At 40.8% G+C, this 72,089-nt stretch overlaps 1 protein-coding gene across 1 annotated transcript; it reads left to right on the forward strand.

Moving 5' to 3' along the window:
• Positions 1-3,378: 3,378 nt before the first annotated feature.
• Positions 3,379-54,976, forward strand: prkx (protein kinase X-linked). The gene is made up of 8 exons (XM_079582071.1): positions 3,379-4,069; positions 22,932-23,100; positions 24,641-24,904; positions 34,478-34,597; positions 40,396-40,491; positions 52,283-52,340; positions 53,454-53,531; positions 54,808-54,976. Exons 1-8 carry the CDS (start codon positions 3,940-3,942, stop codon positions 54,931-54,933), a joined length of 1,041 nt encoding a protein of 346 aa, XP_079438197.1. The 5' UTR covers positions 3,379-3,939; the 3' UTR covers positions 54,934-54,976.
• The last annotated feature ends 17,113 nt before the right edge of the window (positions 54,977-72,089 follow it).

Consider the following 72,089-nt stretch of genomic DNA (forward strand, 5'->3'; position numbering starts at 1 on the left):
GAAAAGGAGAGAAAGAAGAAAAAGAGAGAGGAAGGAGAGAGATGAGACATAGAGAAAGAAGAGAGCGAGGGGGAAGAGAGAGGAGAAAGAGGAAAGACAGAAGAATTTCTTTCTTCTGGGGGGAGAGGGGAGAGAGGAGAGAAAGAGAGAAGGGGGAGAGAGAGGAGGCAAGGCAACTTTATTTATACCGCGCATTTCGTACACAAGGCAACTCAATGCGCCTTAAAAAAAGACAGGAAAAGGAGAGAGAGAGGAGAAAAAGAGGAAAGAGAGGAGGAGAGAAAGAAGAAACAGAGAGAGGAAGGAGAGAGCGAAGGAGAGCAATAGGGAAGAGAGAGGAGAAAGAGGAAAGACAGAAGAAAGAAAAAGGGGAGAGAGGAGGGAAAGAGAGAAAGAAGAAAAAGAGAGAAGGCGAGCGAGAGGGGAAGAGAGGAGAGAAAAAGTAAAGAGGAAGGAAGATCGATGGGGGAGAATAAATATAATAAATATAATAACTGAGAATAACTGATATACAGTATACAGACCAAAAGAACTATTAAATGATTCAGGCTTTGAAGATCTGGATTTCTTGAAACAATGTCTTTATAAAGCGCCAGGTTAACTTAGAATGTATGCAGGTCCAGACGAGGACAAAGCCTGGCTGAAGTCACTGGGGTGGCAAAGGTCCAGCTGCCCCCCCCCCTCGAGATCCGCCCCTGCTGTCCAAGTGAAAGCTTTAAAGGAACAGGCCACAGTTCCTCCAGACTGAGATCTGTCAATAAGTAAATTAATCACACTCCTGTATCTGAAACACACATGACTCTTGTATTTACTACATATTATGAGCCATTAGTTCCACCTTTACTCCCCCTGTGGTCCAGTGTTCATTTTGATTTTAACATATTTTAATTTAGTTAGTTTTAGTCTTTTGATGAAAATGTCATTCAATATTAATAACAATAATAACCTTTATTCCAGCGCCGGGGCCTTTACCTCCCGATAATCAAGGAAAAAGCAGTAGTATAGTATTAGTAGTTAATAGTAGTAGTTAGTGCAGTCTTTTGCCTGGTCAGTGCTGCCCCCTGATTGGCTGAGGGGCCGGCAGAGCTGAGTGCTGATTGGCTGCACAGTGTCAACACTTCTCCCTGTTTCTGTGGCTCAAAGTCAAAACAGTCACACATGACAGGAAGTCAGGCGGACGGCTTTACAAAATAAGAGAATGAGAGTTTTGCTTTTTTCATCCTTGTTTTAGTCAAAGTAACATTTTCAGCGTCAAAAAACAGAATGAGAAGTGATTAATGAGGCTGAAATCTGAAGTTGAATAACAAAAATAAAACTAAATGGGGAAAAAAAGGGACTAAAACACCAAAACTTGAAGTTCAATTCACTGCCAAAGGAACAAATACTGACATGTTTGGCATCCGCGTGACGCACGGAATCCCTCCGACAACACTCCGTAATCCAAACATGGTCACTTCCTTTGTGGAGAAGCCGAAAACACGGTTAACACAATTATTTGTACGATTTTGCTCGAACTTGTACCCACTTTTCTTTAGTTTGACCCGTTTTGTGATGCTTATAGTTTCACTTCCTTGTTGGACACTGACAGGAAGTGACACAGTTAGAGGCAAATGATTTTAAACTGTTGCCGTGCCGACCATGTACTGTCAATACGTTAAGTGTGATATCACGATTTCCGCTTCCGGGTCCGAGAAAAAAACATAAAAAACTCTTTAAAACCACGATCAATATTTCTGAAACTCCACAGAGAGTTACTGAACAGACTTATTTATCAGAGTCATTAGCCAAACATGCTGAACCTGCTGCTATAAAAGTAATATTTACCAAAATCGGTACATCTGGGTTAGCGGAGATAAATGCTAACGCCGCAGCAGCTACGCTAACCCCGGAAGTAGTGACTTTAGTAAATATTACTCACGGCAAAGACATGGAGAGGATCAAAGTGGCTCAACAGCTCATAAACACATAAATAACGGAGAATGCTAACATGATGCGACATGTTAGCATCGTGCTATTGCTAACACATGCTACAACTGACGTTTTTTTCGCATCTACTGAACAATCTCCTGTGACTAAACATCCATATGGTCCAGATATAGACTTCACTTTACTTCACTTTATTTATATGTGATAAATAAGTTTATATTTCACCAGAAAATGGCAAAAAAGAGTGAAAAATTGTGTTTCCCAAAAGATAGTTTTCCCCCTGGGCGAGGCCACGCCCCCTTCTGTGACGCGGTGCCGTCTGTATCAATGGGAAATGAGTCAAACTACTCTGGAACTTTACCTCCGTGTGTCACTTCCTGTCAGCAGCTTAAACTTTACTGCCCAATATTTCTCCATTCAAATTGCTGCTTCACTGAAAATAAAATTAAAATTATTAATTACAACAGATGTTATCCGTCTAAATAAGTCATATTTTTAACCTCTTAACTCCCGCCTGAACCGAGAGATCTTTTTCCTCACGTTATCAGATTTTTTTTCCATCATTTTTTTGTTGGGTATTACACTCATTTTTGTAGCTTTTCTGTCATTTTTTTGGTCCATTTTTTGGTCCATGTTTTGTCCATTTTTATCTCATTTTTGTCACATTTTTGTCATTTTATCGTCACATTTTTGTTATGTTTTGTCATTTTTTTGTCACATTTTTCATCAATTTTTTGTAGTTTTCTTGTCAAAGTTTTATCACATTTTTGTCACATTTTTGTATTTTTTTTTGTCATTTTTTGGTCACATTTTGTCACATTTTGATCATTTTTTTCGTCACATTTTTGTCATTTTTTTGTAATTTTTTCGTCAATTTTTTGTAGTTTTCTTGTCAAAGTTTTATCATATTTTTGTCACATTTTGTTTAAATTTTTTTTGCCATTTTTTGGTCACATTTTGTCACATTTTTGTCATTTTTTCGTCACATTTTTGTCAATTTCTTGTGACATTTTTGTAAGACTTTCATCATTATTTTCATCTCAGTTTTGTCGCTATTTTCACACCTTTTTTTCCAGAAGCTGTTGGATTGGGGTAAAGCCAAACTGGAGAAAATGTGCTCGGTTCAGGTGGGAGTTAAGGGGTTAAAAGCATTAAAACCTGTCATAAACACTTTAAAGTCTATTTAATCCAAATTAGGTTTTCATTCCAGTCTTGCAACAACATTTCCACTTCAGTCGCTACAGACTCCAAACTTTCTATTCTTGTCGCAACATAACAGCCTGAATGTTTTCAATATCTATGAAAAAGTGACAAAAATGTGAATAAATAAATAAATAAATACTAAACTAAACTGCTAAACTCGTCCAAAAACCTCAACAAACTAAGTCGTCTTATTTTCCCGACTTTGTTCATGTTTTATTGTGAAGGCGCGCCGACACCGGATCACTTCCGGTCCTCATGTGTTGCTGTGTCCCGTCTGCCTCTGGCGGGGTGAGGTCCAAAGTCTGCGCTTTATCCCCGCTTTGTGCGCAAACCAAAACAGCCCGGACATGCTGGATAGTGTAGCGGGTTATTCTTAAACCTCTGCCTCTTTCACCCCCGCGAAAAGCGTTTTTATCCTGCACGTTCTTCCAGAAATCGGCGCACGTTAGTGTCGGTGTCTGGCTAGCTCGAAGCGCTAAGGGCGAGACGGGCTCGTGCACCTGCTACTATTTTTAAATCCTCCACAAGCACGCGGTGTTTTTAGAGATTTTAACCGGATAATCACACTTGTCTAAGGGATAACTAAGTACTTTGGCTGTTTTTCTCCTTTTCACCCGCGTCTGTTTTAAAGGAGAGAGCCGCGCGCGAGACAAAGACAATGAAGTTAGCCAGCGAGGGTTTTGGAGAGGGCGCAGGACAGGCGTAAAAAAAAAAAAAGAAGAAGCAGAAGAAGAGAAAGAAGTGCCTGATGTTCGCCTCCTTTGGGTTATTTTTATCCGGGAAAAAAGCTGCGGACTGCGGGACTCGGACATGGCGACTTCCAAAGCGAAGGCAGAGGCCGGGAAGGAATGTAAAGTGAGCCCGGGGAAGGGAGAGGGCGAGGCGGCGCAGGCGAACAGGATGTACCGCCTGGAGGAGCTGGACACGGTGGCCACTGTGGGTGAGTGTCCCGAAGAAAACAGACTGAACCGGGGTTCTGAGGCTTAGAAATGCAGGATTTGTGGGTTAGGTTAGAGGAAAGCGAAGGGGAATGGAGGAAACTAGACGAGAGAGCGTAGATTATTATAACATATTGTTCATAATATTGTTCATGTTCTTGGAAAAAGTAAGAAAACTGCTTTAAATGTGACTAAACAAGGCCTTTATCTATGAAAAGACCATAATAAATGCTTAATTGTTTGGAAGCCTGTTCACTAATACTGTGAAGTGCATCGTAGTGCTGGGCGGTGTTGACAGAACGGAATATCGCGATAGTTTTGGGCGATATTTTTGAAAAACATTCGAAATATGGAAAATGTGCTGAAGACAAACATCTGAACTTACTTTGTCGCTTAAAAGGATGAATGTCCTGAACAGACGAGAGCGGGAAATCAAAACACTTCCCCCATGTTTGCCCCATATGTTGCTACTTTCCCCCAATGTTTTTTCCTTTTTTCCCCCTCTATATTTTGCAACTTTTTCCCAATGTTTCCCCCCTTTTTTCCTCCATGTTTTGCGATTTCTCTCCAGAATTTCCCTCTTTTCCCCCCATTGTAATGTTTTCCCTATTCCCCCCCTTCATTTTGCAATTTTTCCCCAATTCCGTGTTTTCCCCACATATTTAGCTTTCCTCCCCCCATTTTTCCTCCATGTTTTGTCATTTTTTCCCCTCTATTTTTCGTCATATATTTTGCTTCTTTTTTTGAATTTTTTCTATATTTTCGCCTAAATTTTCTCCCTATTTTCCCCCATATTTTGCCATTTCCCCCCAATGTTTTTTCCTATTTTCCCCCTCTACATTTTGCAACTTTTTCCCAATGTTTCCCCCCTTTTTTCCTCCATGTTTTGCTATTTCTCCCCAAAATTTCCCTCTATTTCCCCCCATTTTTGCTTTCCCAATTGTAATTTTTTCCCTTTCCCCCCCCGTCATTTTGCAACTTTTTCCCAATTTTTCCCCAACATATTTAGTTTTCCTCCCCCTATTTTTCCTCCATATTTTGTCATTTTTTCCCCCCTATTTTTCGTGGTATATTTTGCTTTTTTTTGGTAATTTTTTCTATATTTCCGCCTAATTTTTCTGTCTATTTTTCCCCCCAATTTTTTCCCCTATTTTCACCATTTTTGCTTTCCCAGTTGTTATTTTTCCCCACTTTTCTTCCCTATTCCCACCAGACATTTTGCAGCTTTTCCCCAATTTGTTCCCTCTTTTCCCCCACATATTTTCCTCCATATTTTGCCACTTTTTCCTCTTATTTTGCTCACATATTTAGCATTTTTTTGTACTTTTCCCATATTTTTGCCTACATTTTCTTCCTATTTTCCCCCCATATTTTGCCATTTTCCCCCAATGTTTTTTCCTATTTTCTCCCTTCTACATTTTGCAACTTTTCCCCAATGTTTCCCCCCTTTGTCCCTCCATATTTTGTGATTTCTCTCCAAAATTTCCCTCTTTTTCCCCCATTTTTGCTTTCCCAATTGTAATTTTTTCCTCACTTATTTTTCCTTCATTTTGCAACTTTTTCCCAATTTTTTCCCTTATTTAGCTTCCCTCCCCCCATTTTTCCTCCATATTTTGTCATTTTTTTCCCGTCAAATCTTTTGCTTTTTTTGGGTAATTTTTTCTATATTTTCGCCTAATTTTCCCCCCATATTTTGTCATTTCCCCCCAATTTTTCCCCCCTATTTTCACAATTTTTGCTTTCCAAGTTGTTATTTTTTCGCACTTTTCTTCCCTATCCCCACCACAGACATTTTGCAGCTTTTCCCCAATTTGTTCCCTCTTTTCCCCCACATATTTTCCTCCATATTTTGCCACTTTTTCCTCTTATTTTGCTCACATATTTAGCATTTTTTTGTACTTTTTCCATATTTTTCCTCCATATTTGGCCATTTTCCCCTATGTTTTTTCCTATTTCCCCCCCTCTACATTTTGCAACTTTTCCCAATGTTTCCCACACTTTTTTCCTCCATATTTTGCGATTTCTCTCCAAAATTTCCCTCTATTTCCCCCCATTTTTGCCTTCCCAATTGTAAGTTTTTCCTCACTTGTCTTTCCTTCATTTTGCAACTTTTTCCCAATTTTTTCCCTTGTTTTCTTCACATATTTAGCTTTCCTCCCCCCATTTTTCTTCCATATTTTGTCATTTTTTTCCCATCACATCTTTTGCTTTTTCTTGGTAATTTTTTTTCTATATTTTCGCCTCATTTTTCCCCCATATTTTGCCATTTCCCTCCAATTCTTTTCCTCTATTTTCCCCATTTTTGCTTTCCAGGTTATTTTTCCCCACTTTTCTTCCCTATCCCCCACACACCCATTTTGCAACCTTTTCCCAATTTGTTCCCCACATTGTTTACTCCCCCCCCTCCCCACATTTTACCTCCATATTTTGCCATTTTTTCCTCATATTTTCCTCACATATTTAGCTTTTTCTTGTACTTTTTTCCATATTATCGCCTACATTTTCTTCCTATGTTTCCCTCATATATTGCCATTTCTCCCCTTGGTAAACCATCCTTAAGTCCATCATCAGAGCTGCACAAACTGTGAAATGGACCTAAACTGGCCTTAAAAAGACCAGTATAATCCACAATGGGATCAGTGTCCCCTGAGTATCTTCTTTAGAACAACATGGATTTTCCTGGTGTTAAGTGACCACGAGGAACAAAAGAAAAGCCCATTGACTTTTCTTTCTTTGTAAAAACTCTGCATTTCTCAGATTTCGTCCGTTCAAAGCCGGGTCGAGGGGATTGTCGGCGATGCAAATGTCCTGCTTCGAAAAGTGTCGTTTAGGCAAATCATGCTGAACCTGCAGAGGCGTGGAAGGTTCACAACGTGGTTAATAATAATAATAATGACTGAGCTGTTTGAGGACGAGGAGGAGGAGTCGGTCGTTTGTGGCTCGACAGTTAAACTCCTTCAGTAGTTTCACTTTTGGTCATGATTTTAGGTCCAGTCGTCAGAAAGGTGTTACTTCGGGTCTGAAGTGCCGTCATGCACGAGCTTAATACAGAAGCCGCAGTTACACATAAAACCTGAGGTGGCAGTAGTGAGTAAAAAATGACCAACTTTTATCTAGTCTCTTTAATGTCCAATGTCAAGAAATTTTGGGAAGAGTGAAAGAACGAAAGAAAAGGTAAAAATTGGGGGAAAACTGGGGGAAAGGGGAAAAAACTAGAGAAAAAATTGGAACAAATATTGAGAAAAACACTGGAAAAAATTTACAAAAAATAGACGAAAATGGGTGAAAAAAATGTATTAATCCGGTTCAATATTTACATTTCCTCTGATGTGGGATTTTAGTGGAGTGTATAATGAAAACTATATATTATTGGAAGCCTTTTGGTCTAAGCAATGAGAAAAACAATGTTTCCATTTCCCCTTGTCATTTGGTTAGATTATGCAATTATGCTGCGTTCATTTGCTCCTCGGGAACTCAGGCGACCGACTTCCCCGGTCGGGGAATTCACATGAACGCTCGTTCCACAGGGGAAACGACGGGGGAACTCGGGTCAAAACGACTTCCACCTGACGCTGAAATCAGCGGATTTGTTCTTTTATCGTCTAATTCAGGGGTGTCCAAAGTGCGGCCCTCAGACCAATTTATGGTGGCCCTCGGCCTCTTGCTGTATCGGGACACATCACCAGAGATGGACCTTTTTATTTGAAATGTAATAATTCTATACAATTCTAACTGAACAACTAACATTTTATTGTGAGACAGAGCTGGCATGAAGGTTTTAAGCTTAAATAGAGGTGTGGGGCACAGTTTAAACCTCAGGTTTAGCGGCACTAACTACTGATCTACGGCCCTTCACCCCGTGTACGCTTCAATATGCGGCCCCCCATGAAAAAAGTTTGGACACCCCTGGTCTAATGTGAGCGTTTAATTATAATTTTAGTTCAGTGTGAGCTGTCTTAATCCTCGTAGCACCAAAAGTGTGAGTGAAATGCCCGACATCAACGTTAGCAAAAAGTAAATTTACCTGATATTTTTAAAACTAGTTAGCGTTTAGATTTGATTGATCATTAGCTAAGCTAAGCGCTAATCAGTGATAAAAGACCGTTTTTATTCCGTGACGTCAAAATCCCCACTTTCCCATAAAAACCACATGAACACAAACTAACTGGAGACAATGACGTCACGTCTCGGGAAAACGAGCTCCACAGTGCACATGAACGCACCATTATACCATTATTCCCATTAGAGTGAATGGGGGAGTTCTGGTCATCGCTACGGCAACACCATGAAACATAATATGACAAGGGTTTCATTGACTTTTTTGATTGGAACGACCAAATGGAATTTTCTGCCAAGTTTCATTAATTTCCGGCAAACTAAGTTTTTTGCCCCCATATAAATCATCGCTATAATCGCACTTTTTTTTTCTTTGCTTATAAGAGCAAATGGAAACATTGTTGTTTTGATTTCTTATTAAATAAATTTTTCGTACAGTTTTGACACTCTCCACACAAATCCGGCGAAATGACTATATGGGACCGGACTATATGAAAAATGGGGAAATTATGGGGGAAAAAATGGGGAAAATCTTATTGAGCGACAAAGCTTTTGAAATGAATTTCTCAGCACGTTTTTGCACATTTCTGATGGTTTGCAAAAATGAAAAAAAAGACATTCCTTTATGTCAATCACACAGTTCTTTAAAGCAACATTTCATAACGTTTTGAAGTATTTACAACCAGATTTTCCACTTCCCGAGATACATTTAACAACATCATGTAAAAATCTCGCCGATTCCCCAAAATGGCGTCCCTCCAGAGCAGTAGCCCCTCAGACTTCACTTCAAAGGAAGTGACTTTGCCAGGTTTCTGTCTCCGCCTGACACATGGGGCCGCCCCGCCCGGTTACACCCGGTTACGCCCGGTGACCCACTTCAGGCGTCGAATAAAAACTCTGATTTACGACGAGTCCAAACATGGAAGTCTGTAATTACCGCCGCCGCGAGCACACGCAGTAATTTGTACTTCTATTATCACTACGGAAGTAAAGTTTCTATCACAGGACGTGCTGCGTTTTATACCAGTGTGAGCAAAATGACACCTTTGTGATCTGTAAACTAGACCAGTGTTTCCCAACCAGGGGTACGGGGACCGCTGGGGGTACTCGAGGACCTAGCAGGGGGTACTTGGAACTATTTCAGATTGAAAAAAGGGGAAAATGTAGCATCACTTTTTTATAGGAAAAGCTATATTTTTCAGTAAAATGTGTTGCTTTGGGAGAATTGTAGGTTTATTTTGACTGCAACATTGTCCTTTTTCTGACAAATACCACGTTTAAGTTATTACTTTTTAACCCCTTAACTCCCACCTGAACCGAGCACATTTTCTCCCGTTTGGCTTTACCCCAGTCCAAAAGCTTCTGGAAAAAAACTGTGAAATGGTAACAAAACTGAGACGAAAACAATGATGGAAATGTGACAAATAAGTGACGAAGAATTTAGGAAAAAGTGGCAAAAATGTCACAAAAATGTCACAAAAATGTTGCAAGAAATTGACCCAAAAAAAAGACAAAAATGTGACAAAAAAAAGACAAAAATGTGACAAAAAAAGACAAAAATGTGACAAAAAAAAGACAAAAATGTGACAAAAAAAAGACAAAAATGTGACAAAAAAAGACAAAAATGTGACCAAAAAAGACAAAAATGTGACAAAAAAAAAGACAAAAATGTGACGACAAAAAAAGACAAAAATGTGACCAAAAAAGACAAAATGTGACCAAAAAAGACAAAAATGTGACCAAAAAAGACAAAATGTGACCAAAAAAGACAAAAATGTGACAAAAAAAGACAAAAATATGACAAAAAAAAAAGACAAAAATGTGACAAAAAAAGACAAAAATGTGACAAAAAAAAAGAGAAAAATGTGACAAAAAAAAAGACAAAAATGTGACAAAAAAAAGACAAAAATGTGACAAAAAAAGACAAAAATGTGACAAAAAAAAGACAAAAATGTGACAAAAAAAAGACAAAAATGTGACAAAAAAAGACAAAAATGTGACCAAAAAAGACAAAAATGTGACAAAAAAAAAGACAAAAATGTGACAAAAAAAAGACAAAAATGTGACGACAAAAAAAGACAAAATGTGACCAAAAAAGACAAAAATGTGACCAAAAAAGACAAAATGTGACCAAAAAAGACAAAAATGTGACAAAAAAAGACAAAAATATGACAAAAAAAAAAGACAAAAATGTGACAAAAAAAGACAAAAATGTGACAAAAAAAAAGAGAAAAATGTGACAAAAAAAATGACAAAAATGTGACAAAAAAAATGACAAAAAAGTTACAAAAATGAGTTGAATACCCAACAAAAAAGATGGAAAAAGATCCTCTCGGTTCAGGCGGGAGTTAAGAGGTTAAATAAACTGTACGAAAGACAAAAAACGTTGGGAACCATTGAACTAGACTAAAGAAGATGGAGGCTTTATTGATTGTAATATTGAGCATTTTGAATTAAGTCCCTCTATTACAGGTGGGACGTCCTGGTTTAGTCCTGGTTTAGTCCTGGTTTAGTCCTGGTTTAGTCCTGGTTAGATCTTGGTGGGATTGGGAAGGTCAAATATTTCACGACAGACACTCTCACAGTTGTCCTTGTCTGGTCCTCAGAGCACAGATGTTTAACCCCTTAACTCCCACCTGAACCCAGCACATTTTCTCCCGTTTGGCTTTACCCCAATCCAAAAGCTTCTGGAAAAAAACTGTGAAATGGTAACAAAACTGAGACGAAAACAATGATGGAAATGTGACAAATAAGTGACGAAGAATTTAGGAAAAAGTGGCAAAAATGTCACAAAAATGTCACAAAAATGTTGCAAGAAATTGACCCAAAAAAAAGACAAAAATGTGACAAAAAAAAGACAAAAATGTGACAAAAAAAGACAAAAATGTGACAAAAAAAAGACAAAAATGTGACAAAAAAAAGACAAAAATGTGACAAAAAAAGACAAAAATGTGACCAAAAAAGACAAAAATGTGACAAAAAAAAAGACAAAAATGTGACAAAAAAAAGACAAAAATGTGACGACAAAAAAAGACAAAAATGTGACGACAAAAAAAGACAAAAATAGCACAATCAATATTTCTGAAACTCAACAGAGAGTTACTGAACAGACTTATTTTTCAGAGTCATTAGCCAAAAATGCTGAACCTACTGCTATAAAAGTAATATTTGCCAAAATCGGTACATCCGGGTTAGCGGAGAAAAATGCTAACGGCACAGCAGCTACGCTAACCCCGGAAGTACTGACTTTAGTAAACATTACGGCACAGACATGGAGAGGATCAAAGTGGTTCAACAGCTCATAAACACATAAATAACGGAGAATTTGTCAATTTCTTTTTGACATTTCTGCCACTTTTTCATACATTTTTCGTCACTTTTTTGTCAATGTTTTCTCACTATTTTCTCACATTTCCATCACTGTTTTTGTCTCAGTTTTGTTGCGATTTTCCCTCCTTTTTTTCCAGAAGCTTTGGGACTGGGGTAAAATGTGCTCGTTTCAGGTGGGAGTTAAGGGGTTAAAAGGAAGTGAGCTCCAGGCGTTTGCCTCTGAACAGAAACTTCTTTTCACTGAGTAATGTTCACTGGAACAACCCAAGAATTTGTCGTCACTTGGTGAATCACAGAACAGTGACACAAACCACTGAATAATAGTTCTTATTAACTAAAAACTGGTTTCTTTACCCATCAGGACTTTGTGCATGAACATGAGGAGACTTGCCTGTAGTTTAGTTAACTAAGTCTAAGTTTCTCTTGCATCTCACGGTTGGACAGTGAGCAGAACATTCTTTGCCACAGCTTTACCCTCATGCTGACAATATGATCATTATGAAAGTCGCCGTCTTCCTGTGGTCTGTTCCTTTATTGCCCTGTTTTTAATGCTGCCTGTGAAGCTCCTTTGGCGCGACAGATAAACCTCGATCGATGGAACTGGCCAGATCTGCCAAACTACAATTAAATTAAAGCAAAAGACTAATATAATAAAAGAGTTATAGATTATAAGAGCGGGGGATCGATGTGGGTTTGTCTAAGGAAGATGCCGTTTTTGGGGGATATTGAAAAATGTCTGGTCTATAATCTTGTGTATGAAGCTTCTGAACATGGAAAATGTGTGGGTGTTGAACTGTGACAGCAGGGGGCGCTCTATTACAGGTCATTCATGTTTAGTGAGGACTTCAGAGGCTGAAGGTGGACTGTCCTGAGCTGGTTCTTGGTGACTGTAACTGTATTCCCTCCGTCATTTTTAATTTACGCCAAGCAACAGGAGTCGGGGCGACCCCTCGGTATCGTTTACTGCCCCGGATATTACTGTTAAATCTACTTTTGACATAGGGCCCCATTTCCTAGTTATCCAGAGTGATTTTTTGTTTATAGTTCATGCAGTCCTTATATTTGAAGAGTTTAGTGATGCTAGGCTAGTGCTAGGCTAGTGCATGTCTATGGTAACTAGTCGCCTGCATTAAAAACCTCTTCAAAATCAAAATGCTTTATAGTTTTAGTCACATTTTACTCAACTGTGATGTTTTAGTCAGTTTTTCTGTATATAAAAGTTTATGTTGCGTTTTTTCCCTGGCCGTGTATAAGTTTCTCCCATTCATTCTCTATGGTAAATATAAATGCAGTACACTGTTTGGCCACCACCGTCGAATTGGGGGCGCTGTTTCACTAATTTCGTAAAGTTAAAGAGATATTTCAGCATTTTTGACACAGGGTCTCATTTCCTAGTTATCCAGAGTGTTCTTTTGTTTTTAGTTCATGCAGTCCTTATATTTGAAGAGTTCAGTGGTGCTAGGCTAGTGCTAGGCTAGTGCTAGGCTAGTGCTAGGCTAGTGCTAGGCTAGTGCATCTCTATGGTAACTGGTAGCCTGCATTCAAAACCTCTTCAAAATCAAAAAGCTTTATAGTTTTAGTCACATTTTACTAAACTGTGGTAGTTTTTGTCAGTTTTTCTGTATATAAAAAAGTATTAGTATTTCAACAAATGATTTTTGGCCGAGAAGTACAGAAAATAACTATTGGAAATGTGGATAAACGATGACCGGCTGTATCAAGCGTTAGACCAGGGGTGCCCAAAGTGAGGCCCGGGGGCCACGTATATAGTTAATACAAAGTTTCTCCCATTCATTCTCAATGGTAAATATAGATGCAGTACATTGTTTGGCTATCACAGTCGAATTGGGGGCGCTGTTTCACTCCTTTCGTAAAGTAAAAGGGATATTTCAGGATTTTTGACATAGGCCCTCATTTCCAAGTTGTTCAGTGTTTTTTTTTTAGTTCATGCAGTCCTTATATTTGAAGAGTTTAGCGGTGTTAGGCTAGTGCTAGGCTAGTGCATGTCTATGGTAACTAGTAGCCTGCATTAAAAACCTCTTCTAAATCATGGGCTCGTCCTCCAAACGTTGCCATATCTGATTTGTAGAAGCTCCTTTATGAATTCCACGTGTAGTAATGTCGGCCACAGGTAAACAAGTAGATCCGGGGTAACCGAGCAGATCCCTCCGCCGCTGCGTAGCTACAACCAGGAAGCTGCTCAAATATAAGTTCTATACTTATTCAGTCGACACAGACGTTTATATGGTCAGTCTGGTGTTATAAATGATTTGCCTCAGGTGCACTGTGCGGGTCAGACTGTTTTTAATGCAGGCTACTAGTTACCATAGACATGCACTAGCCTAGCACTAGCCTAGCACTAGCCTAGCACCACTAACTTGCAATGCATTTTCCCCTCATATCTCTGTCAGTGATCTACAGCAGGAGTTTCACGTTGACATCTCTACATTTAAAGTTTCCCCACTCGCCCGCCGTCTGAAAGCTCTAAATTCTGTGCATATTTCTGCGCTCAGACCCGTCGCTCCAAAGGTCACCGTCCCGACTAAAGCTCCGTGTTGTTTTAAGACCTGCTCGTTCACGTGACTCGCGCCGGTGTCGTCTGTCTCTCAACACGATGAATCAGCCGGCGTTGAAAGGCCTTCGGGGTCGTTGAGTAAGTTTCCAGGTAAAACCCAGAACAAGAGCGGACCGGCGCAGAAGTGTTCGTCATGTTTGAGTCAGATTTTTATCTTCGATTAGGATTTAGTGCAGCCGTGTTTTAAACCTCAGGTGATAGAAATAAAGAAATGCTTTTCAGAGCTCGTTCACCTTTAGATGAACCACTGGGTGAAGCATGTTCCAGTAGCATCAACAATAACATGGAATCTGTGAGTGAGTTTGTGAGGCAGATTTGAGTGACGGATTGTGTTGAGTCACGGCGTTGACAAAGCTTTTGTGATGTTGATTTAAGAGCTGAAAGTCACAGATGTTTAGTGTTTAACTTGAGCTGCAACATCTGTCACAAAGAGGATGAGCAAACCGCAAAGCAGGGCTGTCAATGACCAAAAACATGCTCGCGTGGCCTGGTGCGGAAAAAACATCAACTTTCCTGACCCAAACTGCACTGATGAGACATAAAACTTTGAGAGCTCGTGCTGTAACTACTAGAATATACATAGAAGCAACGTAAACGTGCAGGTGAAAGTATTGATTTTTCACGCAGTGGTCGAAGTGGAGATTTTGATCTATTTTCCTCCCTTTACATCTTAGTTTTCATGTCAGATATAAAAATGATGATGTTTATTTTATGATGTTTTGTCTGCGAGGTGGAGCTAACCCGGAAGTAGCTGCTGCGCCGCGTAGAAACGCCGTCTTTCCCGCGGGTTTTCATTCATAAATATTGACAGATTTGACATCCACGTGTCCTGCTAAGGGGCCCCGTGATGACGCTTTCACCCAAATATGGTGTTTTTCCTCCTACGAGACGCTGGAGCGGAAAAGTCGGAGAACGGGCCGAGCATGCGCACTCGCTACAAAACTTCAGGGCTGGTTTTCTCTGAATGAGAGAAGCCGCACTCGGGCAGAGCCTGAGCCCTTATAGAAGCTCCCACAGACTCCAAACTTTACACTCCGAGACACAACAAGATTATGAAGGTTTTTTCAAAGGGATTTTTTAATATCTTATTCCTAGCCTGATTTATTTAACTTTGAAACCAAAAAAACAGGCGGAATTTGAGTTTTTACAGATTTTTTCAACAAGGATGCTAATGTGATTGTGCGACTTCTGTTAGCGGCGGCGTCCAATAACGAGGGGTTTTACCAGCGAGTTTTTGTCATATTTTTGTTGAATTTTTGTCACTTTTTTGTTGAATTTTTGTCACTTTTTGGTTGAGTTTTTCACTGATGATTAGTTTATTGAAAAACTAAACAAAATATCCCAAATCCCCTCTGAAAAAGTCTTAGTTTCTAATATGTCAATAAAATAAAACCATAACATTTAATCTGGCTCATTATTTTGATTTCGTTGCCCAAAATATAGGCAATTTTGGCCATTTTAATGCTCAAAATGCCTTATTTTTATGTGAAAACATAAAATGACAGAAAAAATGCAATACATTTTTTTCTCATATTTATATCTGTGATGTTTCAAATTGACATCTCTACATTTATTTTTTCTCCCTATTCACCTGCAGTGTCTCGCTTTAAGTGTAAAAAGTCACTTTAATCTCAGACTCCAGCTCCTGCCTCACTCACATCTGCTGCTGTCCACACATTTTTGTTTTTTGTTCAGCCTTTATTTAACCAGGTTAGTCCCATTGAGGAAAGATCTTTTACAAGAGAGACCTGACCAAGATGGGCAGCAACACTTGGTTTCCATACATTTCAAAACATACACAGCATTAGTTAAAACATTCACACACAGATGATCTGGACTGGACTGACATCACTTGAAACTATTCAAAGAAATATCCATATAATCCAAATAAAGCGGAAGATCCATCATGGTCCCTGTCTCTCTGACTTCGCTGTAATGTAAACACGAGGCATGTGCTTTATTGTGAAACACTCTGTGGTTCCGTGTGACGTCCTCTCAGGTGTAGTGATGAATCTGTTCTCGTTACGCTGAGCTCCTCGTCTTATTTATCTCAGAAAAAGCCAGAATGAAATGACGAAAGACACAGCAGGTCCATGAGCTGCGCCTGACAGTGCACTTTCACTTTGGTCCGTTCTCCTTTGTGCTGAGGACAGGGACGTATCGGCTCTTTCACTGTAGAACCAGAGTATTGAGGTTTTAAAGAGCGGGTATTCTGCTTTTTTCAATCACATAGCACCTGCTGTTGGTCTGTAAATGCAGTAAATTAGAATAACTGCCTTGTATAAAATGTCTCTCTCAAAATGGCTGTAGTGAATGTCTTGAAATAGGCCTCTGTCTCTTTAAGAAGAGACAGAGAAGAGCTGGTGACGAAAGCTCGGAGGCGTCTCCAGGAGGTGGGGGCGTTCCTAGGAGGACTCAGGCAAACCTATCCCTAAAATGGCCGCCATCAGAGTTTTTACAGATTACTCAGAAATACGTGAATGTGCCAAGGCAACACTTCAGGCATGTTTTTAATGAGGGAATGACAGAATAACATGAGGTAACACTAAAAAAGTCAATTTTGCATAATACCCCCTTTAACAGCTGTAGAAGTCTGGCCTATTGAAGGAAACCTCTCACCAAGACACAGAACCAGCCTTTAAACTGTATGTCTTCTACTGTAAAAGTTGTATGAGCGAGAGAAGGGGCGGAGTTTACTGAATGGAAGTGTTGTGTCTTCCGTGTTTGAAAAATACCTCCAGAAAATACAAAAATGAGTACTCCATTGTGGTAGTGGTACAATATATCATATCAATGCCAATACTTTACTTTGGAAATGGCTAAAGCAGCAGGATATTCATGTATGAAGCACTGGAGGAAAGTGTTTTACTCAGAGAGACTCGCAACCCGCCCGTCCCGTGTTGTTCTGCGTGTTCTAAGTCACGGCTGCGGCACACGGGGTAATATGCATTAGGGAAGTGGCTAAACCCAGGCTTAATGTCCATCAGGGAGAGCGAGTCGTCCCACGGCAGCTCGGCGCAAAATCCCATTTCCTGTGGTTTTATTCTGATGGAAGGATTTGGCCCAAAACAAAAGCCCAAAGCTCTTTATCGGCCCACGCTCCGACTGTCCCGCCGCATTAGGGGAATAGACGCACTTTTATTACCGTTTAGCACCGAACGGGCCGTCGGAAAAGTCCGGAGACTCGCGGGCGTTATGTGTGCGAGCGTCGCGGCCGGGGGAAGAACCGCAATATCCGAGTCATCTTTCCGCTCCATTACCGGCTGTGAAATGAACTGAGCTCTCCGGGACGTCGACAGCGAGTGCCGTGTTTTTATTCATGTCTGAAAATAGACGCTCCATAAAGGAAAGCTTCAAAACCGGCAATTTGTGTGAAGCGAGGTCTATTTATACAGCGGCGCTGGGAGGGGAGGGGCGGCTCGGCGGCTCGCTCCAGGAACGAGACGGGGGAGGAAGAGAGGAGTGCATTTGGGCAGCCACAGAAGCTCCCCTTTGCTGGGCAGCTGATTCAGTAAAGAGGAAGGGGGGGAGGGGGAACTGGGTGTTTGGAAGATGTGCAAGAAATGTGGAAGACATTATAGACGTGTATATTTGGGAAGAAATAGAGCCAAAAATGGGGGGGAATATTGAAAAAAAAAGGTAAAATATGGGGGATTAAATTTAGAAAAAATTGCAAAAATATCTGGAAAAATATGGGTGGGGGAATTGAAAAAAAAAATTATGTGAAATAAAAGCAAAAAGAAAATCAATGGAAAAAATTGCAAAATGTGGAGGAAAAAATTGGGTAAAATGGCAAAAAAATATATAAATTATGGAAGATAAAGTTGGGAAAAATCACAAAAAAAATCTGGAAAAAACAAAAAAAGGAAGTCCAGTTACAGATATTGGAATTGCTGATCAGAAGATGTGCAAATCTACAATATCGAGTTTATCTCCAGTGTCAAGAAATGTGGAAGAATGTGGACAAATGATTTAATATGCTCAAAATGGGGAAAATATATATATTTGGGACAAAAAATAGTGCAATATTGAAAAAAAATGTCAAAATATGGGGGATAAAATTTTGAAAAAATAACAAAAATATCTGGAAAAATATGGGTGAAAAAACTAAATTATCTGAAATCAAAGCAAAAAGAAAATTTTGGGGAAAAAATGCAAAATGTGGAGGAAAAAATTTGGTAAAATTGCAAAAAAAAATCTAAAACATGGATGATAAAATTGAGAAAAATCACAAAAAAATCTGGAAAAAACAAAAAAAGGAAGTCCAGTTACAGATATTGGAATTGCTGATCAGAAGATGTGCAAATTTACAATATCGAGTTTATCTCCAGTGTCAAGAAATGTGGAACATCATAGACGTATATAATTGGGAGGAAATGGCACAAAAATCTGGGGAAATATTGAATAAAAAGGTAGAATATGGGGGATAAAATTTAGAAAAAAATGCTAAAATATCTGGAAAAATATGGGGGGAAAATTGCAAAAAAAAACTATGTGAAATAAAAGAAAAAAAAAAAAGAAAAATTGCAAAGCGTGGAGGAAAAAAATGGGTAAAATAGCAAAAAAATATATAAAATATGGAAGATAAAATTGGGAAAAATCACCAAAAAAAGATAAAAAGGAAGTCCAGTTACAGATATTGGAATTGCTGATCAGAAGATGTGCAAATTTACAATATTGAGTTTATCTCCAGTGTCAAGAAATATGGAAGAATGTGGACAAACAATTAAAAAAAAAAAAGAGAAAAAATTGTGATGAGAAAATAAGCTCAAATGGGGAAAAAACATATATTTGGGGGGGAAAAATAGTGCAAAAATGGGGGGGGGGGGGGGGGGGGGGGTAATATTGGAAAAAATGGCAAAATATGGGCGATACATTTTTGAAAAAATAGCAAAAACATCTGGCAAAATATGGGGGGGAAAATTGCACAAAAAAACTGAATCTGAAATAAAAGAGAAAAAAATTGGGTAAAGTAGCAACAACAACAAAAGAATATATATATATATATGGGGAAAATGGTGGAAAATCGAAAAAAGAAGTAGAATTTATGGAGCATAAAATTAGGAAAAATCACAAAAAAGTCTGGGGGAAAATGGAAAATTATGTGAGATAAAATTGGGGGGAAGATTTGCAAAAACCTCCTGAAAAGAATTTGAAATAATGGGGGAAAATGTGGAAAGTGTTTTTTTTTTCTTGCCTTTTTGTAGTTTGTTCAGGACAATTCTCTTTATGAGCGACAGCGCGATGTAAATTTAGATGAAGATCTTCTTTTAATCGTTATTAAGAAAGAAATTCCTTTTAATAATATCAGCCAATATCAGCCATCAATATTAAGTTCGTCCACAGAACAACATTGAAACGTGGTAAAGGCTCTGACGCCCCATTAAAGGAGCTTTTTCAGTTGGTTCAATCCTCATTTAGTGTTCAGTTTGTTGTATCATGTTGAGATAATCCTGCATTTCCCGTCCCTGTGTTTTAAACCAATGCTAGGCTCTCTTTCTGTGCTCAAATTGCCCTCACTGCAAACACCAAACTCACCAAAAGTCTAGTTTCACTGTAGTCGACGTCTGAGTTCTGACTAAACTCCTCTGATGCAACAGGCCCTGACTCAGTCATGACGCCCGGCTCCTTTTCCTGCCCCCACCCACAATGCACCTCTCCGTCACCGCGGCGACACAAACAACAACAGCAGCAACAATAGCGGTAAGGCGAGCTTTAGCGCCGTTTAGCTCCGGGCAGAGTTTACAGGCACGTCGCCAAGTTATTAGAAAGAGGGTTAGAGAGAGTTTAGAGAGAGTTTAGAGATCAGAGCTGGGGCTGAAGCTTCTCCACCAGAGCTCACACACAGAGCAGCCTGTAGGCCAGTGTCTCACCTCATTTGAAAGCTAAGACCTACAAAACTGACCGTAACTTTTTCATCGCACCTTTGTGTCGCTCTTTCGGGACTTTCTTGTTGAAAAAAGTTCCTTTGAAAAGTTCTTTACCAAAACTCTGTAGTTCATGTGTTTGTTAGGGATGCACCGATCTGCTTTTTTGAGCTCCCGATCCGATATTTTCACCCTTCATCTGGCCGATACCGATCCGATACTGCCTTTCTGTATTATTATATTTTTATATAATGTATAGCCTATGGATATTACAGTCGTTTCATTGGCTTTTTTTAAAAAGAAATATGCAGCACGGTGGTTAGCGCTCGTGCTTCACAGCTAGAAGGTCCTGGGTTCGATTCCCACCTGGACGGGGCCTTTCTGTGTGGAGTTTGCATGATCTCCCTGTGTCTTCATAGGTTTCCTCCAGGTACTCCGGTTTCCCCTACCACTACAAACATGCACAATAGGCCAGGATGAGTGTTTGAGAGTGCACATGGGGGACGACGGATGGAAATTAGCCCAAAGCTACAATCCGGTGTGGCTTGTTCATTAACTTGCACCGTCCCGACCAAATAAACCAATACATAAATGAATAGACAGGTTTGGGCTTTAGCTTTGAATTTGAAATGAGGTTTTTCAGAAGCAGGTGTTAACAGCAGGTGAACCATAGGAGACAAATGTATGTATTTCCTCCTGTGATGTGGGATCGTACAGTTTCTGTGCTTTTATTTTGGCAGCTGGCACTTACTTATGTGCAAGTCACAATAATAAGAATGAATCAAATCAGTAGCCTAGCTTAGCGATAGCATGAAGGCTGTGAATCTGTGGTCCTGGATGTGCAGCGTCTGCAGGTTTACCTCAGTGGTAAACCTGCAGACGCTGCAGATCCAGGACCACAGATTCACAGTCTTTTGTATCAGATCCGTCCAGTTATCAAATCCGATCCGATACTCTCAAAATACCCGGATCTGATACCGATGCTGAATATCGGATCGGACCATCCCTAGTATTTGTGAATGAAGAAAAGTGCGCATGGCTCGTCTACGAGGCTACGTTTCGCTGGTGGGGAGAGTAAAATAAGAAGTCTACCTGCCTAGAACTGTGGGAAGGGGACAGATGTTTGCTGTGGACACTTAGAATTGTAAATACACATGCTGGACACTTATTGTTATTTGTGTCATTCACCACTTTACAAAGAAAGGGTTTATACAGACTAGTGTAAGTCCTTGTGTGACCGGTATCCCTTCAACTAGAATGAAACCCTACTTATCCTAGATCCCGTATCCGACTTGTCAGGAGGGAGACCTGGCTGGCACCCCTATTCGGAAACCCCCTGTAGTTCAGAGACCCTGCAAAGCGTCACATAAAATAGCGGCGTGTCAGCGACAGCAGCTCGTTTTAAAAGTCTCACATGTGGCATCAGAACGGAGGATTTCAGCTTTAGATTCAGTCTGTCCATAAACTCGGTGTTCCTTTACAACTTATTTGGACTAAAACTGTGGCTTTAGCTCCGTGTGAAGCTCATTTCTGTCTTTCTCTTGTACTGAAGCCGCTCATACATATTTTAGATTTAACAATAGGTCCTGTCGTTTCAGTGACACGTCCTCAAACATCTCAACTTTCCGTCTCTTTGAAAACATTGTCAGTGTTTCTTCGCTCGTGTCACTCGCCGTTTCCACACGTCAGTCTGTCAGCGATCCTCGTCCTCCGCGATCCTCGTCCTCCGCGATCCTCGTCCTCCGCGATCCTCGTCCTCCGCGATCCTCGTCCTCTGGCCGTTGCACAACAGCCTCTTACTCACTGTGAATGGAATCTCCCTCCCGTCATCGCAGAAACGTGTCCGGATCGAGGCGTTCTGAGCGGCTCCTGCTCGAGCTGACAGGAGGTTAATTCAACAAAGATGGAGGAGGGTCAGAAACCGGGCGCGGCGTCGATAAGAATGAGGCGCCTCTTGTTTAGCTGAGGAGAACAAAGGTGTCGAGGAGTGGTTTTTATCTGAAGGCCTCGTCTGAAAAGAGACAGACGGGTTTTAAAGGTCCTGCTGAGAAGCTGCCGGTGAAAACAGACGTTTTTCTTAGTTTAACGTCAACAGTAATAACTCCAACATGGCGGCGCTCGCTGCTCTTTCCCCAACGCTTTTCATTCACAAATACTGACATGTTCGGTGTCCACGTGTAGCAGGAAAGGCTTTGACCGAGATGACGCTGTAATAATCCAAATATGGTCGTTTCCTTTGTGGGAGAAATATACACAGGGCACATGTGCAGATAAAGTGACTGTACTGTTGGATCTTCTATCCATCCTTCTCTCCTTTCTTCCTTCTTTCTTTCCTTCCTTCCTTTTTTCCTTCCTTTAGTTCTTTCCTTTTTCTTTCTTTCCTTTTTTCCTTCCTTCCTCCTGTCCTTCCTTTTTCCCCCTATTTCTTCTTTCTTTCCTTCCTTCTTTCTTTTTATCTTTCCTTCTTTCTTTCCCTGAAGCTGTAATCCAAATATGGTAATTTCCTTTGTGGTAGACATATACACAGGGCACATGTGCAGATACAGTGTAGGACCTTCTATCCATCCTTCTCTCCTTTGTTCCTTCTTTCTTTCCTTCCTTTTCTTTCCTTTTTCTTTCCTTCCTTCCTTGTTTTGCTTCCTTCCTCTTTATTTCCTTCCTCCTGTTCTCCCTTTTTTCCCCTATTTCTTCTTTTCTTCCTTCTTTCTTTCTTTCCTTCCTTCCTTCCTTCTTTCCTTCCTTTTCTTTCCTTTTTCTTTCCTTCCTCCTGTTCTTCCTTTTCCCCCTATTTCTTTGTTTCTTCCTTTTTTCCTTCTTTCTTTCCTTCTTTCCTTTCTTTTTCTGTCCTTCTTATCCAAATAAGGTCATTTCCTGTGGGAGACAGCAGCGGCTAAAGACAGGAGTCATATACACAGGCTTTCCTTTCACTTTTGCTTCAACATCTCGACCTTTAGCCAGTAGTGACCATGTTCCAGGACTATGATGTGTCAGTAAAACCCGCTGACTCCTGCCCTCCCTCTCTGCTGCCCCCTACAGGCACGGGGACGTTCGGGCGCGTCTTCCTGGTCCGGGACAAACACAGCCGAGCGTTTTTCGCCCTGAAACAGATGAAGATCCCGGACGTGATACGACTGAAGCAGGAGCAGCACGTGCACAACGAGAAGGAGGTGCTCAACGAAGTCAACCACCCCTTCCTCATCCGACTGTGAGTATTTACCCCCCTCATCCGACTGTGAGTATTTACCCCCCTCCTCATCTGACTGTGAGTATTTACCCCCCTCCTCATCCGACTGTGAGTATTTACCCTCCTCATCCGACTGTGAGTATTTACCCCCCTCCTCATCTGACTGTGAGTATTTACCCCCTTCCACATCTGACTGAGTATTTACCCCCTCATCTGACTGTGAGTATTTACCCTCCTCATCTGACTGTGAGTATTTACCCTCCTCATCCGACTGTGAGTATTTACCCTCCTCATCCGACTGTGAGTATTTACCCTCCTCATCCGACTGTGAGTATTTACCCCCCTCCTCATCTGACTGTGAGTATTTACCCCCTTCCACATCTGACTGAGTATTTACCCCCTCATCTGACTGTGAGTATTTACCCTCCTCATCTGACTGTGAGTATTTACCCTCCTCATCCGACTGTGAGTATTTACCCTCCTCATCCAAGTGAGACCAAGAAACTTCCTTTAACTACAAAAGGGCAGAAAAAGCAACAAGTCTTTATTGTTTCTATGATTTTTAACCAGTTTTTTCCCTAAAATGTTCTATATTTTTTCCAAGAAAATGTCCTACATTTTTCTGTTTTTTTTTTTTCTTTCACAATTTTCCCGGAATGTTCAATTTTTTTCACCCCAAAATGTTTTATTTTTTTCCAATTTGCTTCCCCAATTTTGGCACAAATTTTCCCTTTTTTCCACCATGTTTTCCCCCAAATTTTTCAGAATTTCTCCACAATTATTATTTTTTTAGTTATTGTCATTATTTAAATGTTTTCTTTTTTCCTTATTTTTACAATTTGGGCCCAAATGTTCACATTTATTGCCCTAAATGTTCCCAAAAAATTAATTGGGAACCAGTTTGGGGCAAAAATTTCATAATTTGGGCCAAAATTGTAAAAAAAACACACACAAAAAACACAAAAGCTGGGAAAAAACTGGAGAAAATGACAATAATTGGAAAAAAAATACAATTATAATAATTATAAAATTATAATAATTATAAAATTATAATTATAAATATAATAAAATTACATTAAACTAAAAATGTGTGGGGAAAAAATAGAACATTCCGGGAAAACTGTGAAAAAAACACAAAGAAAATGTTTGGGGGAAAAAATTGAAAATATAGAAAATATTAGGGGAACAAATGTTGAAAAATTGTAGAAGAAAAAAGAAAAAAAAAATGGAAAAATTTCAGGAAAAACATGGGAAAATTGTTCCCAATTTTTTTTTCCAATAGGAGCAGGAAGTAGTTCCTCTTTGGCTTGATCGTAGCCCTACAGCGCCACCTGTTGGTCACTCCCACAGTGGTCTGTACTGCTACTACTTATTCTTAAAACGATTGTAAAAGTTCACCGAAGGCCCTGTACCTGATGTTTTTATTATAAACAGTGAAAGAGGAAGTCCAGACACGTTTCACAGCTTTAATGACTCCTTCCCTGGTAAACACACTCGTGACCAGTGTGGGAGGTTTCGGGAGGGCATCCGGCTGAAACATAACCCCCGTGTCCCCCTTCAGGTTCTGGACTCACCACGACGAGCGCTTCCTGTACATGCTGCTGGACTACGTCCCCGGGGGCGAGCTGTTCAGCTTTCTGCGCAGCAGGGGGCGCTTCAGTAACTCGGCCGGGCTGTTCTACACGTCGGAGATCGTCTGCGCCATCGAGTACCTGCACTCCAAAGACATCGTGTACCGAGACCTGAAGCCCGAGAACATCCTGCTGGACGCCGAGGGCCACATCCGGCTCACTGACTTCGGCTTCGCCAAGAAACTGTCCGACAGGTCAGACCCGCCACATCCAACTTCAGACGCTTCAGATCACCAGATATAGATTTTACGCTTTTTTATAGTAACAAAAATAACTTAAGTGACAAAAATGGAATGAATATACTAATTTATTCTACTTTGTGATTATCAACACAGCAAAAATAGACTTAGAACTACAGCAAACTAACTCTATACGATAATAAACCTAACAAATCTCCAGAAAATAAAAGTCAAACAGTAACACTAAGTTTGGTAAAGGCTTAAAATAAAGGTTCAGACCATAAAAGTAAATTTGGAGCCACTACAGTGAAAACTATAGAAGCTATTGAAGAATAATGTCCATAAATTGTCATATTTTGTTATGGATTTCAAAATAAAGGCTCAGACCTGAAATATAAAGGTTGTAATAAGTTGCTAGTATGATATTTGGTGCCACTACAGTAAAAAATGTAGAAGTTATGTAAGATTATCCATACATTGTCATATCTCTGCAAACATTTCAAAATAAAAGTCTGCACTTTTAGACTAATTTAACATTTTCTTTTTCCTCTTAATGACAGGCTGTATGATTAGATGATGAAAATTTAACTACATATGTATTCCCTTGGTATGAGCAAAGTACAAGGCCGGGGGAACCCAGGGTGCTGAGGGCGCTGCAGCACCCCCCGGTGGATAATTTGCAGACTGCAGGCAATATGAATTAATAGGAAATATGCATAGAAAAAGCGTTTTTGGGATACATTTTTTAACTATAATATCTTCCCACGGCTCTGGCAAAGTAACTGTATTCTAAATATCCTCAGGCTAAAGAGTAACTGTACCGGATTACAGTTACTCAACATGTGTATTATAAATACGTAACAGCGGTACATCCGTTACAACACAGGCTACAAATATCATGAAGAATCAATCAATCAATCAATCAAAGTTTATTTATATAGCACTTTACAGCAACACCAGGAGGACCAAAGTGCTTCACTGAAAGATAAAACACATTTAAAAAACACCAAATAATTACAACCTAAACACAATTCAGTGCTCTAAGTATTAAAAGCAAGTTTGAACGGAGCGAGACCATGGAGGGCTGGATTGTTTGCACTCCTGCTTCAAACCCCATAGTAATGCTAACGACGCTAACAATGCTAACGACGCTATCTGAAAACTGAAGGCAGTTACAGTAGTGTGTGTGACATATTTCACAGTATTTAAATACTTTCTGTGGTTTCTTTATCATGTACATGTCATCAGATGAATGTACTTTACATGTGTATCTGTGATTCAGACCCATGAAAAGCCCAAACTCGAACGCTTAGCATTTAGCGTGTGACTCAGATGACACTTTTAGACGCTAGTTTGTATCTGAAACAAATATACAAAGGTCTGTACATTTACTAGTGATTTCTAACGAGGCTTTGGCCCCTCCCCTAAATGTGGCTGATGAGTTAACAACAGCTGAAAACATCTGAATCAGAGCCGTGGGAAGATATTTTAGTTAGGGGGCGCTGAGGGACAAATTTTACCCCCAAAATACTTTTTTCTGTGCATAAATCCTATGTATTAACCTCTTAACTCCCGCCTGAACCGAGAGCATTTTCTCCAGTTCAGCTTTACCCAAATCCTGTAGGCCAGTGTAACGCCTCATCTGAAAGACCTACAAAACTAAATGGATCTTTTTCCTCACATCAGATTTTTGTTCATCACTTTTTTTGTTGGGCAGTCGTCTCATTTTTGTCACATCTTCATGACTTTTTTGTCACTTTTTCGTCAAATTATTCAAATTTTTTTTGTCAAATTCTTACACTTTTTCGTCCATTTTTTCGCAATTTTTCGTCAATGTTTTCTCACTTTTTTCACATTTTCATCCTTGTTTTCGTCTTGTTGCTATTTTCACACCTTTTTTCCTGAAGCTTTTGGATTGGGGTAAAGCTGGAGAAAATGTGCTCGGTTCAGGCGGGAGTTAAGGGGTTAATATTGCCTGTAGCTCACAAACTATCCACCAGGGGGTGCTGCAGCGCCCTCAGCACCCTGGGTTCCCACGGCCTTGATCTGAATCGTCCATGATTGGAGATGTTTGGTGGCTAATGCTAACGGCTATAGGGAAAACACACTGATGAAGCTAATGGAGTAGCTTCTTTGCTAACTGTCCGCATGCGTAAGGATTGAATGACGCTTCTCCTTTTCATTTCTATGATGCAGAGGATCAGACCAGGGACGAAAACTCCCATTTAGCACAAAGAAAAGAGACATTTGGTCAAATTTAGTAAAAAATCCCCAAATATCTTCCTTTGATAAACCCATATCGCTCGACCTCTAAAAGCGTGGACACCCTTGGGGGCCAGCTTCACACAGGTTAATCATTAAACTTTATATTGCAGGGTTTTAAATCAGTTTCTCCGGCTGTAACGACGCTCCTTGACTCGTTTTGCTGCATAAGTTTGTCAGAAACTCAACATTTCCCTGAAGTCGTGTCCAATCTGCTCCTGAATATTGAAACTCCTTCACTCCCCTGTTTGAAAAAATCCGGCGTCTGAGCATAAAAAAAGCATGAATTGGACTTGCTGTGTTTTGGATTACGTAAGCCACCGGTTTGGTTCCCGCTCCTCTCGTGATTTATCCGTGTTTTATCCGTGTTTTATCCGTGTTCTATCGTTACGTCAGTCCCCCTTTTTTTTTTTTAGCCCCGCTTTAGTCCTGGATTTTGTTCACACTTTCCCGTTGCTCGTGTTTCATCCTGTATCCCACACGGCTTCTCTCTCTTCTCCTCCTCGGCTCCCGACGAGAATGACCCACTTAAACAAACCTCTGCGGCTGCGGCCTGAGCGCGGCCACAGTGCCCCCTGCAGGCGGAAGCCGGCAACTGCGGCCGCATCACCTCCCACGTTTTTATTTTAAAGGTTACAGTCCTGGACCGGATTCAAGCTCGTTTGGGCCTGATTTTTTGTCTTGGACGCGGGAGGATTGTGGATTAAAGCCACGCTGCGAAACGCGGCTCGAAATGGATAGAATGGATTACAAGCGTTTGTCTTTTTTGGCTGTTTTTATCAGTAATAACGTAGTGATTTATGAAAGGCATTGGATGAATTGAGGCTAAATGACGAAGGCCTTAAGTGGAGACGCTGCAGGTGAAAACGGCTGGAGATATTTTTCTAATATGAGACGTTTTGTCGCTAATGAGCCGGTCTTTCCCCCACACTTATTCATTCACAAAAGTCTTTCTTAGTTGTTTCAGTTTTTCTCCTAATATTGTCTCAAAATTTTCCCCACATTTTTCTGTTAATTTTCCCAGAATTTTGTATTTTTTACCCCCCATTTTTTTTTTTTTTGGTCCAATTTGCTTCCCCAATTTTGGTACAAATTTTCACATTTTCCCCCAATTTTTTCACAATTTTTCCCCGAAATTTTCAAATTATTTCCCGCAATTTTTTCCAACTATTGTAATTTTTTTTCATTATATTTTTTTTCTTCTTTTTTTTTTTACATTTTTAGCCTAATTTTGGGAACTATTTTGGGAACAATTAAAAAGGACAAAAAATAAATGTTCCCAATTTTTTTGTATTTTTTTCTAATGAGCCGGTCTTTCCCCCACGCTTATTCATTCTCAAACACTGACAAGTTTGGTATCCACGTGTAGCAGGAAAGGCAGATGACGCTGTAATCCAAATATGGTCGTTTCCTTTGTGGGAGAAATATACACAGGGGACTTAACTTTAAGACCTTCTATCCATCATTCCCTCCTTCCTTATTTCCTTTTTTGTTTCTTTCCTTTTTGAGAAGATCCTAAATCCTCTGAAAACAATTCTGTAACTATTTCTTAAACTAAATATATATATGTATTCAAACCTGGAATGAATATGCTACTGCTCAAAAGTTTGGGGTCACCCAGGCCAGTTCTTACCCTTTAAAGCAGTACTAAGTAACTCATGCCCCTAGAGGCCATTAGCGCCACTGCAGGTGTCGTAGCATGTCGTGTTTTTTTACTCATTAATCGTCCGTGAGAGTAAATACTTCACTGACAGAAAAGACAAAGAGGGATATTGTTCAATGGAGATCAGTTTTTTCACTCAAATTTGGCTGTGAATACTGTGTAAGTGGAGCTAGCCCGTTGTTAGCTTCTTCTTCTTCTTGTGGTTTTCTGGCCAGAGACACCAGGGGGAGATGAAAGACCCTCCAATCATCCCTTTAACACTTGTATTACCCCCAGAGGGACTAAAAGGATTTATTAAGGTACACAAGTTACTGAGTGCTGCTTTAACACAATGTACCATTAGAACCTCTGCACACATATCACTATATACTACTATATTTAGTAGTATATATACAAACAAACAAACAAATAAGTCTCCTGATCCTCACAATATTGAACTTATTCAACATTTCTCCATTGATTTATTTGAGTTTTTTTAAAATATATTTTTCCCGGTATTTTTTCCCCATTTTTTCCATTTTTTTAAATTAGTTTTTCTGATTTGTATTTTTTTTTTTTTTTTAATTTTTCTTACATTTTTCCACTTCTACATTTTTCCCCATTTTTTTTTTTTTTCTTTTTTTTTTTATATTCAGACCTGGCTCGATCCATTTTACACATTTTGTCGCTGAAAATGCTTTATTTTTTATATAAAAACAATATTTTCCCTCATATTTATGTCGGTAATCTACAGCAAACGTCTCTAGTTATTATTTTTCCCCTTTTCGCCTGTTGTCGATCTTCCATTGGATCCAAACTGGCTTTAAATATAAACTTCCCTGAAAATAATGACATGCCTCGACTGTATTTTTTACTGAATTTCATGAAAAACAGACATTTTGTTTTGAGTTTGAGCGGCTGAAGCTTCACATAATTATGCAGAGTCTCCTCGTTCCTCTGTTGGATGAGATGTTTTCCAGCCTTTAAACGTGTGGTATTCGTGGCCGCTCCGTGTAAACGCCTGAGCACCTGCCTCTCCACGCTGAAAACGAGCCACTTCACTCTGATGAAAGCTCCTCTCGCGATCATCATCACCTCCTCCCCGTGTCCGCGGCCACCGTGACCTCTCTGCCGCGTTTCCCCGGCGACGGCATGCTAATGTTTCCACGGAGACGGAGGAAAGTGATGCCGGAGCGAGTGCGAAAAAACCCCCCCAAAAAAACACAACAAAACGAAAAATGGCCGACGTCCCGCTGTGCGAAAAAGGCAAGACCAGACGGGAGCGGTTTGGGAAAAACGGACACGAAAAGCCTAAAGTAACATGAGAAGTGATGAAGAGAAGGAGAAGGAACTCAGAAATCTGCCAGGGGGCATTAAAGGGGCCTTAAAGGGGCGTTACATTTGACCTGTGTAAACAATGAATGACCACACCCACATAATGGAATAGTGCCTGTGTTTCTGTTTAATGGTGAACCCAAACTAACCCTGGCATCGCTGTCATGAACACAGAAAGATCTAAAACTAGGGATGCTCCGATATCCGATACTGCCATCGGATATCGGAGCCGATACCCGGAAAGGAACACGACAAAGACACTTCCAAAATGTGACAAAAACGCAGCAAAAGAGCGATAAAGACGAGCCGGAAAAGCAACAATAATAAAACAAAAGAAGCCAAGACATGAATAAAGAGCAAGTAGAAAGCCACAAATCGGAGAAAACCCCCACAAAAAACGCTGAACAAATCGAAGTGCTTTGGTCTTTTTGCGTGAAGACCAGACATGTGCGCATCAACTCGTCTAAGCTCAGGTAAGAAAATATCCCTGTATGGAAAAGCCGTGGCCTGTTCCTTTAAAGGGGCTACAGAGTTTAAAAATGTGAACTATTTGAGCTCAGACCTGTTCACCACAACTGCCTCTAAAATCCTGCACTCAAAAAAGTTTTACTTCGGGTCCAAAGTGCCGTCATGCACGAGCTTAATATAGAAGCTGCAGTTACAGGTATGACCTGAGGTGGCAGTAGTGAGCATAAACTGACTTGCATTTAGCGCAATTTACGTGAGTTGTTCATTTTAACACATTGAGTCCTAAAAACGAAAATAGTCATTTTTACGAGCTCTGTGATGAACAGCAGCAGCAGCTCTTGGAGAAAGAGGAGGAAGTGAGAGCAGAGGGATCTCCTGCAGAACAACCGTCTCCACACCTCGTGCTTCAGATCGCTCTGTATTTTTTTATAAGAAGATCGATGAGGTCAAAGAGCCGACAGTTTTTTTTCTGATCTTAAAATAAACCTTGTGTCAGACGTGAGTGCTGTTTACCGTATTTCAGCTCTATGTTCTCTTTAAACGACGTGAAACTCAGGCCCAGACATTCTCAATAGGCGATGTTCTTTCCTTCAGCCCCTGTTTTCAGTCACAGCTCAGTGAAGAGAGTGAAACGAGGGAGACGGTTGTGTTTCATAAAACATGCGATATCTCTGTTTCTAGAAAAAAACCTGATTTTAATCAAAACTAGCCACCTAGGGCTGTGCAATTAATCGAAATTCGATTACGATTTCGATTACAACAGTAAACGATTACAAAATTAGCATAATCGCAAAAAATCGATTATAATTTTTTTTTTTTCAATTTTTGTTAAAAAAAATAATAATAATAATCTAATTTTTTTTTCCTAATTTTTAATTTTTGGATTTTTGTCACTTTTTAGCTGGATTTTTGTCTTTTTCTGCTGGATTTTTGTCACTTTTTTGATGGATTTTTGTCTTTTTCTGCTGGATTTTTGTCACTTTTTTGATGGATTTTTGTCTTTTTCTGCTGGATTTTTGTAATTTTTTTGATGGAATTTTGTCACTTTTTTGATGGATTTTTGTCTTTTTTTGTTGGATTTTTGTCATTTTTTTGCTGGATTTTTGTCTTTTTTTAATGGATTTTTGTCTTTTTTTAATGGATTTTTGTCTTTTTTTGCTGGATTTTTGTCATTTTTTTGCTGGATTTTTGTCTTTTTTTAATGGATTTTTGTCTTTTTTTGCTGGATTTTTGTCTTTTTTTTGCTGGATTTTTGTCATTTTTTTGCTGGATTTTTGTCTTTTTTTTAATGGATTTTTGTCTTTTTTTTGCTGGATTTTTTTCACTTTTGCTGGATTTTTGTCACTTTTTTGATGGATTTTTTAAAGGCAACAAATAATCGTTTGAATAATCGTGATTTCAATTTTGACAAAAATAATCGTGATTATTATTTTTTCAATAATCGAGCAGCCCTATAGCCACAGATTTCTCAGGAACCGAAGCACACAGAATTAAACTGTTTCCACCTACAGAGAGCTTAGAGTCTCACCTTTCAAACGAGCCACAGCATGTGTCCATAGCTTAAACATAGAATACACTGTGGTGCTAGAAATATCATGAAAAATGGTCTGGATTGTTGGCCTAAATAGATGGTCATATATTGAGTAGAAAGTCCAGTTATTCTTGTTTAATGTTCTTCCATTACAGTTTATCGATGGCCTATAACTGTGTTTGATCTGTAGCATCTTTGCAAGAAAAAATAAAGTGAAATTATGTCACTATTTCCAAAGTAAACCGCTAAACGGGCCCTGGTGCGTTCCCCGTCTGCAGAAAGAGGAGACGTGGTAAACAACGTGGTCGGGGGCGGAGCTTCTCCCACAATGCACCTCTACTGTACGTGTAAACAATCGGGCTGAGGTTTCACGGGAAAGAGGAGCGGCGTGAGTAAAACGATCCGGCGATGAAACGTGAGCCGCTTCATACTACGAGGGGTCAGAACGTTCTTAAAGGCACGGAGGGACGTCTCAGCAAAACAAAGCTCAATGCGGGACGTCCAGATTATTTTTCCACACATTCACCTGCAGGTCAGAGCAGACGTTCACAGCCTGACTGAAACAAGTGTCCTTTTAGTGAAAAATTAATGCGAATGTATATTTTTGGCCGGTTTATTTGGTTTGGTGTTGGTTTATTTGGTCGGGACAGTACATGTTAATGAACAAGCTCATTTCCTCAAACACACTCTTTCCTCCTGGCCTATTGTACATGTTTTTAGTGGTGGGGGAAACCGGAGTTCTGGTAGTCTGGTCTATAATCCTGTAAAAACACAAACACTTGGTCACTCCAGCAGTGGTCAATTTTATTTTATTGCTTTAGGTGATTCAGTCCCAGCTTGGATTAGTTGCTGTTAGCATTAGCATACTGTTGCTAGCCCTGACATTGTGCGCCGCGATCAAAGATACAGGTTAAAACTAACTCGGAGATTGAATTCTCCAGGTGCGGAGCTTCAAAATGACAAACGGCACGTCCATTTTCACTGAGGTTTAGAGAAACTTGCAGCGAATACATTTTAATCGTGATGTTTCTCAGTGCCCTGACTTATATGTGTGTACTTGTACTTACAACGTGTGAGGACCAGTTTGAGTTTTTAACCAACAGAGTGGGGACATTTTGGGTAGGGATGCACCGATACCGATACCAGTATCGGGTATCGGGCCGATACCACATACTCGTACTCATTCATGAGGTCCCGATACCAGAAACCGATACTATTTGACGTGCGGCCAGCGCAGCTACGAGGTGCAGCTACGAGGCGCAGCTCTCAGCTGAGGAGAGAAGAAGCAACAAACTGGAGAATTGTTTAGTGTAAATACAATAATCCACATAGAGCTGACTTTATTACAGACTGCGCTCTCTAAACCAGAGTCTGAGCTGGATTTAACCAGAGCTTAATGTTGTTAGAGCTGCAGCGTCTGCAGTGTTTACAACATACAGGCTAACGTTGCTAACTCGCGGCTAACAGTTTTGGCCATTCTGACGCCGTTTTAAGCCCAGGGGTTTATTCATCTGAAAAACTAACCCAGCGACTAAAAAGTCCTCAGAAAATCCAAATGAAAGACATACAGCATGTTTATATCGAGGAAAATGAGCTGCAGCAGAACAATGAAAACGCTGTAGCTTCTCGCTAAGTTACTACAAACACATGAGAAAATCTACAGGAGCTGAAGTAAAGACGAAAAGAGACCATTTAAGAAACATCTCAATACTATTGTTAAATAAAAATACATAAATGAATAAAGCTCAGGCATTGGGAGCTTTAGGACATGAGCTTTTCTGTAAATGATGGACAGAGCAATAAAAATAAAAAATGATATTGAATGAAAATAAAATAAATAATAAATGGCATCAGCACAATTCTAATATAACTGCTCTTAAATGTGTCGCCGACTTTACTTAAGGAAATGTACATGAGTAAATTAACTAATTACAAAGCAATCTGCTGTGAAAAAAGTAAGAATGTTGAAGAAAATGCCTTGTACTCGTATCGGTATTTGTTATATGGGGGAGTACTTAAATCCAAGTACTCGTATCGGTTTTAGAAAAAGTGGTACCGGTGCCTCCATAATTTGGGTGGTCCTCACGTATTTGATGGACTGTTTGAGGGTCACGATGTGGTTTTAGGGTCTGGGTAATACATTATGTCTGAGTGTCCTCACTAACATAGAAGTACAAGAGTGTGTGTGTGAGAGAGATATCGGCTTTTATCTGCATTCGATCAGCCGATATTGTAAGATCCCCAAATATCGGCCGTAGTTTCTCCATCATGGTGCTTTTTACTAGATCTGAGGCGTGTTTTGTTCTGAGTTTGCTGACAGCTGTCCTGACCGTCTGTTTTCCTCCTCCAGGACGTGGACTCTGTGCGGGACGCCCGAGTACTTGGCCCCGGAGGTGATCCAGAGCAAAGGCCACGGCCGGGCGGTGGACTGGTGGGCCCTGGGGATCCTGGTGTTCGAGATGTTGGCCGGGTGAGTGTTTTTAACTACTCAGTGACTCTAGCTTAAGGCGAGACGCTGCCGGGGAAAAATAAATGTAGAGATATCCATTTGAAACTTCTGCTGTGGATTTCTGACATAAACATGAGGGGAAATGTATTGGAAGTTTGTTTAAATCTAGAAATAAGCCGTTTTATGCTGCTAAATGGCCAAAATTGACTATATCCTCTACAAAGAAATCAAAATAATAGTATATTTTGTGACATATTAGTTACAAAGATTTGTTCAGAGGGATTTTGGAGCTTGTTTAATTTTTTGATCAAATATGTAAGGGGAAAATATTGGAAAACTATAAAACTAGAGTTAGATATGATGAAAAGGGGGATGGATAGAAGGGAGGATGGATGGAGGAAGAATAGATGGATGGATGGAGGAAGGAAGATAAAAGGATGATGGAAGGAAGGGAGGAAGGAAAGAAAAAGGGGAGGAAGGAAAGAAGGAAAGTCATAAAGTGTAGTCCCTTTATCTGCACATGCGCCCTGTGTATATTCCTCCCACAAAGGAAATGACCATATTTGGATTACAGCATCCTCTTGGGTCACAGCCTTTCATACTACACGTGGATACCAAACGTGTCAGTATTTGTGAGTGAATAAGTGTGGGGAAAGACCTTACATTAACTTTAAGTTTCCAATTCTTATTGAGCTTTACATTCGACTCCACAATGATCCAAAATGCATTATTTCTGTTAAATAAAAGGTTTACAATGTGTCCAGTTTACTTTTAAGTATCAATATTGTCCTTATTCTGCCTAGAAATAACAAATGCCGTGCTTAATAATGTCTCCAAATGGTGTTAAAAAGCCCAAAATCTTCAAAACAGTCACATAGGACTATGAATAACATGTTATGCCCTGCCCTGACACTAGAGGGCGCCACATTCTAATGCAAACCCACAGGACTGAACCAGGACAGACATTTATTCCTCATATTCATGTCAGTAATCTACAGCAGAAGTTTCAAATTGAGATCTTTAAATTTGAAAAGTTTCCTTCTCCCCTGCAGCGTCTCGTTTTAAAGCTTTTCAAAGATAAATTTGTAAATTGTCCCAAACCCGCTCACTTTCCTCCTCTGTAACTATTTGAAATCCGTAATTGAAGCCGCATTGTTCGGAGCCGGGTGAAAGTCTCCCGCTGTGACTGGAATAAAAGCCGGCGATAATTCCTCCAAACAGTCGGCGTCCATTTTGAAATCGCGCACCTGCTTCTGCTTCTTCTTCTTCTTCTTCTTCTGCGTCTGTGCCGTGATGCAACGCTCCGCAACCATGGATCGGCGGGGGAGAATAATGTTTATCATCGGCGCTGAACAAAGGCGAGCGCAGGAGCGGGATTGGAAGCTTTTGTCTGACGGAGCATTGTTGAGAAAATTGGACTTTATTTAACGCTGAAAAGTTAAGAAGCTGCGGGAGCGCGATGAGCGGACGATGGAAAAGAAACGGCTTTAAACGTGAATCTAAAGCTTTAAGTTGGATTCACTCAAAAACATGAGCTTTCTCAACAATTTGACTTCACACACTGGTCAATGTTTGTTTTGTGACGTCTGTGTTATAATCAAATACTGGCATGTTTGGTATCCACGTGTAGCAGGAAAGGCTGTGACTGAGATGTAGCTGGAATCCAAATATGGTCGTTTCCTTTGTGGGAGACGGCAGCGGCTAAAGACGGGAGGAATATACACAGGGTGCATGTGCTTCTATACATCCTTCCCTCCTTTCTCTGTTCTTTCCTTTCTTCATTCCTTCCTTCCTTCTTTCCTTCCTTATTTCCTTCCTTCCTTCATCTTTCCTTCTTTCCTTCCTTCTTTCCTTTCTTCATTCCTTCCTTCCTTCCTTCCTTCATTCCTTCATATTTCCTTCTTTCTCTTTTCTTCCTTCATATTTCCTTCTTTCCTTCATCTTTCCTTCCTTCATTCCTTCATATTTCCTTCTTTCCTTCATTCCTTCATATTTCCTTCTTTCCTTCCTTCATATTTCCTTCCTTCCTTCCTATTTCCTTCTTTCCTTCCTTCCTTCTTTCCTTCATCTTTCCTTCCTTCCTTCATCTTTCCTTCCTTCCTTTTTTCATATTTCCTTCCTTCCTTTTTTCATGTTTCCTTCTTTCCTTCCTTCTTTCCTTCCTCCTTTCTCTTTCTTTCCTTCTTTCCTCCTTTCTTTCTTTCCTTCTTTCCTTCCTTCTTTCCTTCCTTCTTTCCTTCCTTCATTCCTTCCTTCTTCTTTCCTTCCTTCCTTCTTCCCTTATTTCCTTCTTTTCTTCATTCTTTCTTTCCTTCCTTCCTTTGTTACTAAACTTTAGGGCCGTTTTCATTCCACTCTTTAACAACATCTCCACTTCAGTCGCTCTACAGACTCCACTTAGTGAAACTTTTTAAATGTAGAGATATTGATTTGAAACGTCTTCTGTCGATTACTGACATAAATATGAGAAAAAGATGTATTGAAAGTTTTCTGTCCTTTTCTGTAGCCGTTTTATGCATATTTTCGGCGACAAAATTGAGCCTGGTTTAAATTTCTGGTTTTATCTTGTGACATTTTAACTCCTTTATCAACACAATGAAGCCACACATTGGAACCTGGCTCCAGTAGTTTGATGTTTCAGTTTCTCTTCACTCTCGTTCGTCCATGTCCTACAAAACAACTGTCCCGTTGATCCCGGAGCTCCCGTCTGTCGGCACAAAGAGTAATTAGTCTAAAGGCCTTGATCCCGACGCGCCTCACACGGGGCACAAAGCCGTCCCTCTTCTCATCCCAAACCTGACCGGGGAGTGAAAAAAATAACGAGTAGCTCCGAAAGTCGGCGCCGCGTCAAAGGAAGACGCTCCGGTTGTAACGGGACGAAGGAGAGAAGAAGTATTAGCTCTGAGCAAAGCGTGTTTAGGGCTGTGGTATCGAGGAAAACTGACGACTTCTTTTTTTTCTCAATTAAACTTTTTTTTTAATTCACATTTTTGTCATTTTCTTGCCCCATTTTTTTCTATTTTGTTTTTTTACCCAATTATTTCTCCGTCTCCCCATTTCTTTCCTTAATTTTTGCCCATTTTTGATTATTTTTTTCCCTATTTTTTTGCCCCTTTTTTCCTCATTCTTGCCAATTTTTTCCTCTACTTTTTCAATTCTTTATACAATTTATTCCCTAATTTTTGCCAATTTTTTAAATGTATTTTTCATATTTTTTTTTTATTTTTTCGTCCAATTTTTCCTTTTTTCTTTAACACATTTTTTTCTCATTCTAGCCCCAAACTTTTTTTTTTCCTTATTTTTTGCCAATTTTTTACCCAATTTATTCCCTAATTTTTGCCAATTTTTTATGTATTTTTTGCCCAATTTTTCTTCTTTTTTCAAACACATTTTTTCTTATTTTTACCCCAATTTTTTCTAGTTTTTCTTATTTTTCCTCTACTTTTTGCCAATTCTTTAATGTCTAATAATTCCCTTTTTCCCACAAATTTTGTCGATTTTTCCCCTATTTATTTCGACACCATTTGTCCTTTTTTTTGCCACAATTTCTCCCATTTGTCCCACATTCCTTGACACTGGGGATGAGCCTGATCTATCTGGTTCTTCTGGCTCTAGTACTGGTATAGAAAGAAAAGTATCAGTTCTCCCATAAGTCTGAAAACCCTCTTCTTCCTGAATTCCTGGTCCCCCCCCCCGTCCTCAGGCCCGTGAGGTCATCCTGGCTGAAGACATGTTGGTTTTGTGGTTCCTGGCGCGGCTCGACCTCCACAAACTCGAACAAAGTGCCTTTTCTTCTTCATGTCGTCTTAATTATTTGACCATCTCCTCGTCTGATGACTTTCCCAGCTCCGACCCGGCGAGTCGTTTCCCCCCGGATTACGTAACGGCGCTCGGTCACGACTGTGTGGGAAAAGTTCAGACGGAATCGCTGAAGTCGGAGAAGTGACTGCTGCTAAAAACATGTACAATAGGGGCAGGGACTTGTGTCTCGGATTCACAAACCTCCCACGTTCACCTCATGGCTCTGAAGTTCTTTCATCATTGTGAATATTGTCTCCACTTTTAGAGCAGTCACGTGACCTGAGGGAGAAGACTCTGGACTTTGTGACAGTTTTTGTTTCATATGGAAAGGTCCAAAAATAAGAAATTGAGTTTCCATAGTTACCACTAGGGCTGGGACGATCCCCTTTTGTCATGATCCGATACGTTTCCTGATATCCCGACTTTTGCAGCAAAACAAACGAGTTTATGATAAAAATGTATTGACAGTATTGCGATACTTGATAAAGTATCGATACTTGGTATAGCAGCACAAAGTATTGACAGTATTGCGATACTTGATAAGGTATCGATACTTGGTATTGCAGCACAAAGTATTGACAGTATTGCGATACTTGATAAAGTATCGATACTTGGTATTGCAGCACAAAGTATTGCGATCCAAATCCGATCCGATGTTTTATCCCATTCTTGGCTGCACCAACTCAATTCTTTCTTCATTCCTTTTTTCTCTCCTTTCTACTTCTTACCTTCCTTCCTCCCTTCCTCCCTTCCTTCCTTCCTTCTGTTTTTCTGTCCTCCCTTCTTTCTTTCATTCTCTCCTTCCTTCCTTTCTCCCTTCCTTTTGTTTTTCTCTCCTTCCTCTCTCCCTTCCTTCTTTCTCTTCTTTCCTCCTTTCTCACTTCCTTTTGTTTTTCTCTCCTTAATCTCTTCCTTCCTCACTTCCTACCATCTTTCTTTGTCTCCTTCGTTCTTCCTTTCTTCCTTCCATTTGTTTTTATCTCCTCCCTCCCTTTTGTTTTTCTCTCCTTCCTTCCTTCATCCCTCCCTTCTTTCCTTCCTCCCTCCCTCACTTCCTTCTTTCTTTTCTTTCCTCCTTTCTCACTTTCTTTCCTTCTTCCTTCCTTCATTCCTTCCTTCCTTTTTCTCTCCTCCCTTCTCCCTTCCTTCTTCCTTCTGTCCTTTCTTCCCTTCCCTATTTTTTCCTTCCTTTCCTTCCTTCTCTCTTTTCCTTCCCTTCTCTTCTTCCTTCCTTTTTCCTTCCTTCCTTCTTATACTTCCTTCTTTCCTTCTTCCCATCCTTCTTTCTTCCCTTCCTTCCTTCCTTCATCCCTCCCTTCTTTCCTTCCTCCCTCCCTCCCTTTTGTTTTTCTCTCCTTCCTTCCTTCTTTCCTTCCTTCCTCCCTTCTTTCATTTTGTTTGTCACTCCTTCCTTCTTCCTCCCTCCATTTTGTTTTTCTCTCCTTCCTTCCTTCATCCATCCCTTAACTCCCTCCCTTCCTTCTTTCTCACTTTCTTTCCTTCTTTCTTTCTTCCTTCCTCCCTTCCTTTTTCTCTCCTTCCTTCCTTCTTTCTCTCATTCCTTTTTTCCTCCTTCCACCCTTCCTTCTTGCCCCTCCCTTCCTTCCCTTCTCTTCTTCCCTTCTTCCCTTCCTTCCTTCCTTCCCTCCTTCCTTCTTTCCTTCTTCCCTTCAATCATTCTGAACATCTTTCATCACTTGTGTCCACCTCCACAGACAGTCATGTGACCTCAGTCCAAAGCCACTGGCCTTCCTGACAGTTTGTTTCATGCGGATGGATATTACCCATAACCCACCCTGTTCCCTCCTTTTAACCACACACTGAATTGCAAAGCGAAGTGGCAAAAATAGATATTTTGTGTGAATGTGGGGAAAGTTTGTGAGTGAAGTCTTACCTGCCGCTTGCATCATGTTTCCACCGCGCGGGAAACATTTGTCAAGACGAGTTCCAGCGCCATTTCAGACTCTTTCCTTTTTACTTTTATTTATTATTTCTCTCTCTCATTTCTCCCCCCGTAGGTATCCGCCCTTTTTTGACGACAACCCGTTTGGGATTTACCAGAAGATCCTGGCGGGGAAGCTGGATTTTCCGAGACATCTGGATTTCTACGTCAAGTAAGAAGCAGCTCTTGTTCTTCTCCAGGGCTTTTGAAGAGACTCGGGAAGAATTGATGATTGAATTAAGGTTTTAGAAATCAGGGAGTGAAATCAGGGCTGATTCCACCTGTACGTTTAAGAATACACGGCCTGGCACAGGTTAAAGGTCACACGCTCTGGAGAAGATAACTCGACCCCCATCTGAACCAAGCACATGTTCTGCAGGTTGGCTTTAACTAAATATGGAAGGAAGGGAAGAGGGAAGAAAGAAGGATGGAAGGAAGAAAAGAAGGGAGGGAAGAAAGAAGGATGGGAAAAAGGAAAGAAGAAAGGAACGAAGGAAGGAAGGGAGTAAAAGAAGCAAGGAAGGGAGTTAAAGAAGGAAGGAAGAAACGAAGGGAAGGAAAAGAGAAAAGGAAGGAGGACAGGAAGGAAGGAAGGAAAAAAATAGGGACGGAAGGAAAGAAAGAAGGATGGGAAGAAGGAAGGAAGAAAAGAAGGGAAGGAAAAGAGAGAAGGAAGGAAATGAAGGAGGACAGGAAAGAAGGAAGGAAAAAAATAGGGAAGGAAGGAAAAGTAGGAATGTAAAGGGAAGGAATTAAGGAATGAAAGGACAGGAAGGAAAAAAGTAGGGATGCACCGATACCAGTATCGGGTATCGGGCCGATACCACATGCTTGTACTCATACTCGTACTCATTCATGAGGTCCCGATACCAGAAACAGACACCATTTGACGTGCGGCCGGCGCAGCTACGAGGCGCAGCTACGAGGCGCAGCTACGAGGCGCAGCGACGAGGCGCAGCTCTCAGCTGAGGAGAGAAGAAGCAACAAACTGGAGAATTGTTTAGTGTAAATACAATAATCCACATAGAGCTGACTTTATTCCAGACTGCGCTCTCTAAACCAGAGTCTGAGCTGGATTTAACCAGAGCTTAATGTTGTTCGTGCTGCAGCGTCTGCAGTGTTTACAACATACAGGCTAACGTTGCTAACTCGAGGCTAACAGTTTAGGCCATTCTGACGCCGTTTTAAGCCCAGGGGTTTATTCATCTGAAAAACTAACCCAGCGACTAAAACGTCCTCAGAAAATCCAGATTAAAGACATACAGCATGTTTATATTGAGGAAAATGAGCTGCAACAGAACAATGAAAACGCTGTAGCTTCTCGCTAAGTTACTACAAACACACGAGAAAATCTACAGGAGCTGAAGTAAAGACGAAAAGAGACCATTTAAGAAACATCTCAATACTATTGTTTAATAAAAACACATAAATGAATAAATCACAGGCATTGGGAGCTTTAGGACATGGACTTTTCTGTCTATGATGGACAGAGACATAAAAATTAAAAAATATATTGAATTAAAATAAATAATAAATGGCATCAACACAATTCTAATATAACTGCTCTTAAATGTGTCGCCGACTTTACTAAAGGAAATGTAAATGAGTAAATTTACTAATTACAAACCAATCAGCTGTGAAAAAAGTAAGAATGTTGAAGAAAATGCCTTGTTCTCGTATCGTTATTCGGTATCGGCGAGTACTTATATCAAAGTACTCGTATCGGTTTTAGAAAAAGTGGTATCGGTGCCTCCCTAGAAAAAAGGAAGGGAAGAAAGGAAAGAAGGAAGGATAGGAAGAAGGATTGATAGAACCCAAATCTAAAAACCTTCTTGGAAAAAAGCATCAAAATAGCGGCAAAATGAGGATGAAAAGCAACAAAAAAGAAATGTTAAAGTGACGACAACAACACGAGGAAAAAGATCTGTTTACATGAGATTTGTCGGTGTTGGCTTTCTCCAATTCGGCTTTACACAAATCTAAAAGCTTCTCGACTGGAGCTCACAGCCTATAGGCCAGAGTATTTGAAAGCTAAGACCTACCTCTTTTTGATTTGCTAATGCCCAACAGGAGAAAATATGCTCGGTTCATGTGGAGGTTGTTGTATCAGTGTTGTAGGAACTTGTCGAGACCCAGATTCTCTTTAACTTTAGCAACAAGGCTCGTGTTTACATTCGACCACTTTCCCGTCTCTGTGTCTGTGTTTTCTTTCGTTGTTGGCGGTAAACTGACCTTTGAACTCTGTGTCCCGGTCTGACCTCGCTCTGAAAGCGCCGGTCGTAAAGTTAGCCGCTAGCCGTGGGTTTTAGCGACGTTCGGACACTTTGACACATGTAGTCGTTGACCTCTGAACCCTGAGTGACCCCGGAGTGACCCCTGTTTCCTTCAGCCTTTTGTGTGAGGAGATGGATGACAACTCCATCTCCTCACACAAAACTACTGCGACTGCTGCTACTGCGACTACTGCTACAACTACTACTATTACTACTACTACTGCTGCTGCTGCTACTATTACTACTGCTACTACTTCTACTACTACTGCTACTACTGCTGCTACTACTACTACTATTACTACTGCCACTACTACTGCTGCTACTACTATTACTACTGCGACTACTGCTACTGCTACTGTTGTGGATTTTCTTACTTAATAAAGCTTAAGAGAAGTTTGTCTAGTCAACATGTGAATTTATTACGCATGCGGAGATTGTGCGCTCAGACGGATCTGTGCGCAAATCTGCGGAGCAAGGTTTCGTAGCTGGTTATATACACACATACATGAAAGGCGGTACAACAGAACAAAGACATGGTGGTACATTTGGAGATGTAAATGCAAACGACCAAGAGGCGCTTTGCCTGGGAGGAGACCATTGTCATGTGAAGTGGGCCATGTGCGCCTAGTGTCTTTCTAGGTGCGAAACGGCCCTGCCCAGGATCTTGACCAGACCCAGGATCTGGACCTTTTGTGGGGAAGGTGTTGGGTCGTCTTGGCCTATTGTCTGTCTGGGATACGGGAAGGAGAACCGGTCTAACCACACAGCAGGGAGCCAGGCCGAATGGCGCCGGTTTGGTTACTAGCTTAACTCTAACTAAACTTACCACCACACTCCTCTCTCTTGATGATTCCAAAACCTAGTTTTGGTATACATCACATTAGTCCCGTTTGGTTAAGTGAACCTGGCATTGGTCCCGAGCAAAACAGGAGTTGTTGATGGGCATGAAATGCCGTCACCCAAGCCTCCTATTTTGCGGGGTGGTTGTCAACGGCTGATCAGTGTGATAAAAACTCCCTCCACACTGCAAGTGAACAGCAGGGGATACACGTATGTCAAAAGGGTAGACAGAGTAAGGATATACATGAAAAAGACATTGTGGCAGAATTATACAAAGTCGTCATCAGAATCGCTGATATAATCAGCGTCGGGATTGAGTGGGCTAGCTGCTGGGTCCGTCCCAGGGCCAGTGCATTGGACGGCCATGAAGTGAGTCGACATAATTTTGCTAATGGACCGGAACACCAAAGGTAGTACACATGAGAGTAAAATCGAAACAGTCAGCAGGGCCAAACCAAGATTAATGAGTACACTTCGCCAGGACGATAGGAGCCAGTCCAGGCCGTGAGGGGTGTCTGTGACATTGTCCATTTGCATGGCGTCCCGGAGTTTGGTCAGATTGGCTATGCCCTGTTGGATGAGGCCTCCGTCCTCATCGTTGGCGGGAATGTAGGTACAGCAGGATGACCCAATGATCGTGCATACACCCCCAACAGACGCGGTCAGGTGGTCCAGAACCAACCGGTTCTGAAGGGCAACGGCACGTAGGTTGCGAAGTTCAGCTCTCTGTGACTCAAGTATGGCCAAGTCTCGGGGGTCAGAGATATGGCCTTGGGCAGGAGAGTGGGACACGTGGGAGTCGGGGCGTTGTGTTCTTCTCGGGGGTGTCTCTCGTTGTTGTTGTTGTTGTTGTTGGCCGGTTCCAGCGTCGGAGGTCGCACAACAGCCCACCCCTTCAGCGTCGGGAGCCGCGGTTGTGCCTGCTCCGTCCCCACCATCGGTGTCAGCGTTCTGGGGTCATCTGTGGCAGCATCACCTAGCAGTGGTTGGCGTGGATCCATGTCGTCCCCTCGGCGCTTCCCTGTCACGGCTCTCTGTGGTCACTCTGCGCCCATGGGCCTTGGCATGGGCCTTCATTCATTCTGTGAGGCAGATCTTGTGACAAGACAATTTACTTTCTGACGGCATTAAAAGATTTTCTTATTCAACCAACACCCAATATCCCCCCTTTTGACACGTATTATGTGTCAGAGCGTTCTCCACCTGCTATAGAACAAGAAGTTGTTAGTTTCAGGTTTGTTAGTGGTTAGTGGTTATTATATACGAAGCCCGGCCTGTTGGAAGAAAAGAATTTTGTTATCGTGTTCATATTACAGGTCGCAGCTACGCCTGTAATCAGTGCCAAAGATGCATGACAGACATACGCACACAGCAGTCAACAAAGACACAAAACACAACACAGAAGTCGCTTGCGCAGAAAGTCGTTAGGTCAGGTCAACAAAAAAAAATAAAATCAAGTTTTGTGTGATGAGGCCTTCATCATGTTTTTTCAACCCACGGAATCTGTTGGAAAATTTCTATCTCCTTTGGGCTGGATTTTCACCTTGTTTGCACAGAATTTGGTGAGCGCTCTTATTTTGAAAGCCTGATTGTCTTTCTTGTAGGGATGCATCCATGTACTTCATCATGGGGAACTTAAAAATAAAGAGAAAAATCAGAAATAAAACAACCCCAAAGTACACAAAAAGGTAAACTCAAAAGCATCAGAAGCTAGCCGATATCATTATAAAGAACCACCATAGTAAACATACTCAATATGTAGCCTATCTTCACTACACTGAAGCCATGCGTGTTCAAGTTCTAAGATAGTCTGGGAGCAACCGGGCAGAGCAGCGTAAGTCTTCCCCCGTGGGTGACTTCTAATTCTTGTACGGGCTTTACTCTATCCACTGTCGTGGCTAACAAATTAGCAATCATGGGATTTGGTGTCAATTTCCAGTGGAAGTCAAATGTTGGGACCGGTGCCTCTGTGTGCATCCCGGTAAAAACATGGGTCATTTATCAGATCATTAGCGTGCATTACCCGTAGGCCGGTCGGTGTCGAGATCAGATTTAGACTCAGTCTGCACATAAGATCTCAGCCTCATAAGTTGATTGGGCACAATGGGGAATAGAGAAACAAATATTTGAACGCGTTGCCCTGAGAGTCAAAACACGTTAGTGGCGACGTACATAGCTCTTTGGTTGTTCCACCCGACGCTGCGAGTGTGAATGTGAAGCGCTCACTCATTTTAGGAGAGACAGAAAGGCTGTCATTTTAAGCACAGAATTAGTTGCACCAGAATCAACTATAAATGTAACTTTTTCACCGCTGATTGTTAGCGTGTATTCCGGAGTTTTAGCATGAATTTTCTTCCAAAAACGTGTATGTGTCAATTGCAATTGGTTCAAACTTACGTGACAGATGAGTGATCGCTTCTGTGACGAGTGTGAATGTGTTACCGGGTGATGAGCCGCTCGTACGCTTTCCTCCGTGTGTCCCCCGGGTGTGCCGCTGCCTTGCCATTTCTCCCCTTTTAGTCAGCCTCGTAGCTCCCTCCGTGATTAAACGAGTGCGGCCCATCCTGTGGGCCTCCATAGCGGGGTTGTTGTTGCCACTGTGGCGTATCATACTGCTGCTGGTGTGGCTCACGGGTCTGATTTTGCTGCCACTGGGGCTGGTTGTACTGCTCGCGGCTGTTTTGGGTCTGTTGGCTTTTCGGCGGGTTGCGGCAGTTTCTTGCTCTGTGTCCGCGTCTTCCACAGTTCCAGCATTCTATCGCCCTCGTCCCGTTGTTGTTCTCCCAAATCTTTTCGTCCTTGTTGGAATTATCGTTGGGGTTTTGGGGTGTGCGGGCCTGAGCCGATAGCATTGTGGCCTGACTTTGAGCTGCCTCCAGACAAAAAACTGCATGTTTAGCGTGCATTAGTAGATCCTTTATCTGGGGTCCATCGGCAAACGCAATGTAAGAGTCGCGCACCTTTACCGCTACCTCCGGGAGCAGTCCTTCGATAAATCTGGAGCACAAATATCCGTTGTACACAGGATTGTCTTTCTCCTCTCCTGCTGTAGTGATCTTCGGGGGTACGCCAGAGTTCTCATTAAACACAGCGAGCAAGCGGCTATAATACTCCTCAACTTTTTCGCCCGTCTCCTGTTTGCATTTAGCCAAAACGCTGAGGTCGTATTTACGGGGAAAAACGACCGCTAGCCCGTCACACATTTTCTTCATAGCGGTCATGTACGGTCCAGATTCTGACTCAGTGATGTCCTTGGCCCGTAGTGATGGATCGGGCAAATAAGGCTTAAATTTCTGAAAGTCCGCAGGTGATATCTTATAAACAAGAACCCGGGCGCACTCCGCTCCGGAGGGCTTGTATTCGCGGCAAAAGGCGAGGAGATCTTCGCTGAATTTGGAACAGTTTGTCTCTGGCCTCGTAGACAGCAGTTGTGAGGCGGATAAGAACTCGCTCGGACCCCAAGGTCTGAAAACCAACTCCGGTCCTTCGCGTCCCACCATCTCTATCATTGGAAAAGTGGCAACGAAATGTTTTCTCGGCTTCGGGTCGTGCCTCAACTGCGTTTTTCTGCTCCATTGTGCTTCCGCCACGTCTTCTTCTGCTGGCGATGTGGTACCCACTTCCTGCGGGTTTTCAGCTGGCACCGTTGGGGCTGGAGGGTGCTGCCGCTGTGAGGGCTGGATGGGCTGGTGCTGCTCGGGTTGATGGCGCTGCGGTGGGGGTAGAAGGCAGGGGGCAGCGTCACACGGCGGTGGCACGAAGGAAAGCGACGACAAATCTGGGTACAAAGAGGCAGAAGGGAAAACAGTAGTGTGTTCGTGGTTTAACCCAACATTTTGTTTGGGCGCGTATTTAGCATGGAGCTCAGCTCCCTCCGCAAAAGGGTTAGTAGGGGAAAAGGAACGATATGGTGGAGGTTTACCACGGGGTTTCGTGTCTGTGAGCGCCTGGATGTTCTCTACCTCTGCAGAAGGTAGAGGAGCTATCATTTTAGTGGTTTTCTTGCGGTCTCGTTCTGTAGCCAAATCTTCCCACATAGCAAGACAAGTCTGATGTTTAAGCATGGCTCTGACATCCTCTGCGGTGATTTTCTTACACCCCAGTATTCTTTCTCTCTCTTCTTCTAATTTTTCACGCAACACGCGTAATTGATTTAACGACATTGAGCCACCTTCCGGAAAACCAAACGACGCCGACCATATTGGCAAGCATTCCAGAGCTTTAACTCCAAAGCGTTTTTCCATTGCCATTGTTATAGGCGACGGTTGGGTTCCCCTGAATGTAGCATCTGTAGATTGACTTTTCCCCATTTTCCCTTTTAAAGGTAACGTTTGGGTCTGTCCCGCTTAGACTTTTACCTGTTCTTCCCCACTTTCGGGCGTTCGGATCCCCCCCTGTTAGTTTATAACCCGAACAGGCGCGCGTTTTTGGATCGGAACGGGCGGCTGAGACACAAAGAGATCAGGCTTGCTTTTCAAAGCAATTACTAACGCGCAGCCGACAGATTAAGTCTCACACACTCTACACAAGCAAATAAACATCCGAAAGCAAAACATAAATAAATAAAGAAAACAAAAAACATAAAAAAAAAAAAAAAGGCTGTGTACACTTCAGCGCTGCCCTGGGCTTTACACAGTTGAAAAGACAACAAAACTCACCACAAACAGGTTCTTTGAAAGTCCCGTGTCGCTCAAAAAATATTTCCCCGCGCGAGGCGATTGGTGCCCTCCTTCGTCTCGTGAAAATTGCTACTGTGAGGTATGGAGGCTGGTTTGAGTAATAATTCCAGGTCGGCCAAACGCACACGATCGTCTCCACGCCGGAAAAAAAAAAATTGAGCTAGGACGTGCCAACAACGCCAAATATTGTTGTGGATTTTCTTACTTAATAAAGCTTAAGAGAAGTTTGTCTAGTCAACATGTGAATTTATTACGCATGCGGAGATTGTGCGCTCAGACGGATCTGTGCGCAAATCTGCGGAGCAAGGTTTCGTAGCTGGTTATATACACACATACATGAAAGGCGGTACAACAGAACAAAGACATGGTGGTACATTTGGAGATGTAAATGCAAACGACCAAGAGGCGCTTTGCCTGGGAGGAGACCATTGTCATGTGAAGTGGGCCATGTGCGCCTAGTGTCTTTCTAGGTGCGAAACGGCCCTGCCCAGGATCTTGACCAGACCCAGGATCTGGACCTTTTGTGGGGAAGGTGTTGGGTCGTCTTGGCCTATTGTCTGTCTGGGATACGGGAAGGAGAACCGGTCTAACCACACAGCAGGGAGCCAGGCCGAATGGCGCCGGTTTGGTTACTAGCTTAACTCTAACTAAACTTACCACCACACTACTACTGCTGCCACTACTGCTGCTGCTACTATTACTACTGATACTACTTCTACTACTACTACTACAACTGCTACTGCTACTATTACTACTACTACAACTGCTACTACTACAACTGCTACTACTACTACTGCTACTACTACTACAACTGCTGCTACTGGATTATGCAGTACTACAACATGTAACAATGTCTCTACTCCGGATGAAAATGAATGACAACTGAATAACAGTGGCATTTTTATGTTCTTGTATTCATTGTTCAAGAAGAAAACAGTAAAAACATGTTTATGTGAAATAAGCAGCAGAGACGTAGCATCTCTGTCTGTGGAGCTACAGCAGGATTTACTAAAGATCTGCTTCACTCTGAAGACTAAATGAACACATCAGATAGAACAGAAAACCGTTCTCTGATTTTTACAGTTTGTCATGTCAGCAGAGTCTCAGTCTGAGTCAGTGTTTAAGCTGCTCAAGACGTTAAAATGCTACCGGTTAGCAACTGTTGGCTTCAACAGGATAAACACATGTGTGGCTCACAGCTATGAACACTGAGGAAATACTACAGTAACAGCTCTGACCTCTGTCACATGTTGTATCCAAGGCTAGATGTTTGTGTTTCAGGGCTGAAGCTAAATGCTAACCTGTAGCATGCTAACACCTTAAACACTGACTCACTGGTTTCTTCATGAGCAATGATTAAGTATCCTGAGTAGAGATATTGTTAGATGTTGTAGTACTGCATAATTCTACGATGATATTCAAAATGGCCGACATAACAACAAAAGTCACATGACTGAAAGGCATAGGTTACTGTCAGCCGTAATAGACCCAATAAATACAGCTTTAGGCTCAGACTAATTGACTTCTCATAATATTGAAGTTTTTGCTGTGATTGTTTCTGGGCTAAAGTTACTTTTCTGGCTCTTCAAACTTCCCCAGAGCCGATAACATCTGATACTTTGCTGGTAAAGTTCGGCCCTGCGGCTGAAACACTGCGGGGAGTGTCAGGCCTCGAGCTCTACTGTGATTGACAACCATCACCATGGAGACGCAAGGCTAAAGGGGCGGAGTTAACTGGTGCTGGTATTGTTTGAGATAAGAAAGTATTTTATTTATCTTTCAAAAGGAAGCAGAAAGTTCTCAACAAAAACACGATTCAAGCAAAGTCAAGCTCCTCAAACACTGCATTGAAAAAGTCTGACTGAACTAGAAAGTACTAAAGTCTGACACCATAAGCTTCTCCAACTTTTTCAGCTTGACTTATATTCGCTCGGCAGAACCTCCGCCCCGGCTCATCCATCCTGCCTTTTAATGCGGCCCTTTCCACCCACAATCCTTTGCTCTAATGGCCTGGACTTCCACAGCGGGGCGTCGCAAACGGCCGCGGGGGGTGATTATTCTCCATAGGTCAAAGCAGAGGCCAGTTTTAACCACGGGGGGGCCAGACTCTGGGCCTGGATGAATGCGGGGCGCGTGGGGCGGGGGGTCAGGAGGCTGTAATTTAAACGGCTTTGTTTTCTTAGACACACTTTGGGAAATTAGAGCTGACTAATGGAGCTGACCTGAGAGCGATCGGGGAGGCCGGGCGTGTTCGGACTCGAGATTTTGACCCTTTTAAAGTTAAAGGGGGGGCCGTGGAGCAACAAGAACACGGAGTATAATATATATGTGTATCAATGTGCCCTAATTTCATAAAAACAAGTGAGTATGGCTGATATTTGGCACTGCCAAACATCTGAAGGAAATATATGAATGGTCACTTTGTTACTTGCTTTGTAGGGACAGTTCTTGTTGTAGTGTTTTGTTCTGTTAATACCGTAAATGCTCTAATATAGGCCGGGCCCTTTATTTACTCAAGGGCATCAGGACCAGGCCTTTATTGGAACCAGGCCACAATTAGAGACAGGCCTTTATTTCTATTTGAGCAAAACGGACGACCAGGAAAACGAAGAGAAACGAGATTTGTGTCCATTTGCACCTAAAATATTAGGTTCATTTATTAATGAACATTTCAAACCCTCTCCCAGCGGCTGGAACATTGACGCCTTTTATTTTGTCGGGACAACAGGAAGTGTTTCGTTGCTGTTAGCGGAGCTTTGACATCAGTGTCACTGCAGGTTTCTGTTTCGTTTTTACCGCGGACCGGATTATTTGTTGTTTTCTTGTGTAAAAGGCGAGTTTAGACGGAGCGTTTGTGTTTGTGATCGATCATGAGACTGACCCGAGAGAAGACGAGACGCTCGCGCTGATGGGAGGAGTTATTTTGAGGCGTGGGACTGACCTGCACACGGAGCAGCTGGACGTGCTTTGAAGACGCGATGGAGACTTTATTAAAACCCTGGAGGGTCACGCAATCTGGGCTGTTGAACCACTTTGCTCCTCTCCATGTCTCTGTGTTTTTCATTTAGTAGAAAAAAAATCAGCTTTTGTTAAAGTCGTGGTGGAGAAATGGGAGGAAATTCTGTTTTTTTTCTCAATCCAGGCTCAAAACGTTTCTTTTTATCTGTGTATCTGACACTGGAAGGATTGTTTCTGCACTCTTTGCTTATAATGTTATTGCTTAACCCCTTAACTCCCACCTGGCTTTACCCCAATCCAAAAGCTTCTGGAAAAAAAGTTGTGAAAATAGCGACCGAACTGAGACGTAAACAATGAAGATGTGACAAAAAAGTGACGAGAAAATGACCAAAAAATGACAAAAAAGTGACGAGAAAATGACCCAAAAAATGACAAAAAAGTGACGAAAAAATTACAAAAGTGAGAAAAAAAATGACAAAAAAAATGACAAAAAAGTGACGAAAAAATGACAAAAAAGTGACGAAAAAATTACGAAAAAAATTACAAAAAAAAGTGACGAAATAATGACAAAAAAATTACCAAAAAGGGACCAAAAAATGATGAAAAAATGACAAAACAGTGACAAAAAAATGACCAAAAAATGATGAAAAAATTACCAAAAAAATGACATAAAAGTGACGAAAAAAATTACAAAAAAGTGATGAAAAAATGACTAAAAAATTACCAAAAAGGGACCAAAAAATGATGAAAAAAATGACAAAAAAGTGACGAAAAAATGATGAAAAAATGATGAAAAAGTGACGAAAAAATGATGAAAAAATGTGACAAAAAATTACAAAAAATGTGACAAAAAATTACAAAAAATGAGTTGAATACCCCCCCAAAAAAGATGGAAAAAAATCTCATGACGTGAGGAAAAAGATCCATTTAGATGGGTTTTGTAGATCTTAGCTTTCAAATGAGGTGTTACACTGGCCTCTCGGTTCAGGTGGGAGTTAAGAGGTTAATGATTATATTGATGCTTTAGGGCTTGAGTTTACCTGCCTTCTTCAGTTTATGTAACCGTGAGGCCTATGAGCTCTACAAATAAACTTCCACATCTACTACTACATCTACTACGACCTGTACTTCAGATTGGGGGGGGGGGGCCTGGGGGGGCAGACACATTTCTAAAGCCCCTTTGTCCCTGACCTCTCCTCTCTTTTCTCCGCAGGGACCTAATCAAGAAGTTCCTGGTGATCGACCGAGCCAGACGCCTGGGCAACATGAAGGTACGGCCACTTCCTGTTTCCTCCTCTGACGTCGGCCATGTCGGCTTTTAAAACCCAAACACGGGACAGGCGTGTGTTTCCAATTAGCCAGGCGTGTGCGGTGGAGGTCGTTAAAGGAGAGCGAGCGAAACAGCGTGGAAATGCAGGACTCGGAGTGTCGAGGAATTGAAGAGCGCCAAGAAAAAGGACAGCGGATTTTAAATGACTCACCTTCTCGATCAGCAAAAAGGCAGCAGTTCTAATGTCTCTAAACTCCTCATCTCCGGGGGTTTGTGGGAATATGTCAAAGTACTGCTGGTTTATCAGTTTATATTTGAGTTTTTTAGAAGGTTTGATGCTTCTGGACTTGGGCTGGTATCTGAGAAAACGCTTTTAATCAAGTTTTAATGATGTTTGGCCCAGGGACAGCAAGAGAAGTGACTTTGCTTTTTCAGCTCAAATACATTATTATTATTTTGTTCTCTTTTTTGCCAATTTTTTTCTATTTTTTTTTTCTTTTTTAATTTTTTTTTAGCCTTTTTTTTTTTCTTATTATTTTTGCATCTTATTATTTCTTTTTTACATTTTCCCCCTAATTTTCGGTGATTTTCCATCACTAATATTTTCTTTTTCCTCCCCATTTTTACCCAATTAATTCCCAATTTTTCCCCCTATTTTTGCTCCTTTTTTAAAGTACAAATGTTCCTTATTTTTTGCCACAATTTATCAGATTTTTCCTAATTTTTCCCCCATTTTTAATCACATTTTTCCTTTTTTTGCCAAAATTATTCCCCATTTTCCACACATTTCTTGACACTGGAGTTTGGAGACCCACTATTTTACTTTTGCAGATCGTCCACACATGATTGCTCTGTTTTCTGGTTCGATACTGGTTCCAGTATCGAAAACCAAGTATTGTTAAAGTACTGCTATCGAAAACACTGCGTTTACAGTAACCATGCCGATCTGAATCACTTTTGAACATCTAAGTTGCAAATCTAATTGAACACCTTGCTAGACCAGAAGTATTATTGGTAGTAAAACCCATTTGAAATCTCTGAAATAAGAATAAAGGATGTAACGTCTTTGATTTGTAAAGTTTTGTATCTGAGGATTTTGTTTCTTTTCCTTCAGAACGGAGCGGACGACGTGAAGAGACATCGCTGGTTCAAGACCATCGACTGGGAGGCTGTGCCCCTCAGGAAGCTCAAGGTACTGCAACACACAAACATCTGCCACACACAAACATCTGCGACACACAAACATCTGCGACACACAAACGTCTGCGACACACAAACATCTACAAAACACACAAACATCTACAAAACAGACGCATAAAAGTGTAATGTTTGAAGAATGTCAGGAGCCGAAAACGAGCTCATGTTTGTGGGCGGAGCCTCAAAGGCCACAATGTCCCCGTGTGAAGCGCTAACAACTTAATATTTACATAAAGACTTGAGTAAACCGAGCATTTATTAGTAAAAAACACGATCAAACTTACATTCACTGTTTGAGTCCAGCTAAACCACGGCTGCTCCTCAAAACATATCCATGTAGAATCCCCAGGTCCTCTTGGTGCCGCATGTGTCATCCTGTGCTTCCTGTTTGTTTGGACCGAGTGTTTCCCAGGGTTTGACCTGACAGGCGCTGCAGCTGCACCGTCCATGTGTTTTTCCAGACAGGACAAGATTAAAACGCACAAGCGATTATCGAGATCGACCTTTAGTAAAATCACTATTAGATTAAAACTGCCCAGCCCGAGGTTTTCATCGAGTTTTGGTCTCGTTTTCATCTCATTTCCATCAGGTTTTCATCTCGTTTCCATCAGGTTTTCATCTCGTTTTCGTCATGTTTTCATCTCGTTTTCATCTCGTTTCCATCAAGTTTTCGTCTCGTTTTCGTCATGTTTTCATCTCGTTTTCATCTCGTTTCCATCAAGTTTTCGTCTCGTTTTCGTCAGGTTTTCGTCTCGTTTCCATCAGGTTTTCATCTCGTTTCCATCAGGTTTTCATCTCGTTTCCATCAGGTTTTCATCTCGTTTCCATCAGGTTTTCATCTCGTTTCCATCAGGTTTTCGTCTCGTTTCCGTCAGGTTTTCATCTCGTTTCCATCAGGTTTTCATCTCGTTTCAATCAGGTTTTCGTCAGGTTTTCATCTCGTTTCCATCAGGTTTTCGTCAGGTTTTCGTCTCGTTTCCATCAGGTTTTCATCTCGTTTTCGTCAGGTTTTCATCTCGTTTTCACCTTGTTTTAGTCAGGTTTTCATCTCGTTTCCATCAGGTTTTCGTCAGGTTTCCGTCAGATTTCAAGAAGCTCCTCGATGTGGGTAAGGCTGACCTGTAGAACTCGTGCTTGGTTCAGGCGTTCAGGTTCAGAGATTATCACCACAAACACTGACCTGAACCAAACCCCCTCACACCTCTTTTAAAAATCCCTCCCATACCTTTCCTTCTCCACCTTCACCTTCACCGTCCTCCTTGTCTCCTCAGCCGCCCATCATCCCCAAAGTCTCCCACGACGGCGACACCTCCAACTTCGACGTTTACCCGGACGACGACTGGAAGAAGGACCCGCCCGTCGCCCAAAAAGACCTGGACCTGTTCAAAAACTTTTAACCTTATTTAAAGAAACGAACTCTTGCACCCCCCCCCCCCCCCCCCCCCCACAGGTATCTCCCCCCCCACCCCCACCCACTGTACGGACACCAAAAAATATCGCTTTTTATGACTTTATTTATGGAGGGAAAAAAAGGACATTTGTTATCACGTTGTTACGTTTACGAGTTATATGCAAACTGTGCAGATGACTGTTTTTTCTTAAACAATCAGGTCGTTTTTATATGTTTTTGTATCGGTTTTACTTTGACTGTTCTGAAAAATAATCAAATTGTCCGCCATTGTTGGAATTTGTACGAGGAGGAGGAGGAGGAAAAAAGGCCGAAACGCACCCACGTAGCACTTCCGAGCGGTGCCTTAAAATGCCGAACGCGCTAATGGGAGCTAACCGCTACACGCTAACCGCTAAAAGCCGACTGTTAGCATCTGTGGAAGCTGTACATCGTCCATCCGTGGTCACACTTTTAGAAACGACGTCTCTGTCCCTCATTGGAAGTCGAGAATATGACGCTATAGCCTTGAAATGTCTCATCTGTGTTTGCATTAAAAATATCGTGGTTAAAGCTGTGTCGTCTTTAGCGGGTTAGCACGCTACGCTAAAGGGCGGGCGTCGTCCAGGTGCCGGAGGAAAGGCTGATTTCCTTTTTTTTTCAAACTGGTTATATATATTTAACCGTTTTAGATCATTTTCAAACCAACAAAGTGTAAAGTAGAAGATGTGATTATTACCAAAATCATTATACATCATTATATATTATTTTTATTGTTTTTTCCCAAAGAGAAAATTTTCACTACTGTTTTTTCTCAATTTTTCCCCCATTTTTCCTATTTCTTACCCAATTTATTCCCCATTTTTGCCCATTTTTTAATCAATTTTTTCCTGATTTTTACCACAATTTCTCCCAATTTCCCCCAAATTATTCCCTATTTCTCGCACATTTTCCTGATTTTTCCCCCAATTTCTCCCAATTTTACCAAAAGCATAATACACACTTTAAAGTCACACGTTTCTTTGCATTTTGTGTTGTATTAAACTCAACTGGTATCGAAAAAATATTATTTTTTTGCCCATTTTTTTTCAATTCTATTTTTTTCTGTTTACTTTTTTTAATGTTTTTTCCCCAATTTTTGGCTCATTTTACTGATTTCTCAATTTTTGCCCATTTTCCTATTTCTTACCTAATTAATTCCTCATTTTTGCCCATTTTTTTTTTAATTTTTTTTTTTTTCAATTTTCCTGCTTTTCCCCCAATGTTTTCTGATTTTTGTCTCCAATTTATTCCCCTTTTTTTTGCCCAATTTTTTCACATTTTTCCTGATTTTTCCCACAATTTCTCCCAATTTTGCCAAAAGCATAATACACACTTTAAAGTCACACGTTTCTTTGCATTTTGTGTTGTATTAACCTCTTAACCCCCAGCTTTACCCAAATCTAAAAGGTCTAAAACAGCCTATAGGCCAGTGAAGCCCCTCATTTGAAAGCTAAGACCAGCAAAACTCATTTTAAGGTTAGGTACAACTGGTATCGAAAAAAGCAATTTTTTTTGCCCATTTTTTTTCAATTCTATTTTTTCCTGTTTATTTTTTTTTGTTTTGTTTTTTCCCAATTTTTGCTCTTTTTTTTTCACTACTGTTTTCTCAGATTTTTCCACATTTTTCCTATTTCTTACCTCATTTATTCCCAATTTTTGCCCATTTTTTAAATCACATTTTTCCTGATTTTTTTGCCTTAATTTCCCCCAATTTTTCCCACATTTTTTCCCAAATTATTCCCTATTTCTCGCACATTTTCCTGATTTATCCCACAATTTCCCACAATGTTTTCCCATTTTTTCCCTCCAATTTATTCCCATTTTTTTGCCCAATTTTTTAATCACATTTTTCCTGATTTTTACCACAATTTCTCCCCCATTTTTTCCCAAATTATTCCCCACTTCTCGCACATTTCTTGCCATTGGAGATGACTGTGGGGAAATGTGTCTCTGCATTTGACCCACCTATTGTACATGTTTTAAGTGTTAGGAGAAACCAAACCCAGCCTTTCATCCCGATGTTTGTCCCGTATGAAACAAAACGCTTCTAATTTCACGCCGTCGACATCACGGCGAGCGCCAGATCACGGCCGCTCCCCCTTTGTTCCAGCCACATCAGAGGGAAATTAAAGACCAGGCACAATCCGGGTGAGATCCCAGAGCGAGGCCGGGATTAAGGCGGGGCTTCAGGAGGGGGGGGGCGGGGAGGGGGGGGTAGGACGTGGAGGGGGGGGGGGAGGACGTGGAGGGGGGGGGGGGAGGACGTGGTGGGGGGGGGGACGTGGAGGTAGGTGAAGAACAAAAAAAAGAAAAAGGTCAGATGGTTTTGATAGAGCGAAGACTAAAAAGTGCTGATTTCTGTGGTGAAAACACGGCTTAGTCAACGAAATGTGAGTAACGGGAGGTGACGAGGGTGGGGAGACGCTTCACAGTTTAACTCCATATTGAGGTTTAATTTTCAACATTTTTTTGTAGATCATTGACCCCACTTTAGAAAATCCCTCTGAAAAACCCTATGTTTAGTCGTAAGATGTTAAAGAGTGGAATGAAAACGGCCCTAAAGTTTAGTCCCTTTGTCTGTGGATGTTTCTCCAGGCTTTAGCTGCTGCTGTCTCCCACACAGGAAATGACCATATTTGGATTAAAGCGGAAGGAAGGATGTAAGGAAAGAAAGATGGAAGGAAGGGAGGAAAAAAAGAAAGATGGAAAGAAAGGAAGATGGAAGGAAGGAAGATGGAAGGAAAGGAAAGAAAGACAGAAAGATGGAAGGAAGGAAGATGGAAGAAAGATGGAAGGAAGGATGGAAGGAAAGATGGAAGGAAAGGAAGATGGAAGGAAGAAAGATGGAAGGAAGGGAGGAAAAAAAGAAAGATGGAAAGAAAGGAAGATGGAAGGAAGGAAGATGGAAGGAAAGGAAAGAAAGACAGAAAGATGGAAGGAAGGAAGATGGAAGAAAGATGGAAGGAAGGAAGGAAGGAAAGATGGAAGGAAAGGAAGATGGAAGGAAGAAAGGAAGAAAGATGGAAGGAAGGAAGAAAGATGGAAGGAAGGAAGAAAGATGGAAGGAAGGAAAGATGGAAGGAAGAAAGGAAGGAAGGAAGGAAGAAAGATGGAAGGAAGAAAGAAAGATGGAAGGAAGGAAGAAAGATGGAAGGAAGAAAGATGGAAGGAAGGAAGGAACAAAGATGGAAGGAAGAAAGATGGAAGGAAGGAAGGAAGAAAGATGGAAGGAAGAAAGAAAGATGGAAGGAAGGAAGAAAGATGGAAGGAAGAAAGATGGAAGGAAGGAAGGAACAAAGATGGAAGGAAGAAAGATGGAAGGAAGGAAGAAAGATGGAAGGAAGAAAGATGGAAGGAAGGAAGAAAGATGGAAGGAAGGAAGAAAGATGGAAGGAAGGAAGAAAGATGGAATGAAGGAAGAAAGATGGAATGAAGGAAGATGGAAGGAAGGAAGTAGGAAAGATGGAAGGGAGGGAGGGAGGCTTTAGCCGCTGCTGTCTCCCACACAGGAAATGACCATATTTGGATTAAAGCGGAAGGAAGGATGTAAGGAAAGAAAGATGGAAGGAAGGGAGGAAAAAAAGAAAGATGGAAAGAAAGGAAGATGGAAGGAAGGAAGATGGAAGGAAAGGAAAGAAAGACAGAAAGATGGAAGGAAGGAAGATGGAAGAAAGATGGAAGGAAGGATGGAAGGAAAGATGGAAGGAAAGGAAGATGGAAGGAAGAAAGATGGAAGGAAGGGAGGAAAAAAAGAAAGATGGAAAGAAAGGAAGATGGAAGGAAGGAAGATGGAAGGAAGGAAGATGGAAGGAAAGGAAAGAAAGACAGAAAGATGGAAGGAAGGAAGATGGAAGAAAGATGGAAGGAAGGAAGGAAGGAAAGATGGAAGGAAAGGAAGATGGAAGGAAGAAAGGAAGGAAGGAAGAAAGATGGAAGGAAGGAAGAAAGATGGAAGGAAGGAAGAAAGATGGAAGGAAGGAAAGATGGAAGGAAGAAAGGAAGGAAGGAAGGAAGAAAGATGGAAGGAAGAAAGAAAGATGGAAGGAAGGAAGAAAGATGGAAGGAAGAAAGATGGAAGGAAGGAAGGAACAAAGATGGAAGGAAGAAAGATGGAAGGAAGGAAGAAAGATGGAAGGAAGAAAGATGGAAGGAAGGAAGGAACAAAGATGGAAGGAAGAAAGATGGAAGGAAGGAAGGAAGAAAGATGGAAGGAAGAAAGAAAGATGGAAGGAAGGAAGAAAGATGGAAGGAAGAAAGATGGAAGGAAGGAAGGAACAAAGATGGAAGGAAGAAAGATGGAAGGAAGGAAGGAAGAAAGATGGAAGGAAGGAAGAAAGATGGAAGGAAGAAAGATGGAAGGAAGGAAGAAAGATGGAAGGAAGGAAGAAAGATGGAAGGAAGGAAGAAAGATGGAATGAAGGAAGAAAGATGGAATGAAGGAAGATGGAAGGAAGGAAGTAGGAAAGATGGAAGGGAGGGAGGGAGGCTTTAGCAGCTGCTGTCTCCAATACAGGAAATAACCATATTTGGATTACGAAGAAAGGAAAGAAGCAGGGAAAGAAGGAAGGGAAAGAAGATGGAAGGAAGGAGGGAAGGAAGGGAGGAAAGAAAGAAGGGAAGGGAGGGAGGGGGGATGAATAGAATAGAATATCCTAAAGGTTAGTCACTTTGCACCCGTCTTTAGCCACTGCTGTCTCCCACAAAGGAAATGACCATATTTGGATTAAAGCGAAAGGAAAGAAGGAAAGAAAGATGGAGAGAAAGAAAGGGGGGAGGGAGGATGAGTAGAATATCCTAAAGGTTAGTCACTTTGCACATGTGCCCCGTGTATATTCCTCCTGTCTTTAGCCGCTGCTGTCTCCCACAAAGGAAACGACCATATTTGGATTACAGCGGAAGGAAGGAAGATGGAAGGAAAGAAAGAAAGAAAGATGGAGGAAAGAAAGGAAGATGGAAGGAAGGAAGGAAGATGGAAGGAAGGAAGAAAGAAAGATGGAAGGAAGAAAGATGGAAGGAAGGAAGAAACATGGAAGGAAGGAAAGAAAGATGGAGAGAAAGAAAGGAGGGAGGGAGGATGAGTAGAATATCCTAAAGGTTAGTCACTTTGCACATGCCCCTGTGTATATTCCTCCCGTCTTTAGCCGCTGCTGCCTCCCACAAAGGAAACGACCATATTTGGATTACAGCGGAAGGAAGGAAGGAAGATGGAAGGAAAGAAAGAAAGAAAGAAAGGAAGATGGAAGGAAGGAAGGAAGATGGAAGGAAGGAAAGATGGAAAGAAAGGAAGATGGAAGGAAGGAAGGAAGGAAGATGGAAGGAAGAAAGATGGAAGGAAGGAAAGATGGAAAGAAAGGAAGATGGAAGGAAGGAAGGAAGGAAGATGGAAGGAAGAAAGAAAGATGAGGGCAGGAAGGAAAGAAAGATGGAAGGAAGGAAGGAGATGAATAGAAGGTTAGTCACTTTGCACCCGTCTTTAGCCACTGCTGTCTCCCACACAGGAAATGACCATATTTGGATCAAAGCGAAAGAAAGAAAGGAAGGAAAGATGGAGAGAAAGAAAGAAGGAAGGGAGGATGAGTAGAATATCCTAAAGGTTAGTCACTTTGCACATGCCCCTGTGTATATTCCTCCCGTCTTTAGCCGCTGCTGCCTCCCACAAAGGAAATGACCATATTTGGATTACAGCATCATGTTATGAATTAAACCTGGTGAAGGTAAAGTTTCCTCTGAGTCGTTAAGGGAGTAAACGAGTTAAAAGTCTGAGCCCGTTTGGTTTCTGTGTTTCTGACCCGGTTAATCCCTCACAGACCCTTTATTGATCTCCTTGGGCCGGCGTTAAGCCCCGCCCCTCTGAAACCACAGGGCGCCGGCCTCACGCCGCCTGTGATGTGACCTAATGACAGGGACGCGGGGGATTCCTGTGATCAGAGAGACACCTGAACGCACCGCGCCCCCACACGGGACAACAGAGCCTTCAGTCAACAGGAGCCTCGTCCCAGCCAGAGGTGAGTCCCATCAGAGGCCCCGGACCAAAGTACAAAAATACTAATATATTTACATTTGGGGAATTAAAGCAGCAATAAAAAGTATTAAATGTGGTTTGCTCTGAGGGGATTTCGAACTTTTGAGGTCTTGGATATTGAAAAATCCATAATGTCATTAACCTCCAGCTGAATATTTCACATTATCTCCTGTACGACTTTAACCAAATCTAAAAGCTTCTTGGGGAAAAAGTGTCAAAATAGCGACAGAAACGAGACATAAAAGAGGATGAAAAGGTGATGATAAAGTGACAAAAAAGGAACAAAAATGTGATGAAAAAATTCTGAAAAAGTGACACAAAAAATACGAAAAATGTGAAGAATAAATTACGGAAAGATTATGAAAAAGTGACAAAAAACTACGGAAAACTGACGACAAATTAGGAAAAAGTTAGAAAAATTACAATAAAATGCCAAAAAAAATTACAAAAATGACAGAAAAATTGTCAAAAAATTAGGAAAAAGTGACGAATACATTACAAAAAAGTGACAAAAAAATATTTTAAAAAAGCGTTGATAAAGTGAATAAAAAAAAATAAAAAAAAACCGATGAAAGAATTAGGGAAAAAATTACCAAAAAGTGATGGAAAAATTATGAAAAAGTGACCCAAAAAATAAGAAAAATGTGTCCAAAAAGTGTAGAATAAATTACGGAAAACTGACGACAAATTACGAAAAAGTCAAGAAAAATTATGATAAAATGACAAAAAAAATTATGAAAAAATTACAAATAAATGGCAAAAACATCTACATAATGTGACAAAAAAAAATGAAAAACTGAAAAAAAAATTACAAAAAGTGTCGCAAAAATTGTCCAAAAAATAGGAAAAAGTGACGAATAAATTACGAAAAAGTGACAAAAAAAATAAAAAAAGTGAATAAAAAATTGCGAAAAAATTACGAAAAACTGATGAATGTTTTCCTCCGGTTTTCATCTCGTTTTCGTCTTTTTCATCTCGTTTTAAATTACGGAAAGATTATGAAAAAGTGACAAAAAACTACAGAAAACTGACGACAAATTACGAAAAAGTCAAGAAAAATTACGATAAAATGACCAAATTTTTTTTTTTTAAATTACAAATAAATGGCAAAAAACATTTACGAAAATGTGACGAAAAAACTATGAAAAACTAAGAAAAAAAATACAAAAAGTGACAAAAAAAATGTCAAAAACTAGGAAAAAGTGACGAATAAATTAAGAAAAGCGTTGAAAAAGTGAATAAAAAATTGTGAAAAACTGATGAAAGAATTAAGAAAAAATGACGAAAAAGTGGCAAAAAAGTGAAGAATAAATTACAAAAAGATTTTGAAGAAGTGACTAAAAACTACGGAAAACTGACGACAAATTACGAAAAAGAAAAAATTACAAATAAATGGCAAAAATGTTTACGAAAATGTGACGAAAAAATTATGAAAAACTAAGAAAATTACAAAAAGTGACCAAAAAATTGTCAAAAAATTAGGAAAAAGTGACCAAAAAATAAAGCGTTGAAAAAGTGAATAAAAAAATTGCGAAAAAATTATGAAAAACTGATGAATGTGATGAAAATGTGACAAAAACACTGCAGGAAAAAGACCCTTCGAGATCAGTTTTGTTGGTCTTTTCTTTCAAATGAGGCGTCACCCTGGCCTATAGGCTGTAAACTGTTAGATTTGGGTGAAGCTGAACAGGAGAAAGGGGGGGGGGGGGGTCTGGGGGGGTTAAGAGGTTAAACCTATGACTAAAGTTTGTAGGAGCGGAAATGGAGACGTGGTCATCAGAAATGTGAGAAGTTCCTCAGTCGCTCCAGGCCGTGATTCACTTCGATGTTTAAACGCGTTGATCTGAACATCAGGACGTTGATTTAGCTCCAGGTGTGGGTTTAAAACATCTGTATCTGCGTTTGGTGAAGTGGGATCAAATCGCTTTAATCAGAGAAGAAGAGCCGAGCGCTTTGGTAAACACTTTGCCTGACGCTGAGGCGGCTTTTTCCACTTCACATCTGTCAGCGCCGGCTCCACATCTGGATCTGATGGAAACGAGCGGCTCTGACTCACAAACACGAGGAGCAGCGACTGAGAAACTGTTTACGAGGGAGAGAAACGTGTGAAATGAAGCCCCAAAGGTGGAAATCGACTCTGAAAATCGAAAAACAAACTGAAGTTAAAACATGAACTGTTACTTTTGAGTAAAATAAACCTGCAGGTGATTCAACTTAAAACTTCTGGTGCATTTTACTCATATATTTTAGATACATGATAAATACAGCTTATAAAACTCTGTATACTGTAATGCTCAAATACTAGAAAATGGAATGGAATGGTTGTATTTTTTACAACATGGCGGCGTCTTTCCCCACGTTTATTCATTCACAAATACTGACATGTTTGGTATCCACGTGTAGCAGGAAAGGCTGTGACCGAGATGACGCTGTAATAATCCTAATATGGTCGTTTCCTTTGTGGGAGACAGTTCGGAAACGTTTTGAAAAATTTTGGAAAAGTCTGGAACATTTTTAAATCATTACTTTTAAAGATTTTGAAAAATGTTTTGGAAATTAGAAAAAAATGAAATAAAAAATATCAGTTTGAAAAAAGTGTGGAAAATATATATTTATATAAAAAAGGAACAGTTTTAAAAAAATTGAAAAAATCTGGAAAATATTGGGGGAGAAATTAAAGTAAAAATAAAGTTTGGATTTTTTATTTTTGTTTTAAAGTTTGGAAAAATCTGTGGGAATATTGAAGGTTTTTTATTGTATTTTTTTAACAAAAAGTTTTGGAAAATGTTTTTTTCCAACATTTTCCAAACGTGAAAAAAAGTTTGGAAAATTTTGGAAAAAAGTTTGGAAAATGTTGAGGGAAAAATGGAACAGTTTGGATTTTTTGGAAAAAAGTTTGAAAAAATGTAAAAAAAAGTTTGGAAAATGTTTCGTCCAGTTTGGAAAATTTTGGAAAGAGTTGGGAAATGTTTGAATCATGTGGGATATTTACTCCAACATGGCGGCGCTCCCTGGTCTTTTCCACACTTAGGCTATTCATTCACAAACACTGACATGTTTGGTATCCACGTGTAGCAGGAAAGGCTGTGACCGAGATGACGCTGTAATAATCCAGATATGGTCGTTTCCTTTGTGGGAGACAGCTCGGAAACGTTTTGAACATTTTTGGAAAAGTCTGGAACATTGTTAAATCATTGTTTTTAAAGATTTTGAAAAAAGTTTTGAAAATAAAAAATATATCATAAAAAATATCAGTTTGAAAAAGTGTAGGAAATATATATTTATTAAAAAAGGAACATTTGTAACAGTTTGAAAATTTTTGAAAAAATCTGGAAAATATTGCAGAAAAAATTAAAGTAAAAAAAAAGTTTGAATTTTGTATTTTTTTTTATTTGGGAAAACCTGTGGGAAAGTTTTTGATAAAAAAAAATGTTCACGTTTGGAAAATGTTTTTTCCAACATTTTCCAAACGTGAAAAAAAAAAAAAAAAAAATTGAAAGTTTGGAAAATTTTGGAAAAAAGTCTGGAAAATGTAAAAAAAAAAAAAAAAAGTTGCTCAAATAATATTAAACTAAACTAAAAATTTTGGAAAGAGTTGGAAAATGTTTGAATCATGTGGGATATTTACTCCAACATGGCGGCGCTCCCTGGTCTTTCCCACACTTAGGCTAATCACAAATACTGACATGTTTGGTATCCACGTGTAGCAGGAAAGGCTGTGATCCAAATATGGTCGTTTCCTTTGTGGGCGACCCTAACCCAGACAAAGGGACTAAACTTCAGGGTTGTTTTCTCCACTGAACCCTCATCACCAGATCGTCTCCCCTGGAGGTGTGGGTTTGTCTGGGGGGGGGCGGGCTCTGTCGTCATGGCGTTTGCTGCTGACTCGTTGTTTTCGTCGCGTTCTCTCTCACTCCCCCGTGATTCATCGTCTCCTCATTCCAATCCGTTAATGTTGAAACACGTCGAGGCCAAGAACACGTCTCTGTGAAGGCGTTCGGATCTGCAGCTCGTCACTGGGGTTAAGTGGATTTGATGTGGAAACTACAGGAGTCACGGGTCTGAGCGTCGATTTATGACACAGAAACTTCACCTGGGAACAAATACATGAAAATAAAGATGAAAGTGACTGAACAGATTGTGTATAATTGAGAGCCTGGGCCTGCTCTTCAACACAGCTTCAGTAATATGAATAATAGTTTTACTAAAGTCTCTCTCGTGGCCGATGATAATCAGAATCCTCCGGTGCCGTCACTTCGACCAATGAGACGAGCTTCTCCTGGGACCCGGCCCGTCTGGTCCAATCAGGAGGGAGCTTGATCGTTTCTGTCTCTCTCTCCTCGCTCTCAGAAAGTTAGAGCAACAGCTGGTCCTCCCCAGGAATTAATTCATTTAGTGCAGTCTGGTGAATTTTAGGCAAAAATATGCCGCTTAAATCAGCCTTAAAGGGGCTAGATTGAAGTTTTCCATTTTATACTCACTACTGCCACCTCAGGTCTTATGTGTAACTGCAGCTTCTATATTAATTTCATCCATGATTGCACTTCAGACCCGAATTAAAGGGCAAAATGGACTTTTTCAAGCTTTCCATCATGTTATCATGTCATTCCCTCATTAAAAACATGCCTGAAGTGTTGCCTTGGCACATTCACGTATTTCTGAGTAATCTGTAAAAACTCTGATGGCGGCCATTTTAGGGATAGGTTTGCCTGAGTCCTCCTAGGAACGCCCCCACCTCCTGGAGACGCCTCCGAGCTTTCGTCACCAGCCGAGTAACCAACCACTGCTCCTCAGCAGAACCCCCTCCCCACTGATGCCACAGACAGCGTGTGGAGGGGGCGTGTCTAAAGGCTCAGAGGTTCTTAAAGAGACAGAGGCCTATTTCAAGACATTCACTACAGCCATTTTGAGAGAGACATTTTATACAAGGCAGTTATTCTAATTTACTGCATTTACAGACCAACAGAAGGTTTGCTCATCATTGTAGTGTGATATAGACTGGTGCTATGGGACTGAAAAAAGCAGAATACCCCCTCTTTAACACCTTTTTAAGTGACAGTGCAGGATTTTAGAGGCAGTTGTGGTGAACAGGTCTGAGCTCATTCTACACATTAGGACATGGCTGGAACATGTAGGAGGAAAATACTTAATTTTAACATTTTTTTACTCCGTATAGTCCCTTTAAACAGTGATGAAAATCAGAACTGTCTACATTACCTGCCTTAGAAAAAAGCTACACAGATTTTTATAGCTGCAATTACTTTTATTTATTCTATTTATGTATTGTTTTTTTATATACTGTCATAATCCTGTGTAAGTGTCTCCCAGTCCCTCTGCTGCCCGTGTCAGCTCCGCCCTGTTCCTCTCCCTCCGTCTGTAGCTGTGAGGAGGAGACACAGGCTCCTGACGACACTAAAGACTCACCTTTAGCTTGAATGTTTGTGTTGCTTTTAAAGGAATAGGCCACCGTTTTTCCATACTGAGATATGTTCTTACCTTAGCTTTGACGAGTTCTTTAGGACCTGTCTGATCTTCCCCCGTGCCTTCAGTCACGTAAACACAGCGCAGACGGCGTTAGCATTTAGCCTCTCCCTCTCTCCTCTATAGCTCCAAAACAGGTCCAGATAGAAGCTACCAAGCTCTTCCACGTTTTCCCTATTTAAATATGGTTACGTGAAGTGTTCCACTACAAAGTATAATTACACAAAATTAAACAATGTGGATTTTCTAAGCGGATAAAAGGGGGAACTATATTGTAAGGCGTAATAATACCAGGAGTAGTTCGAAATCCGCGCCGTAATCTTCACTTTACTGTGCGGACGCCAAACTACTCCTGGTATTATTACGCCTTACAATATAGTTCCCCCTTTTATCCGCTTAGAAAATCCACATTGTTTAATTTTGCTAGCTTCTATCTTGACCTGTTTTGGAGCTATAGAGGAGAGAGGGAGAGGCTAAATGCTAACGCCGTCTGCGCTGTGTTTACGTGACTGAAGGCACGGGGGAAGATCAGACAGGTCCTAAAGAACTCGTCAAAGCTCAGGTAAGAACATATCTCAGTATGGAAAAACGGTGGCCTATTCCTTTTAACCGCGGGCAGATTCTAAACCGGATCGGAGGAAAGATTGTGTGAAAAAGGCTGACGCGCCGTGACCTCGCACTGTTTTATCACCTTTTCTCCTCGTTTTGCATCATAAATTCATCTCTTAAACTAAAGATATAAGGCTGTTTATGGATTAGTTTATGTCCGTGGAGTTCGTGATTTCATGATAAATGCTGTTATATTGAGGCGCCGGAGGGTTCTGCCCCACTTTAGCCCCTGTTTGTCATATTTTCTTTCCTCATATACAGCACACACAGCCTCATGTCGCCACAAAAAGGTCACACAGTCTGACGAGCCACTGCCCTGTCATGTCGGGTCAGGCTGTGTGTCTGTAATCCACACTGATCTCTCTAAATGTCCTTTTCTCCTCATTCATCTGCAGCGTCTTCTTTCTCTGATAATCCCATTAATAGTAACGTTTTCAAACAAAGCACTCTCTTCAGACTTAGTAAAATCTGCGTGTTTTGGCTCTTAAATCTAAATCCCGTTTGTCCGTCTGCTCCCGCTCTCTCCTCTGCATCTGCCTTCAGTTAAACGTCCATCCCAGGTCAGGCCGAGTCCACACCGCAGAGTTCACCCTCGCTCTCCAACAATAAGCTCCTGTCAGTCACCGAGCGCGCCCCGATGCATGCTGGGAGTCGGAGTCCTGGGGGGGACAAGGGGAGGCTTGTGGTGAGGTCGGGTCAGTTTGAGGCGCAGCTAAAGTGAAAGGAGTGCAATGAGAAAAAGAGCTGATTCGAGGCTTGGACACAGTCAAAGCTAGAGCTGGGAATCGATGTCACGACTTTAACGATACTTGGTTTTCAATACCGATACCTGAACAATACTTTTTCCGATACATATGCTAAAATATGTGTCATCCTAGCACCACTCTAGACTTTAGCAACTCCAGTCTGCAGGCTGAGGTGATGGTCCCAATAAGGGATTGAACCTGAAAGTTTTCTTTGTAAAGTGCCAATTTAATATTTGTACACACTGTTATATAACTATTGCCTAAACATTCCCAGAGGCCTGATCAGAGGTCTACATTAAGGTATTTCTAAATTGCAGCCTTCCATTATATTTGTGTCACCTTTTTGTCTAATTTTTGTCACATTTTTGTCAATTTTTCGTCAATTTTTCGTCACATTTTTGTCAATTTTTCGTCACATTTTTGTCAATTTTTCGTCAATTTTTCGTCACATTTTTGTCAATTTTTCGTCACATTTTTGTCAATTTTTCATCACATTTTTGTCAATTTTTCGTCACTTTTTCATCACATTTTTCTCAATTTTTCGTCACATTTTTCTCAATTTTTCGTCACATTTTTGTCAATTTTTCATCACATTTTTGTCAATTTTTCGTCACTTTTTCATCACATTTTTCTCAATTTTTCGTCACATTTTTCTCCATTTTTCGTCACATTTTTCTCGATTTTTCGTCACATTTTTGTCAATTTTTCGTCACATTTTTCTCCATTTTTCGTCACATTTTTCTCGATTTTTCGTCACATTTTTGTCAATTTTTCGTCTCATTTTTGTCACTTTTTCATCACATTTTTGTTACTTTTTCAGGAAGGGAAACATTGGGAAAATCTATAAAAAATCTGGGCTAAATGGGGTGAAATAGAGAAATACAACTGCAAAATATCTGGAGAAAATGGGTGAAAAAAAAATCAGATTTTCTGCCATTTTGTAATCCAAGCAGGACAATTATCTTAATGTAATTTCAGATGTTTGCACATTTTTGCATATTTCTGATGGTTTCGCTTCATATTCACTATCAGGAAAGTCCCAAAAACGTTTATTTTTTGTCAACGGGCTCATAGTGTCGCTGAACCTTGACCTCATGGAGATGTTAAAGAAGGTGGGGCTAAGAACAGACCCTTGAGGGAAGCCACAGGTGACAATGTGAGGCCGCTACAACAGTATATCTCACCGTTATGGCTATAGTTTTCTCAGTTTGACCTGTATTGATCATTTCGAGGCAGAAATAGCTTCTCCTCAAAGCACAAATGTTCCAAAACGCTCTCACGTTTCTACAACCGTGACCCGGTCGCGCTTTTCAAACAATCGGCTCATTCATAAACACAGAGGCGTCACGGCGGATCATTTAACGAGCGCTGGGTCCGACGCGGAGAGGAAACATCTGCTGCAGGTGCTGGAATCCCGAGGTCGAGGCCGCGTTGAACAAACGGCTAGCTGCGCGGGCGCTAAAGGCTAAGCTAACGGGGCTAATTGTGATTGATGCGTTGACAAGAGTGGACTTTAGGAAATAAATAGAAATCGTTTGGACGGTGACGAGACAGGGTTTTCCAAAGTAAACGATCAAGCTCCTCCCCCTCCCTCCTGATTGGACCTGACAGGCGGGTTCACAGGAAAAGCTCTTCTCATTGGTCGACGCAGGAGGATGCTAGACTCTGATTAGTCGCTGAGATTTTATAACATTTGTAAAACATTTAAACTTCCAGATTTTAAAATGTGGAATTCCAGACCCGATCCCCAGAAAACGAGGAATACAATGTCAGAAAGGCACAATCACCTCATTGACGAAATTCCTCTGCAGCTCCAGACCAGAGTCCAGAGTCTCCCCGGGGGGAAACGAGCCACATGTTCCACATCTGGAAACCGAGTCAGCTGTTCAGCCACAGAGCTGCTGCTACAACGAAATATCCAACTGAGATCCGTCCAACGAGGCCAGTGTTCATGAGGAGATGGAAATATCTGCAGCTACAATAAGATCCCATGTTTCTGTGGCTTTTCTCAATAACGATGAATTTATGTTATTTGAAGCAGCCTATAGGCCAATGTAGTGTTTCATTTGAAAGCTAAGACCGACAAAACTCAGCGAAACTGATCTTTTTCCTTGTGTTGTTGCCGCGTTGTTTCTTTTCAATACTCCTTTGTAACTTTTCTGTCACATTTTTGTCACTTTTTTGTCATTTTTTCATAAATTTTTGCCACTTTTCATCATATTTTTGTCACTTTTTCATATTTTTGTCACTTTTTTCATCACATTTTTGCCACGTTTTTGTCACATTTTTGTCACTTTTTCATCACATTTTTGTCACTTTTTCATCAAATTTTTCAGCACATTTTTGTCACTTTTTCATCATATTTTTGTCACTTTTTTCATCATATTTTTGTCACTTTTTTCATCACATTTTTGTCACTTTTTTCATCACATTTTTGCCACGTTTTTGTCACATTTTTGTCACTTTTTCATCACATTTTTCATCACATTTTTCATCACATTTTTCATCACATTTTTGTCACTTTTTTGTCATTTTTTCATAAATTTTTGCCACTTTTCATCATATTTTTGTCACTTTTTCATATTTTTGTCACTTTTTTCATCACATTTTTGCCACGTTTTTGTCACATTTTTGTCACTTTTTCATCACATTTTTGTCACTTTTTCATCAAATTTTTCAGCACATTTTTGTCACTTTTTCATCATATTTTTGTCACTTTTTTCATCATATTTTTGTCACTTTTTTCATCACATTTTTGTCACTTTTTTCATCACATTTTTGCCACGTTTTTGTCACATTTTTGTCACTTTTTCATCACATTTTTCATCACATTTTTCATCACATTTTTCATCACATTATTGTCACTTTTTCATCATATTTTTGTCACTTTTTTCATCATATTTTTGTCACTTTTTTCATCACATTTTTGCCACGTTTTTGTCACATTTTTGTCTTTTTTTTCATCACTTTTTCTCACAATTTTTGCCATTCTTTCGTCACATTTTCTCACAATTTTTTTTACATTTTTCATCACATTTTTGTCACTTTTTCATCATATTTCCCTCACATTTCTGTCACTCTACTGTTTTGCTTTGGTTGTTTATTGTTGCGTTTATTTGTCACTTTTTCAAGAAGGGGAAAATACATAAAAATCTGGAGGAAGGTGGGGGAAACAATTGTGGAAAATGCCGTAAAGTAGAAGAATAAAATGACTAAATATGGGGGAATAATGCAGTTTTGTAATCCATTCAGGACAATTATCTTTTTGAGCGACACGGCGATGTACATTTAGCTGTTTATGCATAATCTGATGGTTTGATGTTGATTCTTGATGCCGTGAGTGCTCCTCTTGTTTCTAAAAAATAACCATATAAATCCACCGTCTCTCCGGGAGCAGAGCAGGACGTGCGACACGACCGACTCGGAGGCTCCAGGTAAATCCGAGCTCTGCGTGACGAGGTGCAAAGCCGTAGATTCCCTCCATGTGTTTGATATTTGGACGTTTCCAGGTCCGGTCCTCCCTTTGGCCTAAACCGGGACTAAATCCTCGGGCCGCGCTCCAAATACTGACGAATACCAGATGTACTACGACTTCTACTACTACTACTGCTACTGCTACTGCTACTGCACTCCTCTGTAGGATATGAGTCTTTGAGGGAGTTCAGACAGTTCGATGTGTTTTCTATGGTCGAGGTCAGAGTTCGACACTTCATAATCTGAATATTTTATCACCAAATCCGGTTTCCTCTGTGTGATCCGTGAGCGTCGCCTCCTGGATGTTTTTCTGAAGTCCAGATTAATTAAATCCCGGGTCGTCACGAGAGAGAGAGATGAAACCTGAGGCCGTGTCCGTCAAAACGGGGAAAAGGACTTTACATGCAGTGTTAGGGAGTGACTTAATAACTGTTTGGTTCAGTTACTCTTTCCTTTTTCCTTTTACTGTTTTTGTGAAGGTTCAGTGGATTTATTTTTTACTTTGAGAGTCTGTAAAGGTCATGAAGAAGCAGCTTTTTAAAGTAAACAAACACCAGCTCATGACACTGATGTGTCTCCATAGATTTTTGTTTGGGAAATTGTGATTTAAACGGTCATTTTCTCAACATTCATTTGTCTTACATCGGTGCTGTGGATTTTTTTGTATGGATTTTTTGAGGATTTTCTATTGTTTTTTTGTGGATTTTTATTTGATTTTTTTTGTTGTTTTTGTGGATTTTTTTTGTGTTTCTTTGTTGTTGTTTTTGTTGTTTTTTGTGGATTTTTTTTGTG

The sequence above is a fragment of the Gobius niger genome (assembly GCF_951799975.1).
Source record: "Gobius niger genome assembly, chromosome: 23".
Classification (NCBI taxonomy): Eukaryota; Metazoa; Chordata; class Actinopteri; order Gobiiformes; family Gobiidae; genus Gobius; species Gobius niger.

Coding starts and splice junctions, on each gene's coding strand:
- prkx (XM_079582071.1), top strand. CDS start 3,940: ATGGCGACTTCCAAAGCGAAGGCAGAGGCCGGGAAGGAATGTAAAGTG. Junction 24,905..34,477: donor GCCAAGAAACTGTCCGACAG/GTCAGACCCGCC, acceptor TTCCTCCTCCAG/GACGTGGACTCTGTGCGGGA. Junction 53,532..54,807: donor TGCCCCTCAGGAAGCTCAAG/GTACTGCAACAC, acceptor TTGTCTCCTCAG/CCGCCCATCATCCCCAAAGT.